Genomic DNA, 72089 nt, shown 5'->3' with positions numbered 1-72089 from the left:
TCATGACAGGCCAACCAGGGTAGGCCCAGCACCACGGGAAACGCAGGAGAATCAAAAAGGAAGAGACTGATTCTCTCCTTGTGACCCTCCTGCGTAACTATGTCTAGTGGAGCGGTGGCCTCCCTAATCAGCCCTGACCCTAATGGTCGACTATCTAAGGCGTGCACAGGGAAGGGCATATCCACAGGAACAAGGGGATCCCTAAACTAGGGGCAAATTAACAGTCAATAAAATTCCCAGCTGCGCCTGAATCTACGAGCGCCTTATGCTGGGAATGCGGGGAAAACTCAGGAAATGTAATAAACACATACATGTGAGCAACAGGGGGCTCTGGGTGAGCCTGGTGCCGACTCACCTGGGGTGACACGATAGTGCCCTGCCTGCTGCCTCGACTCCCTGAGGAACCCCCCCAGCACCAACCAGCAGTGTGCCCTCTGCGGCCACAGATGGTGCAGGGAATGACCCCTCCTCCGGTCACCCTAAGTGCAGCACCTCCCAGCTCCATGGGCGTCGGATCGGAGGTGCTGGGGGATGGAACTGACGGGCCCCGATCCGGACGTCCACGGGTGGCCAGCAGGTTGTCCTGCCGGATGGAGAGGTCCACCGGGTAGTGTCTCGGCAGGCCAACTCCCGTCGGACGTCCTCGCGCAGACTGCACCTGTAGTGATCGATCAGGGCCCTGTCGTTCCATCCTGCGCTGGCGGCCAGGGTCCGGATATCCAAAGCGAAATCCTACGCGCTCCTCGTCCCCTGCCTCAGATGGGTGGCTCGACCCTCAGGCGGGTGGTCGAACACTGCCCGAAAGCGTCGGGTGAACTCTGCGTAATGGTCCAACGCCGCATCTCCCTCACTCCATACGGCGTTGACCCACTCCAGGGCTTTGCCTGAGAGGCAGGAGAAGAGGGTGGACACGCGCTCATGTCCCGAAGGAGCCGCGTGGACGGTCGCCAGGTAGAGCTCCAGCTGAGTAGGAACCCCTGGCATCCGGCAGCTGTCCCATCATACTCCCTCGCAAGTGCGAGCCGGATCCCGCTGGGACCGTGTGAGGGAGGGGTGGACCGTGGAGCCTGCTGTAGTGGGGCTGGTGGAGACACTGGAAAACCTCCTTCTCTCTCCCATCTATCCATCGTCTGCAGCATGCGATCCATGGCGATACCCAGACGTTGTTAGAAGGTCGCGTGCTGCTGGACATGCTCTTCGACCGAGAAAGGGGGGCCGTCTGCTCCTGCTGACTCCATTTCAGGTGAGTAATTCTGTAAAGCTCTTGTGTGTAGCTGGTGTAGAGAGTCAGGTGCAGGACAGCAGATATGAGTAATCAACGTATTTTACTCAAAATACACAAATACAAAGCAATATAGCGAGCCCACAATAACGGACCGATTTACATCGAACAATTACTCACAAACAAACATGGGGTACAGAGGGTTAAATAATGAATGAGGGTTAAATAATGAATGAAGTAATTGGGGAATTGAAACCAGGTGTGTAAGATAAAGACAAAACAAATGGAAAATTGAAAAGTGAATCGGCGATGACTAGAAGGCCGGTGACGTCGACCGCCGAACGCCGCCCGAACAAGGAGAGGGACCGACTTCAGCGGAAGTTGTGACATTGACTTTGTCCTAATACATTTACCCAATAGATAAGAAGTTACATGCAGATATACAGTGCAATTTAACGTTTACCAATGTCACCATTGAGAGATTGTAGTGAAGTAATATTTATCATATAATGTTTGTATATTATATATACACACCTCACATCCAACCCATGATAAGAGTAAGCAATTAATATTAACAAAGTCTATTAAACCATGATATCTGACTCCATAAAGATGATTTAGCAATGTGCAAGCAGGACTGTTGATGATGAGTTACAAGAATTGGCTATCAAGAAAGGCCTGAGAATTGTCTATTAAAGGCAAACAGATGTAGTTACATTGTAAAGTGAATGATCCACATCCAAGGCATAAAGCTTAAGATACAAGGTATTACTGACCTTTGGCTTTAATAATCTAGACATGATCAGAGAGGGAGAGAGAAGTCATTGCTTGTCCATGCAGAGGAGAGGGAGAGAAAGAGAGTATATCACTAGAGCAGGACCTGAACAAAATAGACACTTTTTTATAAGCATTTGACCATCTTTAGATTGAAAATCTGAGTTGTAACCAATAGCATTACTGTTGAGTGAACTTCCAATCAGATATCAGGCCTACAGGATATAGACAACAGCACCACTTGCTTCACAGAGATGTGCCAAGAGAGGGTTAGTGAGATAATGAGGCATTCCTATGACAACACAAAGGCATCCTTGCATACAGTGTTGATAAAAGAGTTAATCGGCCCACAAAATAATGAAGTCATGTGACTTTTCCAAAAAATGTCCTGTTTCAAATGGGGATTAACATTTATTTATCATTTTTTGTCAACGATCTTCACAAAATTCTCATGTCAAAGTGGATGAAAAATTTGAACAAGTCAATTTAAGTCAAAACTGTAACTAGGCCGCTCTGGAACATTCAATGTCTTCTTGGTAAGCAACTCCAGTGTATATTTGGCCTTGTGTTTAAACCCTTCAAAATGTTACGTTTGCAACTTTGAAATGTGATGTTTGAGAAACAGGGATGAACGTCTAATTCTGACATGAGACTGTGAGAGCTTGTTGGACATTTGGCTGATGAAGGCTGTCAGCTTGGTGTGCTTGTGTGCGTGTGTGTGTGTGTGTGTGTGTGTGTGTGTGTGTGTGTGAATGCGTGTGTGCATGTCAGCCTATTAAGGAAGATGAACTTAGAATAGCTGAAGAAGAGTCTCTTATCAGAATACAAGTAAAGTGTGAGCTATCACTGCCAGCTGTTGAGACGTGTGCGTGTGTTTGTGCACAAGGCTGTCAGCCGGGGATGGGTTCACATTGTATGTGTCTGTGTGTATGTGTGCGTGCGTGAGTGCATGTTTAATGGCCTGTCCCATTATAAATATAACCCGTTCTAAAGTGTCAGCATGTCTATGTATTGCCGTGGTAATTAGTAAAGTGAATGGCTCTGTTTTTTGGACCTGGCTATCAACAGGGATGATGAGCTGGGAGACTGCTGCATTCATTCTATCAGAACAGAAGTAAAGTGTGAGCTATCACTGCCAGCTGTCCAGAAGTGTGTGTGTGTGTGTGCACGTGCCTGTTTGTCCACAAAGCTGTCAGTCGTGTGTGTGTGTGTGTGTGTGTGTGTGTGTGTGTGTGTGTGTGTGTGTGTGTGTGTGTGTGTGTGTGTGTGTGTGTGTGTGTGTTTGTTTAATGGCCCGTCCCATATACAGTGCAGTTTCAAACCCCGTGACTATTTCCACATTTTGTTACGTTACAGCTTTATTCTAAAATTGATAAATCGTTTTTTCCCTCATCAATCTATACACAATACCCAATAATGACAATGCAAAAACAGGTTTTTGAATTTAAAAATATATTACAAATAAAAAACTGAAATATCACATTTACATAAGTATTCAGACCCTTTACTCAGTACTTTGTTTAAGCACCTGTGGCAGCGATTACAGCTACAAGCTTGGCACACCTGTATTTAGGGAGTTTCTTCCATTTTTCTCTGCAGATCCTCTCAAGCTCTGTCAGGTTGCATGGGGAGCGTTGCTGCACAGCTATTTTCAGGTCTCTCCAGAGATATTAGATCGGGTTCAAGTCCGGGCTCTGGCTGGGCCACTCAAGGACATTCAGAGACTTGTCCAGAAGCCACTCATGAGTTGTCTTGGCTGTGTGCTTAGGGTTGTTGTCCTTTTGGAAGGTGAACCTTCGCCCCAGTCTGAGATCCTAGGGCTCTGGAGCAGGTTTTCATCAAGGATCTCTCGGTACTTTGCTCCATTCATCTTTCCCTCGATCCTGACTAGTCTCCCAGTCCTTGCCACTGAAAAACATCCCCACAACATGATGCTGCCCCCACCATGCTTCAGTGTAGCGAACATGCCAGGTTTCCTCCAGACATGATGGTTGGCATTCAGGCCAAAGATTTCAAACTGGGGTTCATCAGACCAGTCTTTTAGGTGTCTTTTTGCAAATTCCAAGCAGGCTGTCATGTGCCATTTACTGAGGAGTGATTGGTGGAGTACTGCTGAGATGGTTGTCCTTCTGGAAGGTTCTCCCATCTCCACAGAGGAACTCTGGAGCTCTGTCAGAGTGACCATTGGGTTCTTGAACACCTTCCTGACCAAGGCCCTTTCACCCCGATTCAGTTTGGCCGAGCGGCCAGCTCTAGGAAGAGTCTGGCCTCATCACCTGGCCAATGCCATCCCTACGGTGAAGAATTGTTGTGCCAGCATCATGCTGCAGGGACTGGGAGAGTAGTCAGGGTTGATCCTTGATGAAAGATGTTGGTAATAATGTTTGTTCCTTAAGGTTATTGTCCTGCTGAAAGGTGAATTTGTCTCCCAGCATCTGTTGGAAAGCAGATTGGACCAGGTTTTCCTGTAGGATTTTGCCTGTGCTTGGCTCTATTTTTTTTACTTAGAAAACTCCCTAGTCCTTATCGATGACAAGCATACCCATAACATGATACAGCCAATACAATGCATGAAAATATGAAAAGTGGTACTCAGTGACGTGTTGGATTTGCCCCAAACATAACACTTTGTATTCAGTACATCAAGTTAATTTCTTTGCCACATGTTTTGTCGTTTCACTTTAGTGCCTTATTGCAAAAAGGGTGCATGTTTTGGTATATTTGTATTCTGTACAGACTTCCTTATTTTCACTCTGTCTTTTCGGCAGTGGTGGAAAAAGTACATAATTGTCATACTTAAGTAAAAGTAAAGATACCTTAATAGAAAATGACTCAAGTGAAAGTCACCCAGTGAAATACTACTTGAGTAAAAGCCTAAAAGTATTTGGTTTTAAATATAGTTAAGTATCAAAAGTAAATGTTATTGCTAAAAACTTAAATATCAGAAGTAAAAGTATAAATATCAAATTCCTTGTATTAAGCAAACCAGATAGCATAATTTTCATGTTTTTTTCATTTACGGATAGCCAGGGGCATGCTCCAACACTCAGACATCATTTACAAATGAAGCATGTGTTTAGTGAGTCCTCCACATCAGAGGCTCAATTTTCTTGCTAAGCATTCAAAATGTAACAAGTACTTTTGGGTGTCAGGGAAAATGTATGAGGTAAAAAGTACATCATTTTCATTAGGAATGTAGTAAAAGTAAAAGTTGCCAAAAAAATAGTAAAGTCAAGCACAGATACCCCCAAAATACTTATTGACTCAAGACATTTCAGCTTTCCACTTTTAACTAATTTGTAAACATTTCTAAAAACATCCATTTTGACATTATGGGGTATTGTGTGTAGGCCAGTGACACAAAATCAAAATCTAATCAATTTTAGATTCAGCCTGTAACACCCCAAAAAAATTGTGGAAAAAGTTAATGGGTGTGAACACTTTCTGAAGGCATTGCATATACAACTACAGATCAATTCAGGGTGGCAGGTATTACACTCAGGCCATTCAACACACACCACTCTGACAATGCATAATATGTGCTCTTGGGTGGACTTCATTGAACTGATAACAACTTCACAATGCTGTGGCGGTGCTGTGCTGTACTCTGACCTAGCCTCACCTTCATGTATAGCAACCTGTAGAACTTCAGCACCTCAGCCAGTCAGCTTGCATCAAACGCCATAGCAAAGACAATCCGTTATAGACAGCATAACATCTTCATGTATTGCCAAATTAAGGCCAGGCCAGGGTCAACAATCCCAGCAACCACTTGAAAACACACATGTAATACACCTGGGACAACACACATGACTGAGCTTCCTGTCAAGCAATCTAACATTAGACAACAATGTTGCTCCAGGTTAAAAAAAAGTTAACCCTAAGACACCCACACTGCATGCCAATATCAGGAGATACAGACATCTCAGGCTCATCTCCATTATCAGTTTGACCAGGAGAACACAAATGCAGCCTCTCTGACATCCAGCACTGTCGGTGAACCATAAATAGCTCAACATCGTTGTCGATATTAAATTCCTGAGCCAACACACCAACTTAACGAACGGTTATCATATTGCACATATACAGAACAGTTGAAGTCAGAAGTCTACATACAGTGGGGGAAAAAAGTATTTGATCCCCTGCTGATTTTGTACGTTTGCCCACTGACAAAGAAAGGATCAGTCTATAATTTTAATGGTAGGTTTATTTGAACAGTGAGAGACAGAATAACAACAACAATATCCAGAAAAACGCATGTCAGAAATGTAAAAAATTGATTTGCATTTTAATGAGGGAAATAAGTATTTGACCCCTCTCAATCAGAAAGATTTCTGGCTCCCAGGTGTCTTTTATACAGGTAATGAGCTGAGATTAGGAGCACACTCTTAAAGGGAGTGCTCCTAACCACAGCTTGTTACCTGTATAAAAGACACCTGTCCAAAGAAGCAATCAATCAATCAGATTCCAAACTCTCCACCATGGCCAAGACCAAAGAGCTCTCCAAGGATGTCAGGGACAAGATTGTAGAACTACACAAGACTGGAATGGGCTACAAGACCATCGCCAAGCAGCTTGGTGAGAAGGTGACAACATTTGGTGCCATTATTCGCAAATGGTGGAAACACAAAAGAACTGTAAATATCCCTCGGCCTGGGGCTCCATGCAAGTTCTCACCTCGTGGAGTTGCAATGATCATGAGAACGGTGAGGAATCAGCCCAGAACTACACGGGAGGATCTTGTCAATGATCTCAAGGCAGCTGGGACCATAGTCACCAAGAAAACAATTGGTAACACTACGCCGTGAAGGACTGAAATCCTGCAGCGCCCGCAAGGTCCCCCTGCTCAAGAATACATATACATGCCCATCTGAAGTTTGCCAATGAACATCTGAATGACTCAGAGGACAACTGGTGAAAGTGTTGTGGTCAGATGAGACCAAAATGGAGCTCTTTGACATCAACTCAACTCGCCGTGTTTGGAAGAGGAGGAATGCTGCCTATGACCCCAAGAACACCATCTCCACCGTCAAACATGGAGGTGGAAACATTATGCTTTGGGGGTGTTTTTCTGCTAAGGGGACAGGACAACTTCACCGCATCAAAGGGACGATGGACAGGGCCATGTACCGTCAAATCTTGGGTGAGAACCTCCTTCCCTTAGCCAGGGCATTGAAAATGGGTCGTGGATCGGTGTTCCAGCATGACAATGACCCAAAACACATGGCCAAGGCAACAAAGGAGTGGCTCAAGAAGAAGCACATTAAGGTCCTGGAGGGGCCTAGCCAGTCGCCAGACCTTAATCCCATAGAAAATCTGTGGAGGGAGCTGAAGGTTCGAGTTGCCATACGTCAGCCTCGAAACCTTAATGACTTGGAGAAGATCTGCAAAGAAGAGTGGGACAAAATCCCTCCTGAGATGTGTGAAAACCTGGTTGCCAACTACAAGAAACGTCTGACCTTTGTGATTGCCAACAAGGGTTTTGCCACCAAGCACTAAGTCATGTTTTGCAGAGGGGTCAAATACTTATTTCCCTCATTAAAATGCAAATAATTTTATAACATTTTTGACATGCGTTTTTCTGGATTTTTTTGTTGTTATTCTGTCTTTCACTGTTCAAATAAACCTACTAATAAAATTATAGACTGATCATTTCTTTGTAAGTGGGCAAATGTACAAAATCAGCAGGGGATCAAATACTTTTTTCCCCCACTGTACAGTCGTGGCCAAAAGTTTTGAGAATGACACACATATTAATTTTCACAAAGTCTGCTGTCTCAGTTTGCATGATGGCAATTTGCATATACTCCAGAATGTTATGAAGAGTGATCAGATGAATCGCAATTAATTGCAAAGTCCTTCTTTCCATGCAAATGAACTGAATCCCCCAAAAACATTTCCACTGCATTTCAGCCCTGCCACAAAAGGACCAGCTGACATCATGTCAGTGATTCTCTCATTAACACAGGTGTGAGTGTTGACGAGGCTAAGGCTGGAGATCACTCTGTCATGCTGATTGAGTTCAAATAACAGACTGGAAGCTTCAAAAGGAGGGTGGTGCTAGGAATCATTGTACTTCCTCTGTCAATCATGGTTACCTGCAAGGAAACACGTGCCGTCATCATTGCTTTGCACAAAAATGGCTTCACTGGCAAGGATTTGCTGCCAGTATGATTGCACCTACATCAACCATTTATCGGATCATCAAGAACTTCAAGGAGAGCGGTTCAATTGTTGTGAAGAATGTTTCAGGGGGCCCAAGAAAGTCCAGCAAACGTCAGGACCGTCTCCTAAAATTGATTCAGCTGCGGGATCGGGGCACCACCAGTACAGAGCTTGCTCAGGAATGGCAGCAGGCAGGTGTATCTGCATGCACAGTGAGGTGAAGACTTTTGGAGGATGGCCTGGTGTCAAGAGGGCAGCAAAGAAGCCACTTCTCTCCAGGAAAAACATCAGGGACAGACTGATATTCTGCAAAAGGTACAGGGATTGGACTGCTGAGGACTGGGGTAAAGTAATTTTCTCTGATGAATCCCCCGGAAAAAAGCTTCTCCAGAGAAGACAAGGTGAGCGCTACCATCAGTCCTGTGTCATGCCAACAGTAAAGCATCCTGAGATCATTAATGTCTGGGGTTGCTTCTCAGCCAAGAGAGTGGGCTCACTCACAATTCTGCCTAAGAACACAGCCATGAATAAAGAATGGTACCAACACATTCTCCAAGAGCAACTTCTCCCAACCATCCAGGAACAGTTTGGTGATGAACAATGCCTTTTCCAGCATGACGGAACACCTTGCCATAAGGCAAAAGTGATACCTAAGTGGCTTGGGGAACAAAACATCAATATTTTGGGTCCATGGCCAGGAAACTCCCCAGACCTTAATCCCATTGAGAACTTGTGGTCAATCCTCAAGAGGCGGGTGGACAAACAAAACCCCACAAATTATGACAAACCAAGCATTGATTATGCAAGAATGGGCTGCCATCAGTCAGGATGTGGCCCAGAAGTTAATTGACAGCATGCCAGGGCGGATTGCAGAGGTCTTGAAAAAGAAGGGTCAACACTGTAAATATTGACTCTTTGCATCAACTTCATGTAATTGACAATAAAAGCCTTTGACACTTATGAAATGCTTGTAATTATACTTCAGTATTCCATAGTAACATCTGACAAACATATCTAAAGACGCTGAAGCAGCAAACTTTGTGAAAATTAATATTTGTGTCATTCTCAAAACTTTTGGCCACGACTGTACACCTTAGCCAAATACATTTAAATTCCGTTTTTCACAGTTCCTGACATTTAATTATTGTAAAAATTCCCCGTCTAAGGTCAGGTAGGATCACCACTTTATTTTAAGAATGTGAAATATCAGAATAATAGTAGCAAGAATGATTTATTTCAGCTTTTATTTCTTTCATCACATTCCCAGTGGGTCATTCCCAGTTTGGTAGCTTTGGTAGCCTTCCACAAGCTTCCCACAATAAGTTGGGTGAATTTTGGCCCATTCCTCCTGACAGAGCTGGTGTAACTGAGTCAGGTTTGTAGGCCTCCTTGCTCGCACACGCTTTTCAGTTCTGCCTACAAATTGTCTATAAGATTGAGGTCAGGGCTATGTGATGGCCACTCCAATACCTTGACTTTGTTGTCCTTAAGCCATTTTGCCACAACTTTGGAAGTATGCTTGGGGTCATTTCATTTGGAATACCCATTTGCGATCAAATTTTTACTTCCTGAGTGATGTTTTGAGATGTTGCTTCAATATATCGACATACTTTTCCTCCTCATGATGTTACCTATTTTCTGAAGTGCACCAGTCCCTCCTGCAGCAAAGCACCCCCACAACATGATGCTGCCACCACCTTGCTTCACGATTGGGATGGTGTTCTACGGCTTGTAAGCCTCCCTCTTTTTCCTCCAAACATAACGATGGTCATTATGGCCAAACAGTTCTATTTTTGTTTCATCAGACCAGAGGACATTTCTCCAAAAAGTACAATATTTGTCCCCATGTGCAGTTGCAAACCGTAGTCTGGCTTTTTAATGGTGGTTTTGGAGCAGTGGCTTCTTCCTTGCTGAGTGGCCTTTCAGGTTATGTCGATATAGGACTCGTTTTACTGTGGATATAGATACTTTGTATCTGTTTCATCCAACATCTTCACAAGGGCACATCTGTCTAGTTGTTCCTGAGGGTCGCTAGGAATACACGATCATATTAGACTAACGTTGTGCAATAATTTGGGACTTGTAGCCTATTTGAATCATTATGGAACTCAGACCACACAGTTTAAACCTGAAGACTGGGGCACGGTTCATGACGACTGGACCGTTGTTATACAGTTCCATCAGGATTAGGGTAGGTTTATATGACTATTATTCAACCCCTATTGTAAACTTTTTTTCCATTGATCCCTATATTCTGAACCCCTTCTCTCTATTTATTCTAATGAGTCTGTTGACAAAATTTGAATTAAAGGTACACCGTATTTAAAGGGTTGGCTTAAGATAAATGTAATGAAAACCCTACTGAATGCAAACTCCATAAGAAAATATTTGAGCCAGCAAGTGGGAGGGTTTTCAGCGGTTGAATTACATTTATTCAGCGGCCAAGGAAACCATGCCTGCAAAGCCTGTTATGCACCTGCATAAGGTAAGTCTGAATACCAACTACTAAGAAGTGCGTAGGAAGGCTTGCGTAGGAAAGGTGTACATTTCTTAAGCCTGAATCGGGCCCTAAGAACCACCAATAGAATCAGTGAAATAATAGTCTCTCAGCTCATATTAAATTATTACAGCTTATACTAGATGTGATTTTATGGAGACCTACTGTTTTGATTACGTTCATCCTTTTGAGGGTCGCCTTCTGTTTAAGATTTAGATTCAACCAGACAAAGTTATGGATGTTGGAGTAATGGCCAAAGCTATAGAGACAGCACATAATAGGCCTATTGAGTTTTAGAGCTCTCACCCCCAAGGTATTGATTTGATTAAAACAAGGAAGTGGCAGCACATAATAGGCCTATTGAGTTTTAGAGCTCTCACCCCCAAGGTATTGATTTGATTAAAACAAGGAAGTGGCAACATCATACTGTATTTCCCTTCAGTCTCGCTCGATCAATACCAAATTGCACGAATAGAGAAATCAATGGGTTTGTTTACTGACTCATCTCATATCACACAACCCAATGGCTTCCATCCAAAAAACAAGCTGAACCTGGATGCTTTCCAGAAGCTTCCTGCTTATTAAAAAAAATGTCCTGAAAGTTTTGAGGAGGACCCTCCACCTCGTCTTCCCCCAGATGATCCTCCTCAAAAAGTCACACTTAAAGGAATGTAATTACCTGTGAATGATGTCAACCACTTTTATTGAAATTAGATTCAAATATCCTTTAAGTAAAATATTTCTAATCAGTGAATTTCCTATCTGAAATGCTTGAGCCAGATGTCCTTTTGTTCTTTCCCCCTAAAATCATTTTATTCAAGCACTAATAAAATAAACAGTCACACTACTGTAATACTTAACCATACTGTGTCAAAGAACACAGACAGAGCCTCATTGCTTATCTGCTACAGTCAGAGACACCGAACAAACTGAGACAGATTGATATGGTACATTATTAGTACAACAGTCTTCAAGAGCATCTGTAGAGCAACAGAGGTGGCCTAGATGATATGACTACTATGTGTAACTCTTCATGAGAAAGTGGTGGAACTAATGCACCTTCTTCGGGATTGGTGTCCCTTCCACGGGATGGTTAGGCTAACGTAGGCTAATGTGATTAGCATGAGGATGTAAATAACAGGAACATTTCCCAGGACATAGACATATCTGATATTGGCAGAAAGCTTAAATTCTTGTTAATCTAACTGCACTGTCCAATTTACAGTAGCTATTGCAGTGAAAGAATACCATGCTATTGTTTGAGGAGAGTACACAGTTTTGAACATGAAAAGTTATAAATAAACAAATTAGGCACATTTTGGGCAGACTTGATACATTTTGAACAGAAATGCAATGGTTCATTGAATCAGTCTAAAACTTTGCACATACACTGCTGCCATCTAGTGGCCAAAATCTAAATTGCACCTGGGCTGGAATAATACATTATCTTTGCATTTCAAAGATGATGGTACAATATAAATACAAATTAACGTTAGATTTTTTTCTATATATTATCTTTCACCAGATCTATTGTGTTATATTCTACTACATTCCTTTCACATTTCCATAAACTTCAAAGGATTTCCTTTCAAATGGTACCAATAATATGCATATCCTTGTTTCAGGGCTTGAGCTACAGGGAGTTAGATTTGGGAATGTAATTTTAGGCAACATTTTAAAAAAAAAGGGGCTAATCCTTAAGAATTTTTAAATCAAACCATAGAGAATGATAAAGGCCTCTAGTGGCCAAAAGGCTGTATTAGCATGGGCAGCGCAATTTAGGCCTTACACCATTTTAATGTAGTCAACTGGGGGAGACTTCTAACTTCATTGGCTGATCCCTCCTGGTGACCCTGTTGGAGTCATGTCCAACCGGGTCATCACGGGGATCAGCCAATCGTGAAGAAGAAAGTTGACTACTTCAAAATGGAGACTGTAAGCGCACGGCAGCGCCATTGAGCCAATCACCATAGGGATGCTTTCTCTATGAGTCCAACCAATGTGAACCCATGGTGCCTGTAAATTCCTGTGGGAGTTAAGGCTGCATTTACACAGGCAGCCCAATTCTGATCTTTTCCTACTAATTGGTCTTTTGGATGCCTTTCAGAACGCATTTTAAAACCCCACTGTTTCAATTTGGTTGTCAGTGGTTAATTCGTAAGTTCTGTTTTTCTGTTGCGAGACGATTTTTGGCTTATTGAGGAAAATAACATTTCTGTTCCAAGCCACAGGCAAAGGGTGTTGGGGGTTGGGGATGATTTAGGGTTGCATCTGCCAAATCTTGAAGTCAACTTCAAAAGCCCTCAAAGTCAGAGTCAGTGCAGATGTTCAGGCAACTGGATATCTCAAGAAAAGAGGCCCAACTGACAAAATGACATAACAACTGCAGTAGAATAAATGTGCCAGTTACACTGTATGACAGATATTCCACCTGACCTCGCCCCAAAAATAGTCCTTCTAAAGCAAATGACAATCAGTCAGGGAGATGAGTGTGCTTATGCTGTAGTGGAAATTGGCTAGGCAGATTGAGATTCTCATAATTGAATGTGCAGCAGTGCCAGGTCGCATGATGACGAGGCGACTAGAATCGCTGAAAAATATTGTCAACGGGACCATCACTGCGTTCCAAATGGCACTAGTCCCTATATAGTGCACTACTTTTGACTACTTAGGGCTCTGGTCATAGGGCTCTGGTCAAAATTAGTGCACTACTGCATTTAGGGAATAGGGTGCCATTTAGCCCTTCACTAATGACCCTCCACTGATGGAATGCTTGTGTCTGGCTCGGAAGGAGCTGTGGAGTGAGTGGAGCCCTGATCTGTTTTGACTGAATGTTAAACTGGCCACTAACGCTGCCAGAACACCAGTACACTCCATTGTTGTCATTCTGAACCTGGGCTAGATGGCGCTGCCGAGCGGTCACATATTGTCTGCTTCTGAAATGGTGCACTATTCCATATGTAGTTCACTACTTTTGACCAGAGGGTTGTTCCACCTCCAAAAAGCACAAGAAGGAGGATTTCCACACCATCCATATAAGATTGTTCGAAAATTGTTTCTGTAGTTAGGAACAGATAAGATTAGCATTACTGCATTATTTTGTTGAAATATAGTTATGGTCCTTTGTTGGTACAGTATGACACTTGTAACGCCAGGGTTTGGGTTTGAATTACAATTATGTCAACAATTCATGCCCCCTTTTGCCTATTATCATGTGGTAGCAAGGTGTTTTCTGGGAAAAGACTGGGCGAGTTCGCTTTACATGGCCCAGTGCCCCGGGCGGCCAGAGACCTCTCCTTAGGAGGATTAATGTAATGATAAAAAATTAGCAAACAACGCCCACCCAGGGCACCTTGTCACGCAAAACGAACTCAACCACTGGAATGACTTCCCCAGACAGTGGTGAGTACTTGCCTCTTGGCTTCCATAAAGTTGATAAACAATCTTAGGCAGATGGCTAGGATATGAATTAAATCTGACTAGCTTCTAATGTACTTGGGCTGTCAACTGTCAAACCTGAGACTGGTGTGTTGTTGGTAAGTAGCTACATTTGGTTTATAGTCATTATTTGATAGGCTATGCCATGATACTAGACTATGATGCTGTGATGTAACTAGCTAAATGCATAGCTAACATTGCACCTGAAGACATGTTGGGTCCATAGACATGAAAACCAATAGGTAGTGATAGTGCTGATGTCATCCACGTATTCTTATGTAAAACTCCTGATGGCACATGAAGCATTTTAATTTGAAGCGGGCCATACAGTATTTCCGAATGGGGCTGAATGGCACCAAAAAAATCAGTGGCAGTAACTAGCGAAGAATCATGGTTGATGTAGTCATTATCATCCTGCCTGAGAAAGTCAATCCAACGCTGCTGGGTGTATGTGCAAAGAGTGTCCGGGCCTCCTCGTAGCCTGCCGGCCCGTGATTGATTGGTCTGTGTCAGCACGTGGTCCTGTGTGATGGCAAATGTAGTAGTCAGAATGGATCACTATTTAATTAAATCTCGATTTGTAGCTTTAAAATATTTAACAGTGGGGATCAAACTTCATCATAATAAACACATTTTAGAGGCCAAAATGTATGTCTAAAAAAATCATGTTTGGCCATTCTGGCCATCGTAATTTACATAGGCTTTCTAGTGCCGACCAGGGCTTTTGACACCACTAGGTTGCTATGCAGTAGCTAACCAGCAGAGCTTGTGACTTACGCTCCAGACCTGACACTAGGGGTCTGGTTTGATCCCCTGATAGCTAACGTTAGCTAACCTGACAACATGTTTGATGCATGTTGCCAGCTTTCTTTCAGTAATGTTTTTTTTACGTGAACTGGCTAGCTACTGTCCTTGTTTGTTGTGATTGAATGGCAAAGACACACCCAAGAAACACCCACATCAAGCCACACCCCCAAGACAACTCTCATTTGCAGTCTGTCATGGCCGCTAACATTTCCTAATGAGCATTAATATTATGTTTCAGGGAAGACCCATATGCAGACATGGAGACAAAGGGCTGTGAGACATGGGTTTGATCTTAAACACATGAAAAGTGAGATGTATACGGAGGGTACAGGGCAACAGAAGACGAACAGCAGAGGGGCTAAGTATCCTGGAGATGGGTAAAGGGCCGACTAAACCAGTGGGAAAGTGTGCAGGACTCCACCCAGAGGGGCAGATCTCGGGTGGACAGCCCGACAATTTGCAAGACAATACCTGGGAGCCGGGGTCCGGTGGCGGTCCGCTTGTTGTTGATACCTGGAGGTGGTCTTGAGAAGAGCCAACTGGGCTCTCTTCCAGGTACGGCAGCAGTGGACAAACATCTGGGCTGAGGGTATGCTGACCTCTTTCTCTTGCTCCGGGAAGAGCGGGGGCTGATAACCCAAGGAACAATCAAAGGGCGAGAGACCCATGGCAGAGCAAGGAAGGGTGTTGTGGGCATATTCGACCCACACTAGTTGCTGGCTCCAGGTGATGGGGTTGGTGGAAACCAGGCAGCGAAGAGTCGTCTCCAGGTCTTGGTTGGCTCGCTCCGACTGGCCGTTGGACTGGGGGTGGTATTGTGGGTGACCCAGCCTATAGAGTGCCCATCCAGCGTTCTAACATCCATGGGAATGGAGAGGGGCTGAGTTGGGATGCCCAGCTCAGACACCAGGGTAGCGTCCATAAAGCTATCGTCAGCCCCAGAGTCGATGAGTACCCGGAGACTTCGACTGGTTCCCCCATAGCAAGATGGCATGAAAAGGGGTGCGAGTAAAGGGAGAGGAAAAGTTCTCCGTATGGCCCACCAGAGTACTCGCTCCTACCGGTGAGCCTGGTCTTTTAGTGGACAGGTGGCCACGAAATGACCAGCAGTCCCGCAATACAGACAACTCTTCGTGTGAAGCCTGTATAGCCATTCGGCTGGGGACAGCCTAGCTCTGCCTAGTTGCATTGGCTCGGGAAGAAATTAATTGGCATAGTTTGGAGACTCTCTGGGGAACTCGGGTAGCCTCGGGTTCTCTGCAACGGAGACAACAGGGACTTCCGGGATGTCTCGAATGGTCAAGGCGATGAGCAAGTCGAACCTCCCAGACATCAGCGCTATGATGAATGCTATCCTTGAGCGGTCCAACGGGAACGAAGAAGGCTGTATAAATGAGGGAGCACTGAGAGAGAAAATCCCGACAGGTTCCGGAATCAGCATAGCGCTCCAGAGGTTGTAAGTGGGGTTCTTGGAACACTGGGGTAGGCTGGGAGATTATAGGTATGACCCGCTGCCCAGTGGGGAATCCGCTGAATTGCTCCAGCAATGTATCAAACTCCTGGTCATGGCGTTCTGCTAGGGTATGGAGTCCCTCCATAAGACATTGAAGTAATGTCTTATGGAGGGACTCCATACCCTGTAATTCCTGGTAAACTGGTACACCGCTAATGTCATTCCTGGCAAACAAGTACACCGCTAGGCTACAGCAGTCCTAATGGTTTCAAAGTTATGGTCTACAATGGTAAAAGTCCAATAAACACATAAACAATGGCAATGGTATTGGGTTGGTTTTAATGGTAAATATCACTTATGATACTATAGACAGAGATGTTTTCTAATCATTTTATTGGAAAACATAAACTGCCATGCAATGGTTTATAATTGTTTTATTTTATTAGGGTTGTCACAGCAGTTTAGTCACTAGCCCATTTCTCCATCAAGTTTTGGGCTTGTAGGAAAAGTCTTCATGAGAATTGCACCATAGGATAGCCCTCTCAGAGAGCTGCCATTTGTTAGACTATTCAAGGAGAGTTGGGTTGAAGCATTAGGTTGCTACAGATGGACAAACTGAATTGCTTTCATGGAGGACTGCCTTGATTTGTGAGGATAGCCACACAATTGATTTTCATCATAGTTTTCTACCCAGACTTGCAAATAAAAATGTTGGGGTCCATTTTTTATATTTTTTTTCACCAATGGTTTCCAATTGATAGTTAGTCTTGTCTCATCGCTGCAACTCCCATAAAGACTCAGGAGAGGCGAAGGTCAAGAGCCATGCGTCCTTCGAAACACAACCCATATTTAACCCAGAAGCCAGCCACACCAATGTGTCAGAGGAAACACTGTACACCTGGTGTCAGCGTGCACTGCGCCCAGCCCGCCACAGGAGTCACTAGTGCGCAATGGAACAAAGATATCCCTGCCGGCCAAACCCTCCCCTAACCCGGACGACGCTGGGCCAATTGTGCGCCACCCCATGGGTCTCCCGGTTGCAGCCGGCTGCGACAGAGCCTGGACTCAAACCCAGAATCTCTAGTGGCACAGCTAGCGCTGCAGTGCCTTAGACCACTGCGCCACTCGGGAGGCCATGTTATGATCCATTTAATAAACACAAGTCCAACAAACTGGATATAAGGGTGGGTAGCAGGAGCAGCATCATCTAGTGGGCAAAACCAAGTACTTTCACACTCTATTATGGTAATTAAGACAAGAGGTCTTTGGGGATTCCTCACGTATTAAGAAGATGTTTGGTCCAAGTCGAATGTTGGGTACTATACTGAACAAAAATATAAACACAACATGCAACAATTTCAAAGATTTTACTGACTTAAAGTTCACATAAGGAAATCAATTATTCATAAGCCTTTGACACTTATGAAATGCTTGTAATTATACTTCAGTATTCCATAGTAACATCTGACAAACATATCTAAAGACGCTGAAGCAGCAAACTTTGTGAAAATTAATATTTGTGTCATTCTCAAAACTTTTGGCCACGACTGTACACCTTAGCCAAATACATTTAAATTCCGTTTTTCACAGTTCCTGACATTTAATTATTGTAAAAATTCCCCGTCTAAGGTCAGGTAGGATCACCACTTTATTTTAAGAATGTGAAATATCAGAATAATAGTAGCAAGAATGATTTATTTCAGCTTTTATTTCTTTCATCACATTCCCAGTGGGTCATTCCCAGTTTGGTAGCTTTGGTAGCCTTCCACAAGCTTCCCACAATAAGTTGGGTGAATTTTGGCCCATTCCTCCTGACAGAGCTGGTGTAACTGAGTCAGGTTTGTAGGCCTCCTTGCTCGCACACGCTTTTCAGTTCTGCCTACAAATTGTCTATAAGATTGAGGTCAGGGCTATGTGATGGCCACTCCAATACCTTGACTTTGTTGTCCTTAAGCCATTTTGCCACAACTTTGGAAGTATGCTTGGGGTCATTTCATTTGGAATACCCATTTGCGATCAAATTTTTACTTCCTGAGTGATGTTTTGAGATGTTGCTTCAATATATCGACATACTTTTCCTCCTCATGATGTTACCTATTTTCTGAAGTGCACCAGTCCCTCCTGCAGCAAAGCACCCCCACAACATGATGCTGCCACCACCTTGCTTCACGATTGGGATGGTGTTCTACGGCTTGTAAGCCTCCCTCTTTTTCCTCCAAACATAACGATGGTCATTATGGCCAAACAGTTCTATTTTTGTTTCATCAGACCAGAGGACATTTCTCCAAAAAGTACAATATTTGTCCCCATGTGCAGTTGCAAACCGTAGTCTGGCTTTTTAATGGTGGTTTTGGAGCAGTGGCTTCTTCCTTGCTGAGTGGCCTTTCAGGTTATGTCGATATAGGACTCGTTTTACTGTGGATATAGATACTTTGTATCTGTTTCATCCAACATCTTCACAAGGGCACATCTGTCTAGTTGTTCCTGAGGGTCGCTAGGAATACACGATCATATTAGACTAACGTTGTGCAATAATTTGGGACTTGTAGCCTATTTGAATCATTATGGAACTCAGACCACACAGTTTAAACCTGAAGACTGGGGCACGGTTCATGACGACTGGACCGTTGTTATACAGTTCCATCAGGATTAGGGTAGGTTTATATGACTATTATTCAACCCCTATTGTAAACTTTTTTCCATTGATCCCTATATTCTGAACCCCTTCTCTCTATTTATTCTAATGAGTCTGTTGACAAAATTTGAATTAAAGGTACACCGTATTTAAAGGGTTGGCTTAAGATAAATGTAATGAAAACCCTACTGAATGCAAACTCCATAAGAAAATATTTGAGCCAGCAAGTGGGAGGGTTTTCAGCGGTTGAATTACATTTATTCAGCGGCCAAGGAAACCATGCCTGCAAAGCCTGTTATGCACCTGCATAAGGTAAGTCTGAATACCAACTACTAAGAAGTGCGTAGGAAGGCTTGCGTAGGAAAGGTGTACATTTCTTAAGCCTGAATCGGGCCCTAAGAACCACCAATAGAATCAGTGAAATAATAGTCTCTCAGCTCATATTAAATTATTACAGCTTATACTAGATGTGATTTTATGGAGACCTACTGTTTTGATTACGTTCATCCTTTTGAGGGTCGCCTTCTGTTTAAGATTTAGATTCAACCAGACAAAGTTATGGATGTTGGAGTAATGGCCAAAGCTATAGAGACAGCACATAATAGGCCTATTGAGTTTTAGAGCTCTCACCCCCAAGGTATTGATTTGATTAAAACAAGGAAGTGGCAGCACATAATAGGCCTATTGAGTTTTAGAGCTCTCACCCCCAAGGTATTGATTTGATTAAAACAAGGAAGTGGCAACATCATACTGTATTTCCCTTCAGTCTCGCTCGATCAATACCAAATTGCACGAATAGAGAAATCAATGGGTTTGTTTACTGACTCATCTCATATCACACAACCCAATGGCTTCCATCCAAAAAACAAGCTGAACCTGGATGCTTTCCAGAAGCTTCCTGCTTATTAAAAAAAATGTCCTGAAAGTTTTGAGGAGGACCCTCCACCTCGTCTTCCCCCAGATGATCCTCCTCAAAAAGTCACACTTAAAGGAATGTAATTACCTGTGAATGATGTCAACCACTTTTATTGAAATTAGATTCAAATATCCTTTAAGTAAAATATTTCTAATCAGTGAATTTCCTATCTGAAATGCTTGAGCCAGATGTCCTTTTGTTCTTTCCCCTAAAATCATTTTATTCAAGCACTAATAAAATAAACAGTCACACTACTGTAATACTTAACCATACTGTGTCAAAGAACACAGACAGAGCCTCATTGCTTATCTGCTACAGTCAGAGACACCGAACAAACTGAGACAGATTGATATGGTACATTATTAGTACAACAGTCTTCAAGAGCATCTGTAGAGCAACAGAGGTGGCCTAGATGATATGACTACTATGTGTAACTCTTCATGAGAAAGTGGTGGAACTAATGCACCTTCTTCGGGATTGGTGTCCCTTCCACGGGATGGTTAGGCTAACGTAGGCTAATGTGATTAGCATGAGGATGTAAATAACAGGAACATTTCCCAGGACATAGACATATCTGATATTGGCAGAAAGCTTAAATTCTTGTTAATCTAACTGCACTGTCCAATTTACAGTAGCTATTGCAGTGAAAGAATACCATGCTATTGTTTGAGGAGAGTACACAGTTTTGAACATGAAAAGTTATAAATAAACAAATTAGGCACATTTTGGGCAGACTTGATACATTTTGAACAGAAATGCAATGGTTCATTGAATCAGTCTAAAACTTTGCACATACACTGCTGCCATCTAGTGGCCAAAATCTAAATTGCACCTGGGCTGGAATAATACATTATCTTTGCATTTCAAAGATGATGGTACAATATAAATACAAATTAACGTTAGATTTTTTTCTATATATTATCTTTCACCAGATCTATTGTGTTATATTCTACTACATTCCTTTCACATTTCCATAAACTTCAAAGGATTTCCTTTCAAATGGTACCAATAATATGCATATCCTTGTTTCAGGGCTTGAGCTACAGGGAGTTAGATTTGGGAATGTAATTTTAGGCAACATTTTAAAAAAAAAGGGGCTAATCCTTAAGAATTTTTAAATCAAACCATAGAGAATGATAAAGGCCTCTAGTGGCCAAAAGGCTGTATTAGCATGGGCAGCGCAATTTAGGCCTTACACCATTTTAATGTAGTCAACTGGGGGAGACTTCTAACTTCATTGGCTGATCCCTCCTGGTGACCCTGTTGGAGTCATGTCCAACCGGGTCATCACGGGGATCAGCCAATCGTGAAGAAGAAAGTTGACTACTTCAAAATGGAGACTGTAAGCGCACGGCAGCGCCATTGAGCCAATCACCATAGGGATGCTTTCTCTATGAGTCCAACCAATGTGAACCCATGGTGCCTGTAAATTCCTGTGGGAGTTAAGGCTGCATTTACACAGGCAGCCCAATTCTGATCTTTTCCTACTAATTGGTCTTTTGGATGCCTTTCAGAACGCATTTTAAAACCCCACTGTTTCAATTTGGTTGTCAGTGGTTAATTCGTAAGTTCTGTTTTTCTGTTGCGAGACGATTTTTGGCTTATTGAGGAAAATAACATTTCTGTTCCAAGCCACAGGCAAAGGGTGTTGGGGGTTGGGGATGATTTAGGGTTGCATCTGCCAAATCTTGAAGTCAACTTCAAAAGCCCTCAAAGTCAGAGTCAGTGCAGATGTTCAGGCAACTGGATATCTCAAGAAAAGAGGCCCAACTGACAAAATGACATAACAACTGCAGTAGAATAAATGTGCCAGTTACACTGTATGACAGATATTCCACCTGACCTCGCCCCAAAAATAGTCCTTCTAAAGCAAATGACAATCAGTCAGGGAGATGAGTGTGCTTATGCTGTAGTGGAAATTGGCTAGGCAGATTGAGATTCTCATAATTGAATGTGCAGCAGTGCCAGGTCGCATGATGACGAGGCGACTAGAATCGCTGAAAAATATTGTCAACGGGACCATCACTGCGTTCCAAATGGCACTAGTCCCTATATAGTGCACTACTTTTGACTACTTAGGGCTCTGGTCATAGGGCTCTGGTCAAAATTAGTGCACTACCGCATTTAGGGAATAGGGTGCCATTTAGCCCTTCACTAATGACCCTCCACTGATGGAATGCTTGTGTCTGGCTCGGAAGGAGCTGTGGAGTGAGTGGAGCCCTGATCTGTTTTGACTGAATGTTAAACTGGCCACTAACGCTGCCAGAACACCAGTACACTCCATTGTTGTCATTCTGAACCTGGGCTAGATGGCGCTGCCGAGCGGTCACATATTGTCTGCTTCTGAAATGGTGCACTATTCCATATGTAGTTCACTACTTTTGACCAGAGGGTTGTTCCACCTCCAAAAAGCACAAGAAGGAGGATTTCCACACCATCCATATAAGATTGTTCGAAAATTGTTTCTGTAGTTAGGAACAGATAAGATTAGCATTACTGCATTATTTTGTTGAAATATAGTTATGGTCCTTTGTTGGTACAGTATGACACTTGTAACGCCAGGGTTTGGGTTTGAATTACAATTATGTCAACAATTCATGCCCCCTTTTGCCTATTATCATGTGGTAGCAAGGTGTTTTCTGGGAAAAGACTGGGCGAGTTCGCTTTACATGGCCCAGTGCCCCGGGCGGCCAGAGACCTCTCCTTAGGAGGATTAATGTAATGATAAAAAATTAGCAAACAACGCCCACCCAGGGCACCTTGTCACGCAAAACGAACTCAACCACTGGAATGACTTCCCCAGACAGTGGTGAGTACTTGCCTCTTGGCTTCCATAAAGTTGATAAACAATCTTAGGCAGATGGCTAGGATATGAATTAAATCTGACTAGCTTCTAATGTACTTGGGCTGTCAACTGTCAAACCTGAGACTGGTGTGTTGTTGGTAAGTAGCTACATTTGGTTTATAGTCATTATTTGATAGGCTATGCCATGATACTAGACTATGATGCTGTGATGTAACTAGCTAAATGCATAGCTAACATTGCACCTGAAGACATGTTGGGTCCATAGACATGAAAACCAATAGGTAGTGATAGTGCTGATGTCATCCACGTATTCTTATGTAAAACTCCTGATGGCACATGATTTGAAGCGGGCCATACAGTATTTCCGAATGGGGCTGAATGGCACCAAAAAAATCAGTGGCAGTAACTAGCGAAGAATCATGGTTGATGTAGTCATTATCATCCTGCCTGAGAAAGTCAATCCAACGCTGCTGGGTGTATGTGCAAAGAGTGTCCGGGCCTCCTCGTAGCCTGCCGGCCCGTGATTGATTGGTCTGTGTCAGCACGTGGTCCTGTGTGATGGCAAATGTAGTAGTCAGAATGGATCACTATTTAATTAAATCTCGATTTGTAGCTTTAAAATATTTAACAGTGGGGATCAAACTTCATCATAATAAACACATTTTAGAGGCCAAAATGTATGTCTAAAAAAAATCATGTTTGGCCATTCTGGCCATCGTAATTTACATAGGCTTTCTAGTGCCGACCAGGGCTTTTGACACCACTAGGTTGCTATGCAGTAGCTAACCAGCAGAGCTTGTGACTTACGCTCCAGACCTGACACTAGGGGTCTGGTTTGATCCCTGATAGCTAACGTTAGCTAACCTGACGACATGTTTGATGCATGTTGCCAGCTTTCTTTCAGTAATGTTTTTTTTTACGTGAACTGGCTAGCTACTGTCCTTGTTTGTTGTGATTGAATGGCAAAGACACACCCAAGAAACACCCACATCAAGCCACACCCCCAAGACAACTCTCATTTGCAGTCTGTCATGGCCGCTAACATTTCCTAATGAGCATTAATATTATGTTTCAGGGAAGACCCATATGCAGACATGGAGACAAAGGGCTGTGAGACATGGGTTTGATCTTAAACACATGAAAAGTGAGATGTATACGGAGGGTACAGGGCAACAGAAGACGAACAGCAGAGGGGCTAAGTATCCTGGAGATGGGTAAAGGGCCGACTAAACCAGTGGGAAAGTGTGCAGGACTCCACCCAGAGGGGCAGATCTCGGGTGGACAGCCCGACAATTTGCAAGACAATACCTGGGAGCCGGGGTCCGGTGGCGGTCCGCTTGTTGTTGATACCTGGAGGTGGTCTTGAGAAGAGCCAACTGGGCTCTCTTCCAGGTACGGCAGCAGTGGACAAACATCTGGGCTGAGGGTATGCTGACCTCTTTCTCTTGCTCCGGGAAGAGCGGGGGCTGATAACCCAAGGAACAATCAAAGGGCGAGAGACCCATGGCAGAGCAAGGAAGGGTGTTGTGGGCATATTCGACCCACACTAGTTGCTGGCTCCAGGTGATGGGGTTGGTGGAAACCAGGCAGCGAAGAGTCGTCTCCAGGTCTTGGTTGGCTCGCTCCGACTGGCCGTTGGACTGGGGGTGGTATTGTGGGTGACCCAGCCTATAGAGTGCCCATCCAGCGTTCTAACATCCATGGGAATGGAGAGGGGCTGAGTTGGGATGCCCAGCTCAGACACCAGGGTAGCGTCCATAAAGCTATCGTCAGCCCCAGAGTCGATGAGTACCCGGAGACTTCGACTGGTTCCCCCATAGCAAGATGGCATGAAAAGGGGTGCGAGTAAAGGGAGAGGAAAAGTTCTCCGTATGGCCCACCAGAGTACTCGCTCCTACCGGTGAGCCTGGTCTTTTAGTGGACAGGTGGCCACGAAATGACCAGCAGTCCCGCAATACAGACAACTCTTCGTGTGAAGCCTGTATAGCCATTCGGCTGGGGACAGCCTAGCTCTGCCTAGTTGCATTGGCTCGGGAAGAAATTAATTGGCATAGTTTGGAGACTCTCTGGGGAACTCGGGTAGCCTCGGGTTCTCTGCAACGGAGACAACAGGGACTTCCGGGATGTCTCGAATGGTCAAGGCGATGAGCAAGTCGAACCTCCCAGACATCAGCGCTATGATGAATGCTATCCTTGAGCGGTCCAACGGGAACGAAGAAGGCTGTATAAATGAGGGAGCACTGAGAGAGAAAATCCCGACAGGTTCCGGAATCAGCATAGCGCTCCAGAGGTTGTAAGTGGGGTTCTTGGAACACTGGGGTAGGCTGGGAGATTATAGGTATGACCCGCTGCCCAGTGGGGAATCCGCTGAATTGCTCCAGCAATGTATCAAACTCCTGGTCATGGCGTTCTGCTAGGGTATGGAGTCCCTCCATAAGACATTGAAGTAATGTCTTATGGAGGGACTCCATACCCTGTAATTCCTGGTAAACTGGTACACCGCTAATGTCATTCCTGGCAAACAAGTACACCGCTAGGCTACAGCAGTCCTAATGGTTTCAAAGTTATGGTCTACAATGGTAAAAGTCCAATAAACACATAAACAATGGCAATGGTATTGGGTTGGTTTTAATGGTAAATATCACTTATGATACTATAGACAGAGATGTTTTCTAATCATTTTATTGGAAAACATAAACTGCCATGCAATGGTTTATAATTGTTTTATTTTATTAGGGTTGTCACAGCAGTTTAGTCACTAGCCCATTTCTCCATCAAGTTTTGGGCTTGTAGGAAAAGTCTTCATGAGAATTGCACCATAGGATAGCCCTCTCAGAGAGCTGCCATTTGTTAGACTATTCAAGGAGAGTTGGGTTGAAGCATTAGGTTGCTACAGATGGACAAACTGAATTGCTTTCATGGAGGACTGCCTTGATTTGTGAGGATAGCCACACAATTGATTTTCATCATAGTTTTCTACCCAGACTTGCAAATAAAAATGTTGGGGTCCATTTTTTATATTTTTTTTCACCAATGGTTTCCAATTGATAGTTAGTCTTGTCTCATCGCTGCAACTCCCATAAAGACTCAGGAGAGGCGAAGGTCAAGAGCCATGCGTCCTTCGAAACACAACCCATATTTAACCCAGAAGCCAGCCACACCAATGTGTCAGAGGAAACACTGTACACCTGGTGTCAGCGTGCACTGCGCCCAGCCCGCCACAGGAGTCACTAGTGCGCAATGGAACAAAGATATCCCTGCCGGCCAAACCCTCCCCTAACCCGGACGACGCTGGGCCAATTGTGCGCCACCCCATGGGTCTCCCGGTTGCAGCCGGCTGCGACAGAGCCTGGACTCAAACCCAGAATCTCTAGTGGCACAGCTAGCGCTGCAGTGCCTTAGACCACTGCGCCACTCGGGAGGCCATGTTATGATCCATTTAATAAACACAAGTCCAACAAACTGGATATAAGGGTGGGTAGCAGGAGCAGCATCATCTAGTGGGCAAAACCAAGTACTTTCACACTCTATTATGGTAATTAAGACAAGAGGTCTTTGGGGATTCCTCACGTATTAAGAAGATGTTTGGTCCAAGTCGAATGTTGGGTACTATACTGAACAAAAATATAAACACAACATGCAACAATTTCAAAGATTTTACTGACTTAAAGTTCACATAAGGAAATCAATTATTGAAATAAATTATTTTGGCCCTAATCTATGGATTTCACAGGACTAGGAATACAGATATGCATCGGTTGGTCACATATACCTTAAAAAGAAAGGTAGGGGAGTGGATCAGAAAACCAGTCAGTATCTGGTGTGACCACCATTTGCCTCATGCATCACGACGCATCTCCTTCGCATAGAGTTGATCAGGCTGTTGCTTGTGGCCTGTGGAATGTTGTCCCACTCCTCTTCAATTGCTGTGCAAAGTTGCTGGATTTGGTCGGGAACTGGAACACGCTGTAATACACGTGGATCCACAGCATCCCAAACATGCTCAGGGGGTGACATGTCTGGTGAGTATGTAGGCCTTGGAAGAACTGGGCCATTTTCAGCTTCCAGGAATTGTGTACAGATCCTTGCGACATTGGGCCGTGCATTATCATGCTAAAATATGAGGTGATGGCGGCAGATGAATGGCACGACTATCAGCCTCAGGATCTCTTCACGTTATCTCTGTGCATTCAAATTACCATACATAAAATGCAATTGTGTTTGTTGTCAGTAGCTTATGCCTGCTCGTACCATAACCCCACCGCCACCATGGGGCACTCTGTTCACAACGCTGACATCAGCAAACCGCTCGCCCACACGACGCCATACACGTGGTCTGCATTTGTGAGGCGGGTTGGAGGTACTGCCAATTTCTCTAAAAAGACATTGGAGGCGGCTTATGTTAGAGAAAGGAACATTAAATTATCTGGCAACAGCTCCGGGGGACATTTCCTGAAGTCAGCATGCCAATTGCACGCTCCATGCCACTGACATCTGTGGCATTGTGTTGTGTGACAAAAATGTGGCCTTTGACTGTCCCCTGCACGAGGTGCGCCTGTGTAATAAACAGGCTGTTGAATCAGCTTTTTGATATGCCACATCTGTCAGATGGATAGATTATTTTGGCAACAAAGAAAGGCTCACTAACAGGGATGTAAACACATTTTTGCACACAATTTGAGAGAAATAAGCTTTTTGTGCTTTTATTTCAGCTCATGAAACATGGGACCAACACTTCACATGTTGTTTATATTTTTTTCAGTGTGGATTAATTGAATGTCTGAATCTTATAAATGAAAATAGCCAATTTCGTTGCAATCAATTAGCTTAATGTTTCAGTGATTTCAACAATATAATGTTGCAGGAATGCTTATCTTATCGGAGAGGATACCATGATATGATGCTATACAGTATGAACTGAGTTCTAAGGGAACACGCCTAGGATTCATAGCTTCCATTACTGTACATTACATTAGCTCATAGTAAAATGCATCCCAATGGCCACCACAGAATGCTGAGTGGATAATGTTAAGAACATTCAGCATTATTAAGGTAATTTGTAAGGCACGCTTACAAGTCTCCATGGACTAAAAGGGCAGAGGGTTGAACTTCTGATTATGTTGATAGACTCCTCATTAAATCATCAAGTCTCAGATGTAAATTAGCATGGGGTGCATTCGAAATGGAACCCTATTCCCTATATAGTGCTCTTCTTATGACCAGGGATAGGGCTCTGGTCTAATGTAGTGCAGTATATAGGGAATAGGGAGCCATTTCAGATAGAACCATGCTTTTTTTCTGTTATAAATGACACACGCCCATCTAGATGCTTGAAACTGAGGATGTAATTGGATGACAGCAAAGTGAAAATAGTGAAAGAAGGCGCTTGACTGAGCACTAAAAGACAAAGTGTGAAACCGAGGAGAAAACAACGTTAATAGCACTTACACCATTTATGGCAGATATCATAATGTTATTTTCACACCATTTCCAAGCAAGGGGGGAATAAGTTTTGACATAAGATAGCAACACAATGTCAAATATTTCCTCTTTGTAAAGGATAATGAAATTTATTCAATTGAAAGTGAAATTGAATTAGATTGAACGTAGAATTGATGTCATCGCTGACGTCAAAACAACTCTCTTGTGGATATTGAAATTGAAACCTATTTGATCAGTAGGCTTAGGCTATAGATCATGAATATCATAGTGCACTTGCTATTGATCTTAGCCTAAAATGCAACATTATTGATTATGTTCCATTTAATCAATCAAGGTTCTTGAAAAAGGTCATAAGGGGTCGTGCATTATTATGATGGTTGCATGACCACTTTTAAGATCTATGTTTTAGGTTCAGTTAAACTTTGAATTCCTTGACTATTCTGTTAATGCTAATTCCCCAGATTGGGTGACAGGTAGCCTAGTGGTTAGAGCGTTGGGCCAGTAACCGAAAGGTTGCTGGATCAAATCCCCGAGCTGGCAAGGTAAAAATCTGTCTTTCTGCCCCTGAACAAGGCAGTTCCCTGGTAGGCTGTCATTGTAAATAAGAATTTGTTCTTAACTGACTTTGCTAGTTAGGTAAAGAAGATGGAGAGTGGGATATGAATAAGGTATTGTACTGAATCACAAATATCATGTCAGCAACAACTCAGTCAGTTGCTATAATAAATCCAAACCCATTTGGACATTTTTGTAACTTCAAGCCCTCCTCCAGGAGCTTGGCAGCTGAATAGTAATAGGTACCCTACTGAAATGTCAAAGACGCCATGGTCGATATGACTGCTTGCATGAGCTCATGGACCAGATAGACTCTGCGATTATACTAACTAACCAAGTGAAAACATGCAGCTCGGACTGGGTCATGCACGTTGGTAATCTATTATCAACATAGACCCTATTCGGTTCTGCTTTAAATGACATGCAGCTTATAAAGCCTTCATAAACACTAAATAAATCTGTCACAAATCCTCTAACTGTATGTTATGATCTATAAAGGGTTCATAAATGGGTCATAACTGTGTGAAATAACCACCAATGTCAAATGGAACATAACCCACTATGTCAAATATGACATAAACCTGTGCTTTATATAGGGTGGCATAAGCACCACTTAATAAAGACTTTATTAATCACATTAAATTGAGGCTTCACAAAGCATTTTTATAACCTTGTCATGCATCTTGGTAGAGCTTTGCAATGCCAGGATTGTGGGTTCGATTGCCGGTTCCACCAATAAGTAAAAATGTAAGCACGCATGACTGTATGTTGCTTTGGATAAAAGTGTCTACTAAATTGTGTGCTGTATGTTATATTATATAACTATAAAACATTTCTAGGGTTGCCCAACTTATTTCTCTCTTGGGTGCATAGCCAATATTGGACTTGACCTAAACATTCCCAAAAATGCTGGAAGGCCTTTTAAAATCAGTTAATTCTGTTTTTTTCCCCAATTCTGTTTCCTCGGTTGTGTTTTTCCAGATTTCAAATTTCCCCTTTTTTTTCTGATTTTAGTTCTGGGAAACATTTAAGAAACTTTTAAGTGTAGTTGCCCATTAATTCAGTGCACATGCCCTGCTCTGCCCTGTTAGCGGTGTTTCTGTAGCTCAGTACACGCACATGTGATGAGTTCGCAAATCAAATGCCCACTTTTGGTGCCACTGGACAGTGAAAAACAAGTAAGTTAACCTTTATTGTCATTTAAATTAATTTGTAGTAATTAAGTGTTGAGCGATTAACTAGCTACATCAATCATTATTTCAAAGAATTTCAGTGACTTCACAGAAATTGCTATCTAGTTAGCTAACCAAATGTAACTAGCTAGCAGGCTCAGCTAAATAAAAATCCCCCTAGAAACACGTCTCACAGTCATGTCATGACATTTGTAAATGAAAGAGAAATATAATAATATGAATCAAATTGAGTTTTCCATCTCCCCATTTAGAGTTTTTCTGGCGTAGCACAGAAATGCCCTTTTCCAGATGGTGTGACAAAGGCATTTCCTAACAGACCTAACTTTCTTTGTTGTTACATTGAAGGCTGGAACCAACATGCAGCACCTCCAGCAGGCAGAGAGGCATTCTACACTATTCACAGCCCTGTTCAATGTATTTGCATTGCTGGACTTTGTATTGTGTTAAAAATGAAAAAGTATGTCTTTAATGTTTATTTGTTTTAGCTGCTATTGATCATTCACTAAGTGTTAATACATTTGTGTTTGCATCATTAATCAAATCAAATTATTGGTCACATACACGTGTTTAGCAGAGGTTATTGCGGGTGTACCGAAATGCTTGTGCATTAAGCTTTTACAATGGGGGGAAAAAAGTATTTGATCCCCTGCTGATTTTGTAAGTTTGCCCACTTACAAAGAAATGATAAGTCTATAATTGTAATAGTAGGTTTATTTGAACAGTGAGAGACAGAATAACAACAAAAAAATCCAGAAAACCGCATGTCAAAAATGTTATAAAATGATTTGCATTTTAATGAGGGAAATAAGTATTTGACCCCTCTGCAAAACATGACATAGTACTTGGTGGCAAAACCCTTGTTGGCAATCACAGAGGTCAGACGTTTCTTGTAGTTGGCCACCAGGTTTGCACACATCTCAGGAGGGATTTTGTCCAACTCCTCTTTGCAGATCTTCTCCAAGTCATTAAGGTTTCGAGGCTGACGTTTGGCAACTCGAACATTCAGCTCCCTCCACAGATTTTTTATGGGATTAAGGTCTGGAGACTGGCTAGGCCACTCCAGGACCTTAATGTGCTTCTTCTTGAGCCACTCCTTTGTTGCCTTGGCTGTGTGTTTTGGATCATTGTCATGCTGGAATACCCATCCACGACCCATTTTCAATGCCCTGGCTGAGGGAAGGAGGTTCTCACCCAAGATTTGACGGTACATGGCCCCGTCCATCGTCCCTTTGATGCGGTGAAGGTGTCCTGTCCCCTTAGCAGAAAAACACCCCCAAAGCATAATGTTTCCACCTCCATGTTTGACGGTGGAGATGGTGTTCTTGGGGTCATAGGCAGCATTCCTCCTCCTCCAAACACGGCGAGTTGAGTTGATGTCAAAGAGCTCCATTTTGGTCTCATCTGACCACAACACTTTCACCAGTTGTCCTCTGAGTCATTCAGATGTTCATTGGCAAACTTCAGATGGGCATGTATATGTATTCTTGAGCAGGGGGACCTTGCGGGCGCTGCAGGATTTCAGTCCTTCACGGCGTAGTGTTACCAATTGTTTTCTTGGTGACTATGGTCCCAGCTGCCTTGAGATCATTGACAAGATCCTCCCGTGTAGTTCTGGGCTGATTCCTCACCATTCTCATGATCATTGCAACTCCACGAGGTGAGATCTTGCATGGAGCCCCAGGCCGAGGGATATTGACAGTTATTTTGTGTTTCTTCCAATTGCGAATAACCGCACCAAATGTTGTCACCTTCTCACCAAGCTGCTTGGCGATGGTCTTGTACCCCATTCCAGCCTTGTGTAGGTCTACAATCTTGTCCCTGACATCCTTGGAGAGCTCTTTGGTCTTGGCCATGGTGGAGAGATTGGAATCTGATTTGATTGATTGCTTCTGTGGACAGGTGTCTTTTTTACAGGTAACAAGCTGCGGTTAGGAGCACTCCCTTTAAGAGTGTGCTCCTAATCTCAGCTCGTTACCTGTGTAAAAGACACCTGGGAGCCAGAAATCTTTCTGATTGAGAGGGGGTCAAATACTTATTTCCCTCATTAAAATGCAAATCAATTTATAACATTTTTGACATGCGTTTTTCTGGATATTTTTGTTGTTATTCTGTCTCTCACTGTTCAAATAAACCTACCATTAAAATTATAGACTGATCCTTTCTTTGTCAGTGGGCAAACGTACAAAATCAGCAGGAGATCAAATACTTTTTTCCCCCACTGTATGTACCGTATATGATATGAATGACCAAAGGTTTCTGACTTCATGGTAAGTACAGCGTCGTATGATACAAGGCATTTATGTATGTATTATAAATGACCAAAGGTGTCTCACTTCAAACTAAGTATTACAGGATACTACATAGTTTAAATAATTTGGTTATTAACGTTCTGCTGATTTATGAAGGCTCTCTCATGATCCACAGGTTACTGTAGGGTGTGAGAGGTATTTAAATAGGTTAATGGACCTGCAAAGTGTGTGTGTGTGTCAGAGCCAAGATGATTTGGAGTAGTCCAACCTGAGACTACCACACCAGGTATTCCTCTTCTGTTCCCATGCTGGAGACCAGGGCTTGATTACAACCTACTACAATTGTGCCAACATTTTGTGGCTGATCTTTCAGCGGGGGAGTGGGTGAATGTGTCAAAGACCTGACTGGGCCTAGCACCGCACGGTATGGCTCATTATGTTGAGTTTTACTGAGGAACATGCAACTTGGTTCCAGAAGAAATCCACTTTCAATTTCCTTATGTTGGTGGCTTTTATCAAGGTAAGTATTTCTTGGTGTAACGTTGTCCTCAGGCTATTGCACACACAGGACATATAAGCCTGGGATATCAACCATTCAAAATTGGAATAAGTGGGAGTGACCATAGAATTCTATGGGAGTGACCTTACTGAGTAAAGTATTTGTCATCAGGCTTTTCCGTTGATAGTAATATGTTTTTTCTTTCTCCCTGGTTGTCACTAGTTAACACAGCCACAAAGTCATAATTATGGCTAAACCCTGTCCATGTACACAATTTATCTTCTTAAAATGTGATTTTAAACCTAACTAATGAAGGTCAAGTTTGATGCGTTGGTCCACCAGACCATCCGTGCATTTGGACGGAAGTTTCTGGGAAACGTATTAACTTCTTTGGGGTAGGGGGCAGTATTCGGAAGTTTGGATGACTGAGGTGCCCAAAGTAAACTGCCTGTTACTCAGGCCCAGAAGCTAGGATATGCATATAATTGAACCCAGTATATTCTGTCTTAAATTTGATTGATTATTTATATATTAGGGTACCTGAGGTTGGATTAGAAACGTTGTTTGAATTGTTTGGACAAAGTTTACAAGTAACTTTTTAGATTCTTTCGTAGGCATGTTGGGCGAGTTGGAACAGGTGGATTTCTGAATCAAACGCACAAAATAAACTGACATTTTTACGATATAAAGAAGGACTCTACCGAACAAAATGACCATTCATTGTGTAACTGGGACCCTTTGGATTGCAAAAAGATGAAGATCTTCAAAGGTAAGTGATTTATTTTATCGCTATTTTTGAGTTTTGTGACACCTGTGCAGGTTATGAATTTATGTTAATGCAGGAAGTGGGTGAGGCGCTGTCCTCAGATGATCAAATGCTATGCTTTTGCCGTAAAGCCTTTTGTAAATCAGACAAAGCGGTTCGATTACCAAGATTCTAAGCTAAAGAATGGTGTATAACACCTGCCCGCTAGGTGGGACGCTAGCGCCCCACCTCGACAACATCCGGTGAAATTGCAGGGCGCGAAATTCAAAACACAAAAATCGTAATATTAAACATTCATGAAAATACAAGTGTCTTACATCATTTAAAAGCTTAAAGGAAAAGGTTTCTTCCAGTCCGCGGTGAGTGATCGCTTTTCTGATGTCCAGAAGATCTTTTCAGTCATAAGAGACAGTAGCAGCATTATATACACAATAAGTAAAAAAATCAGTTAGACAAAACGCAAAAAAATATAAAAAATTAGCACAATTGGTTGGGAGAATCTAATACGTCAGCCATGTTCTTTGGCGCCATCTTAAGGCTAGGGGCCAGTTTTCGGAAGTTCGGATGACTGATGTGCCCAAAGTAAACTGCCTGTTACTCAGGCCCAGAAGCTAGGATACGCATATAATTGATAGCATTGGATAGAAAACACTCTGAAGTTTCTAAAACTTAAAAAATGTCTGTGAGTATAACAGAACTGATATGGCAGGCCGTTCAAATGCTTTTCTATGGGATATTCAAAGGCATTCTGTCATCGTTGTCGTTGGTAATGGAGGACCAAAACGCAGCAGGTATGTGTATACTCATCTTCTTTTTAATAAATTTCAAAATGAACACCAAAATAACAAAAGAAACACACCGACAATAAACAGTCCTGTAAGGCTTGACGCTATACACGGAACAATCTCCCACAAATCACAAACACAAACACACCCTAATATATGGGACTCTCAATCAAAGGCAAATAGACACACCTGCCTTCAATTGAGAGTCCCAACCCCAATTAGCCAAACATAGAAACAAACACACTAGACTAAACATAGAATACATGAACATCAAACAGTGCCCAAACACCCCGGAATACTTAAATCAAATGCCCCTTCATGACAAACACCATCTTGAACCACATAAAACAAATACCCTCTGCCATGTCCTGACCAAACTACAATAACAATTAACCCTTATACTTGCCAGGACGTGACACATTCCTCCCAGATTGCAGTTCCTATGGCTTACACTAGATGTCAACAGTCTTTAGAAATGGTTTTTTGGCTTGTTTTTTGAAAGTTAGTAGTTGTAGTTTTCCAGGGTGGCTCTCATTTGGACTGTAGTCTTGTGGCGCGCATGGATGAGGGCGCACACTTCGTTATTTATCTCCGGTATTGAACATACTACATTCCGTCTTAAATTGTATCGTTTATTTACATATTAATGTACCTGAGGATTGATTAGAAACGTTGTTTGACTTGTTTGGATGAAGTTTATTGGTAACTTTTGGGATTCCTTTGTCTGCATGTTGAACGAGTGGAAAGGGTGGATTACTGAATCAAACGCGCCAACTAAACTGACTTTTTTGGGATATAAAGAAGGACTTTATCAAACAAAACAACCATTTGTTGTTAAGCTGGGACCCTTGGGATTGCAAACAGAGGACGATCTTCAAAGTTAAGTGATTTATTTTATCGCTATTTCAGATTTTTGTGACGCCTCTGCTGGTTTGGAAAATGTTTTAAATGCTGGTGTATGCACGGCGCTGTCCTCAGATAATCGCATGGTATGCTTTCGCCGTAAAGCCTTTTTGAAATCTGACAAAGCTGTTGGATTAACAAGATGTTAACCTCTCTTGGGTAGAGGGCAGTATTTTTACATCTGGATGAAAAGCATGCCCAAAGTAAACTGCCTGTTACTCAGGCCCAGAGGCTAGGATATGCATGTAGATGTGGATAGAAAACACTCTAAAGTTTCTAAAACTGTTAAGATTATGTCTGTGAGTTTAATAGACAATACATGCATTTTTTGTTCTATCAAGTTCATATTTATATCTAAAAACTGCATTTTACATCGGCGCGTGACGTTCAGAAAATGTATTTCCCCCAAAACTGCCGGTGAATCATCACTACGACGTCATAAACGTTGATAAAATATTAAACTGTTATTCAAAGAATTATAGATTAACATCTCCTGAATGCAACCGCATTGACAGATTTCAAAATAACTTTACTGGGAAAGCACACTTTGCAATAATCTGAGTACTGTGCTCAGAAAAATACACTACGCAATACAGATAGCCGCCATTTTGGAGTCATCTAAATGCATAAATAGCATTAGAAATATTTACTTACCTTTAATAATCTTCATCAGAAGGCACTTGCAGGAAACCCAGGTCCACAACAAATGTTGTTTTGTTCGATAAAGTTCATAATTTATGTCCAAATAGCTCCTTGTTGTTCACGCGTTCAGTTCAGCTACTCCGAATGTAGCGCGGAAAATGTGATGACGAAAAGTTAAAAAAAATCTATTTACGTTCGTTCAAACATGTCAAACGTTGTATAGCATCAATCTTTAGGGCCTTTAGAACGTGAAGATTCAGTAATATTTCAACCGGACGGTTCCTGTGTCTTGAAAAACGATTTGGAACAAAGGATCCTCCCTCGTGAACTCGCGCCAATGAAGTGATGTTCTTCCCTGGGTGACCAACTTCCCAGCCTTCTCATTCGGTCTCTGTTCATCGTAGACGCCTCAAACAACTTTCTAAAGACTGTTGACATCTAGTGGAAGCCTTAGGAAGTGCAAAATGAATCCTTAGTCACTGTGTGTTCCATTGGCAATGACTTGAAAATAGTACAGCCACAAGATTTTCATTTCCTGCTTGTATTTTTCCTCAGGGTTTTGCCTGCCATATGAGTTCTGTTATACTTACAGACACCATTCAAACAGTTTTAGAAACGTCAGAGTGTTTTCTGTCCAAATATACTAATAATATGCATATTCTAGTTTCTGGGCCAGAGTAGTAACCTGTTCAAATTGGGTACGTTTTTCATCCGGCCGTGAAAATACTGCCCCCTAGCCCAGACAGGATAACAGAACTGATATGCCAGGCGAAACCCCGAGGACAAACCATCTCCCCCCTGGCTGAAACACTTTATCGTGTTTGGCAAGTGGCCGATCAGAGGACAATGGGCTTAGGCGCGTGCCCGAGTCGACCCCGTGCTTTATTTTCTCTCTCTTTTTACCTAAACGCAGATTCCCGGTCGGAATATTATCGCTTTTTTACGAGAAAAATGGCATAAAAATTGATTTTAAACAGCGGTTGACATGCTTCGAAGTACGGTAATGGAATATTTAGAATTTTTTTGTCACGAAATGCGCCGTGCTCGTCACCCTTCTTTACCCTTTCGGATAGTGTCTTGAACGCACGAACAAAACTGCTGTTTGGATATAACTATGGATTATTTGGGACCAAATAAACATTTGTTATTGATGTAGAAGTCCTGGAAGTGCATTCTGACGAAGAACAGCAAAGGTAATAACATTTTTCTTATAGTAAATCTGACTTTGGTGAGTGCTAAACTTGCTGGGTGTCTAAATAGCTAGCCCTGTGATGCCGGGCTATCTACTGAGAATATTGCAGAATGTGCTTTCACCGAAAAGCTATTTTAAAATCGGACATATCGAGTGCATAGAGGAGTTCTGTATCTATAATTCTTAAAATAATTGTTATGCTTTTTCTGAACGTTTATCGTGAGTAATTTAGTACATTTTTTGTAAATTCACCGGAAGTTTGCTAGTTCTGAACGTCACATGCTAATGTAAAAAGCTGGTTTTTGATATAAATATGAACTTGATTGAACAAAACATGCATGTATTGTATAACATAATGTCCTAGGTGTGTCATCTGATGAAGATCATCAAAGGTTAGTGCTGCATTTAGCTGTCTTCTGGGTTTTTGTGACATTATATGCAAGCTTGAAAAATGGGTGTCTGATTATTTCTGGCTGGGTACTCTGCTAACATAATCTAATGTTTTGCTTTCGTTGTAAAGCCTTTTTGAAATCGGACAGTGTGGTTAGATTAACGAGAGTCTTGTCTTAAAAATGGTGTAAAATAGTCATATGTTTGAGAAATTGAAGTAATAGCATTTCTAAGGTATTTGAATAACGCGCCACAGGATTCCACTGGCTGTTACGTAGGTGGGACGATTTCGTCCCGCCGACCCTAGAGAGGCTAGCATACCCACCGAAAACTTCCGGTGAATTTACTAAATTACTCACGATAAACGTTGACAAAATACATAACAATTATTTTAAGAATTATAGATACAGAACTCCTTTATGCAATCGCGGTGTCAGATTTTAAAATCGCTTTTCGGCGAAAGCACATTTTGCAATATTCTGAGTACATAGCTCGGCCATCACGGCTAGCTATTTTGATACCCACCAAGTTTGGGGCTCACTAAACTCAGAATTACTAATAGAAAAATTGGATTACCTTTGCTGTTCTTCGTCAGACGAAGACACTATCCGAAAGGGTAAATAAGGGTGACGAGCATGGCGCAATTCGTGACAAAAAAATGCAAAATATTCCATTACCGTACTTAGAAGCATGTCAAACGCTGTTTAAAATTAATTTTTATGCAATTTTTCTCGTAAAATAGCAATAATATTCCAACTGGGCAACGTTGTATTCATTCAAAGGCTGAAAGAAAAAAATGGAGTAGTCTCGTGAATGCGCATCTCAGTCTCACTGTCCCCAGGCTGACCACTTACAAATTCTGCTGCTGTTCTTTGCCCAGAGACAGCAGACACCCCATTCCACTTTCTGGCGGCTTTAGAGAGCCAATGGAAGCCTTAGAAAATGTCACGTTACAGCACAGATGCTGTATTTTCGATAGAGATGCAACCGAAGGACAACAAATTGTCAGACAGGGCACTTCCTATGTGGAATATTCTCAGGTTTTGGCCTGCCATATGAGTTCTGTTATACTCACAGACACCATTCAAACAGTTTTAGAAACTTCAGAGTGTTTTCTATCCAAATTATATGCATATTCTCATTTCTGGGCAAGAGTAGTAACCAGTTTAAATCGGGAACGTTTTTTATCCAGCCATGCAAATACTGCCCCCTAGCCCCAACAGGTTAAGGAGAAGTGTATCTTTAAAATGGTGTAAAATAGTCGTATGTTTGAGAACTTTGAATTATGACATTTTGTTGTTTTGAATTTGGCGCTCTGATTTTTCACTGGCTGTTGAATAGTGTGAACTGTGGGTGGGACGGTAGCGTCCCACCTGCCCAAGAGAGGTTAACGAGTCCTCCAAGAAGGATATCCTGCTTTCACTGGAACAGGCCCAGATCCACGCCTTTTGCGTGAAGAAAAGATGCCAGAAAAGGGGCCTCAGATCGGGCATCCTTCTGAAAATCCGGAGGCAAGCGAGCAAACTCCCACTGCCTTCCATTCTTCTCGCTTACGTGCAATCATTGAAAAATAAAATGGATGACCTACAATTAAGAATATCCTACCAACGGGACATTAAACATTGTAACCTCTTATGTTTCACCGAGACGTGGCTGAACGAAGATACGGACAATATAGAGCTAGCAGGATTTTCCATGCACCGGCAGAACAGCGACGCTACCTCTGGTAAGACGAGGGGTGGGTAGTGTGTCTTTTTGTCAATAACAGCTGCTGCGCGATGTCTAATATTAAAGAACTCTCGAGGTATTGCTCGCGTGAGGTAGAGTACCTTATAATAAACTGTAGACCACACTATCTACCGAGAGAGTTCTCATCTGTATTATTCGTAGCCGTCTATTTACCACCACAAAACGAAGCTGGCACTAAGACCGCTCTCATGCAACTCTATAAGGCCATAAGCAAAGAAGAAAATGCTCACCCAGAAGCGGCGCTCCTAGTGGCTTTAATGCAAGCAAACTTAAATCCATTTTACCAAATTTTTAACAGCATGTCACATGTGCAACCAGGGGGAAAAAAATCATAGACCACCTTTACTCCACACACGGAGATGCATACAAAGCTCTCCCCCGCTCTTCATTTGGCAAATCTGGCAATAATTCTATTCCTGCTTACAAGCAAAAACTAAAGCAGGAAGTACCAGTGACTCGCTCAATACGGAAGTGGTCAGATGACAAGGATGCTACACTACAGGACTGTTTTGCTAGCACAGACTGGAATATGTTCCAGGATTCATCCAATGGCATTGAGGAATACACCACCTCAGTCATCGGCTTCATCAATAAGCGCATCGATGATGTCATCCCTAGAGTGACTGTACATACATATTCCAATCAGGAGCCATGGATTATAGGCAACATCCGCATCGAGCTAAAGGCTAGAGCTGCCGATTTCAAGGAGTGGGAGACTAATCCGGACGCTTATAAGAAATTCCGCTATGCCCTCAGACAAACCATCAAACAAGCAGTGTCAATACAGGATTAAGATTGAATCCTACTACACCGACTCTGACGCCCGTCGAATGTGGCAGGGCTTGAAAACTATTATGGACTACAAAGGTAAACCCAGACACGAGCTGCCCAGTGACGCAAGCCTACCAGACGAGCTAAATGCCTTTTTATGCTCGCTACGAGGCAAGCAACACTGAAGCATGCATGAGAGCACCAGCTGTTCTGGATGAATGTGTGATAACGTTCTCGGTAGCCGATGTGAACAAAACCTTTAAACAGGTCAACATTCACAAAGCCTCAGGGCCAGACGGATTACCAGGACGTCTACTCAAAGTATGCGTGGACCAACTGTCAAGTGTTTTCACTGGCATTTTCAACCTCTCCCTGACCGAGTCTGTAATACCTACATGTTTCAAGCAGACCACCATAGTCCCTGTGCCCAAGGAAGCGAAGCTAACCTGCCTAAATTATTACCGCCCCGTGGCACTCATGTCGGTAGCCAAGAAGTGCTTTGAAATGCTGGTCATGGCTCACATCAACAGCATCCTCCCGGACACCCTAGACCCACTCCAATTCGCATACCGCCCCAACAGATCCACAGATGACGCAATCTCAATCGCACTCCACAGCATCGAGAGCATCCTGACCGATTGCATCACCGCCTAGCATGGCAACTACTCGGCATTTGACCATAAGGAGCTACAGAGGGTAGCGCAAACGGCCTAGTACATCAGTGGGGCCAAGCTTCCTGCCATCCAAGACCTATATAATAGGCAGTGTCAATGGAAAGTGCATAAAATTGTCAGTGGCTCCAGTCACCCAAGTCATAGACTGTTTTCTCTGCTACCACACGGCAAGCGGTACCGGAGCGCCAAGTGCAGGACCAAAAGGCTCCTCAACAGCTTCTACCCCCAAGCCAAAAGACTGCTGAACAATTAATAAAATCTCCACCGGACAATTTACATTGACCCCCCCTCCTCCCTTTTGTACACTCACTGTTTGTTACTTATGCATAGTCACTTCGCCCCCATCTACATGTACAGATTACCTAAACTAGCCTCTACCCCCGCACACTGACTCGGTACCCCCTGTATATAGCCTCGTTATTGTTATTCTTATTGTGTTACTTTTAGGATAAGTTTTTATTTTAGTCTACTTGGTAAACATTTTCTCCTTCATGAACTGCAGTTGGTTAAGGGCTTGTAAGTAAGCATTTCACGGTAAAGTCTATACTTGTTGTATTCGGCGCATGCAAAAAATAAAGTTTGATTTAGATGTTGTGTAATGTGACTAACATGTCTTCAATTTAGAGCGTGTGCCATCCTTCAGCACAAAATGTCATCCTTTATAAAGCACACGTTTGTATAGTATTCGACATGTTGAGTTAAGTGACATTTGACATTGGTGATTGTCACAGCTGTGCCATATTTATGAACCCTTTATAAAGCATGACATACGGTGATATATGCTTTGTAACACATTTGTAACACATTTATGTAGTGCTTATGAAGGCATTTTGAAGGCTTTATGAAGTCTTTATTACCTGAACGTCTTTAAAGTGGGACCCTATAGTATAGGTCGTGCTTTAATAAGCAATTTTGTGGTCATAGTGTATTAAGGGACAAAACGTGGTGTAGATATTGGGGGGGCTGAACAGTAGACGAGGCTCCGGTGGGGTCCTCCCCCGGAAATTCTTTTGACATTTTAAAACGCAATTTCCTACAATTCTGCACAGTTTGACATTACTTATTATGCCTCTCTTGAGGGGTATATGGAAGACCTTTTCTGAAAACAGTATATGTGTAAAGATAAGTGGAAAAATGTGTAGTTTTATAATGCTATTCCACACATGTCGTCATGAGTCTGAGAGAACATTGTGCAGTTTTAAAGCAAATTTCCTGCTACACATTTTGCCATTGTAATTAATTCTAGGTCATATTTCATAGAAATCTGGAAACACTGGACAGTTACTTTAAAGGTTGACTCAGTTATAGGGCTTTAGAACTTCTTCGGGATCGGTGTCCCTTCCATGGGACGGTTGAGCTAACATAGGCTAATGCGATTAGCGTGAGGTTGTGAGTAACAAGAATATTTCTCAGGACATAGACATATCTGATATTGGCAGAAAGCTTAAATTCTTGTTAAACTGTATAAGTGATCAATGCATCATTATACAATGCACCATCATACCAGGTCATTTAACGCTTAAAACAATGGATGAATAACATATTTGGCTACAGAAGTGCCATTTCTGACCGATCTCTACAGGAGATGTCCAAAAACAAATCCTGTGAAATGACGTCAGCACATACTAGAGGAGTTATGTGGCTAGCTTAGCTAACGAACTAGCTACATCAGTCGTGGTACATATGACCAGGATGACACATCGATGAACCACCAAAGGCACACCCCATTTCTGTTTGAAAATTGAGAAAGAGAAGCAGTTGGACCGTTTTTTTTGAGTCCAAGGTCGGCCATTAAAGCGAATTTCCTGCAATTCTAAACATTTTGCCATTGCTTATGACATGTTTATTTTGTTTATTTTAAAGAAATTATTGGGGAGGGGGATGAAAGACATGTTCTGAATATTTGACCTGTTCTAAATATACTGTACATGTCCCATCCCCGTGGCCATTTCGCCAGTGTACTTTATGCTGCATTCTGTATAATCCCATTGAAGTGTGTCAGAGAGAGTTTTAATTGCGCAATTGCATGACATTTCACACTCAGAATGTCTACTGAAACAAGCTTTCCACGGTCCAGGACTCCATGAGCCTGAAGAGCAAATGTATGCAAATGATTGGCTCACACTCATTTAAGACTCAAGGGTTCCTTAATTTTGTCTAATACTTGTTCATTTATAGTATCCAAGAAAAGCCAGTGTTTGTCATCGGTCACACAAAAACTCCCACTCCAATAGTCACTTTCCCTGTGACTGACAAGAAACAAATGCACGCTCAGAAATATTATATTGCTTCTTGGACTAGGATTCAAGGGCAGACCATGAAAACAACCAGTACAGGTAACCGGTTTTAAGCCCCTGGATTCGGAACGGCACACTTGATAAACTTGATAAATCAGTTCAACTGGAAATAACTGGGCTTGGGGAGAAACACACTAGTGTTGTGCCAAAGTGACTGGATTTTAAATAGATACATTAAAGGGAATGAATCCAATGGGTCAGGGTCGACTGGCAGTAATTTTGCTGCCTGTTATTGTCAGCAGGAACCCCGCGTAGAGAGCGCGCGTGAAGAGTAAGCTTGTTGCTGGAAAGCATGACGCTCTGTGGCTCTGTCCAGCGCGCACAGTGCTGAAAATATAATAAAGGACAACAACAAGGCGTCTCAACAGAGTTTTCAGTGATGAAGACTTCGAGATGGCAAAAGAAACCCATCCTGTATACCTATTTGAAGCGATGCCTACGTGAAAATCCCTTTCAAGACTGCTGCTTTCTCTTGGACCGGCCGTGATTGAACTTCATCTTCTTCTATTAGGAGAAAGGGAGAGTGGATCTTTTTAGGTGCAAGAGCGGCTGTCTGCAGAAATGCCAGCCAACCTCACCGTCTCAAACAACACCGTGCTAGTTCTGGGTGCCGAAATTAACACCGCACAAACCCGGGACACCGACTATAACTTCCCTGCTCTGATATTCGGAATATTGCTAATTGTGGTCATCATTTGTGGAAATTTGCTTGTGTGCCTTAGCGTGTACAGGGAAAAAGCTTTGAAAACTACAACCAACTACTTCATAGTCAGTCTGGCTGTGGCTGATTTGATGTTGGCAGTTTTGGTTTTGCCACTGTTTATATATGTTGAGGTGAGTAATTATGTCTCAAAATGGTATGGTTCCTCAGTCAAAGCCATGCATTTTATTAAGATTAAAACAATGTGCCTTGATGATGTTGATGATGATTCATATTAATAATATTAGTAGTGATAGTATTAATCATTATAATAATTGATGATATTCATTAGAAAGGGCCAATTAATTGTGATTTGAAGCCATTTCAAATTAGAGCACATAATGTAACATTGTTTATAATGTAATATAACATCTATCAATCCAAATCACAGATTATGACAGAAAAGACCACATGTTATTAACCAATAATATCAATTGTCATTGATATTATGCATATATAATAGTATGCCATATTTACACAATTGGTTATTGTCTAACAACCTATCATCTATTGGGGCCAGGTTTATTTACATGTGTTGCAGCTGATGCAAGGGTGAACACTGCACAGAATGGATGATGTGAATGCTGGATAAACACAGTTAGCTCATTAATCCAATGGTTTGCAAAGGCATGTGTGCCTAGATTGCTGTTGTTGTCAAAGCTTTTCTGTCAAAACTTCTCATATGGCTTGCAAACACCATTGAGTATTAGAGACATGACTTCACCAGATCATACTGAATTTTCAACTTCACAAATATTTATACTATTTATAAGTATTTCAGAAATAATCAGATATGCTTAGATCTACTGTCTATAACTCATTACCATGGATTGGCAGAATTTCCCAAACCTGTAACTCAATCTAACTCCAACAACCACACAGCTGTAACTACACTGTCGGCAAGAACTGTATTTGACCCCTTGGGGGATGCGTGGGTTGCCTCTCCACTGATGGGACCAAAACCCCCTGCAGCGATTCATTGCACGGCTGCATCCCCATCCGTTCTGCCACAGCACATGCCTCAACAATCACAGCACAATACACACATTTGTCCCAGCAGGCAGTCAACACTGGGCTGGGGAAATGAGGCTGACTAGCGCCTCCTCTCAGACCCCCCCCCCTCACTCCCTCAGCCAGACAGCCACTAGTAGCCAAGAGACCCAGCATAGGAACAATGGTTTTTCACTGACAGAACATTCCATTCCCAGGGTCACTGTTCCAAGCATCACACTGGACACCACTATGGCCCCTTCAAGAGAGCTTGATATAGCAACCAACTGGCCAGTCGGAAAGAGACCATGGATGAATCGATGGATGAAATTGGGGGGTCCTGTTCTAATTCTTTGAGAATGCATCCATCATGCCTCGCATCCTTCCTTACCTCCTCTCCTTGGGGGGAATGCTGATTTGACATGACTGGTGTAAAATACGATTTATGCTTGATCCAGAAATGTGGTCCGGATGATCCGTACATTGGGTGTGAAGCAATTGCGGAGCCTCCGGAGTCCAAATCAAGCTCCGTACCGCATCGCAGTGCACGACCCAAATTTTGTAACAATGTGTAGGGCTCCATATAGCTCAGCATTGACATGATTGGTTGATGGTAGGTGGGGGCGGTACGTCCTGTATAAACACAAACTCACTTCCTTGACAACTTCCTTCACAACAGCTCTGCTCTGCTCAACGATGAGCAAAACTTTGATTGCCCTGACTTCTGCAGAGGCCACATCGCAGTAAATGCTGTTTGACTAATACAGAAACCAGATTGACCATAAATCGGCTTGATGATGGAATCTTCGCTTTCAGTGATTACTTCAAGGACTTAAAGAAGGAGACTTACAGAAAAACCACATGAATTTTGTGATCACATGTGAAGTTAATGTGAAAACATGTTAAAAGCAACATGCAATAACATAAAACTACACATGTGAAAACATGATCTCGTGAAATAAGTGTGACAACATGGGGATGCAATCTTTCAACATGTGATACCATGAAACTTTCACATGAGATCATGTCTTCACATGTGCTCAAATGTTGTCGCGTGTAAAGATCTGATAACATGGGGATGCAAAATTATAACATGATAAAATTAAACTACACATGACAACATTTTAACATGTGAAAGCCCAGGTATCAAATTTAATTTAAAATGTTTTACTTAAAAAGGCATAATTGACATTAATTCAATTTAAACAGTCATGGTCCCCTGGAGGTTTTGTCTAGTTCCCGGTTTGTTCCAGGGACGTCCCCAAGGATGTTTTTAGGAGGTCTCTGAACGTTGTGTCATGGTCCCGTGGAGGAGGGGAGGGGACCATGACACAACATCCCAAGAACGTCCTAAAAACATCCCTGGGGTGTTGTTTTTGTTTAGTTCCCGAAACTAAACAAAAACCTCCAGGGGACCATGACACAAGATCCCAATAACGTCCTTGGGGACATCCCTGGAACTAGACAAAACCTCCAGGGAACCATGACACAACGTTTCGAGAAGGTTGTAGAAACGTCTTTGGGAATGTTACTGGAACAAAACGGAAACTTGACAAAAAGCTCCAGGGGACCATGACACATCATCCCAAGAACATAATTGGACAAACATGTTAGGACATTTGTAAGATGTTTACAAGACATTTGTTTTACCAGTCGTCAGGACATCATGTGATGGTCCCAGATGGTCCTAAACCATGATAAGTAATGAAATGGTATGGGGAGGTTTAGAGTAAGTGCACGCTGTTCAGCAGAAATAATGTAAAAATCTTTAATCAATGACAATATGATTACATTTGACATGATCACTTAGTACTGACTTGTCAATATGACCCCGCCTGGGATTTTAACTCACAGCCTCTGCGTTTGGGGTACACTTCCCCACAAAGTCCCTTACACATTCATTAACAACCGTGCCTTCAGAAAGTATTCATACCCCGTGACTTCAAAATGCATGAAAAATATATTTTTTCATCACCCATTTACACACAACAGCCCATAATGACAGAGTGAAAACATGTTTTTAGATTTATTGAAAATTAAAAACAGAAATATCTAATTTACATAAGTATTCACACCCCTGAGTCAATACATGTTAGAATCACTATGGCAGCGAATACAGATTTGAGTCTTTCTGGGTTAGTCTCGAAGAGCTTTGCACAACTGCATTGTACAATATTTGCACATTATTCTTCAAACAATTATTTATGCTCTGTCAAGTTGGTTGTTGATCATTGTTAGAAAGTCATTTTCAAGTCTTAACATAGATTTTCAAGACAATTTAAGTCAAAACTGTAACTAGACCACTCAGAAACATTTAATGTGGTCTTAGTAAGCAACTTCGTAAGCAACACCAGTGTATATTAGGCCTTGTGTTTTACGTTATTGTCCTGCTGAAACGTGAATTTCAGTGTCTCCCAGTGTCTGTTGAAAAGCAGACAACCAGGTTTTCCTCTAGGATTTTGCCTGTGCTTAGCTCTATTCCGTTTCTTTTTATTCTAAAAAAACTCCATAGTGCTTGCCAATGACAAGCATACACATTACATGATGCAGACACTACCATGCTTGAAAATATGAAGAGTGTCACTCAGTGATTTATTTTGTTTGATTTTTCCCAAACATAACACCATGTATTCAGGACATAAAGTACATTTCTTTGCCACATTTGTTGCCGTTTTACTTTAGTGCCTATTTGTGACGTAACTACAATGTTGTTGATCCATCCTGTTTTCTCTTATTACAGCCATTAAATGGTGTAACTTTTTTAAAGTCACAATTGGCCTCATGGTGAAATCTCTGAGTGGTTTCCTTCCTCTCCGGCAACCGAGTTAGGAAGGACACCTTTATCTTTGTAGTAACTGGGTGTATTGATACACCATCCAAAGTGTAATTAAAAGCTTCAGCATGCTCAAAAGAATATTCACTGTCTACTTTTTGTATTTTTACCCATCTACCAATAGGTACCCTTCTTTGTGAGGCATTGAAAAACCTCCCTGGTCTTTGTGGTTGAATCTGTGTTTGAAATTCACTGCTCAACTGACCTTACATATAATTGTATGTGTGGGAGATGAGGCAGTCATTAAAAAAATGTTAAATACTATTATTGCACACAGAGTGAGTCTATGCAACTTATTATGTGACTTGTTAAGAAAAGTGTTACTCCTGGATTTACAGTATTTGTTTGCTTGCCATATCAGAGGGGTTGAACACTTAATGACTCAAGACCTTTTTAGCATTTCATTTTTAATTCATTTGTAGAACATTTGAAAAACATAATTCCACCTTGACATTAATGGGGTATTGTGTGTAGGCCAGTGGCAAAATCTCAATTTAATATATTTTTAATCCAGGCTGTAACACTACAAAATGTGGAAAAAGTCAAGGGGTGTGAATACTTTCTGAAGGCACTGTATAATACATCTCTGCACTTAGCAAAAGAGTTCCATCTGCATTGATATTTTAGTCATCAGTTAATCTGACTATTCTTTCATCATTGATATCATTTTACTTATTTGTAGCAATTTGAGGGTTTTCTGTATTTTTAACAAAGCTAAGATTTAGTTTTAAGTCCAAAGTGTCAGAATACAGGTGAAATCAGTCATTGTCACAGACATGGTGGCGTAGCAGGAAGATCGGAATGCTGTAAACCAAGAGGTTCAAATCCCAGGTGAGGACATGTTCAATAATAATTGCTTTATAAATTATGGCTGGGCAGTAAACTGTATCTTACTACATAGCAGTAGGCCTATTGATGCAGATAGGACTGTACTGCGCAGCAGAGCACGAGCAAAGAGCTCAGCTTCCAAATGTTAGTGATCCAATTAGAGATAGGCTACCTGAGCCCTGCCCATAACCTAGTTATTGATGAAAAAAGGCCATCTACCTAGAAATCGGCACAATGTCCTGTGTGGCGAAACTAAGGACTGCCATTGAATCTATTGAAAATAAACTGAACATAAATATAAACTCAAAATGCAACAATTTCAAATATTTTACTGAGTTGAAGTTCATATAAGGAAATCAGTCAATTGAAATTGGGAATACAGATATGCATCTGTTGGTCACAGATACCTAAAAAAGGTAGCGGTGTGGATCAGAAAACCAGTCAGTATCTGATGTGACCAGAAGGCAGTGCAACACATCTCCTTCGCATAGAGTTGATCATGCTGCTGATTGTGGACTGTGGAATGTTGTCCCACTCCTCTTCAATTGCTGTGTGAAGTTGCTGGATATTGGCGGGAACTGGAACACACTGTCGTACATGTCGATCCAGAGCATCCCAAACATGCTCAATGGGTGACATGTCTGTTGAGTATGCAGGCCAAGGAAGAACTGGAAAATGTTCAGCTTCCAGGAATTGTGTACAGATCCTTGCAACATGGGGTTGTGCATTATGTTGAAACCTGAGGTGATGTCAGCGGATGAATGGCACAACAATGGGCCTCATGACTTGGTCATGGTATCTCTGTGCATTCAAATTGCCATTGATAAAATGCAATTGTGTTCATTGTCCGTAGCATATGCCTGCACATACCATAACCCCACTGCCACCATGGGGCACTCTGTTCACAATGTTGACATCAGCAAACTGCCCGCCCACAAGACGCTTTGCACGCTGTCTGCCATCTGCCCGGTACAGTTGAAACCGGGGATTCATCCTTGAAGAGCACATTTCTCCAGCGTGCCAGTGGCCATTGAAGGTGAGTATTTGCCCACAAAGGCGATTATGACGTTGATGAGCACGCAGATGAGCTTCCATGAAACTGTATCTGACAGTTTGTGCAGAAATTCTTCTATTGTGCCAACCCACAGTTTGATCAGCTGTCCAGGTGGCTGGTCTCAGACGATTCCGCAGGTGAAGAAACTTGAGACATCTGTGACATTGTGTTGTGTGACAAAACGGAACGTTTTAGAGTGGCCTTTTATTTTCTCCAGTACAAGGTGTACCCTTGTAATAGTCATGCTGTTTAATCAGCTTTTTGATATGCCAACCCTGTTAGGTGGATTGATTATCTTGATAAAGGAGAAATGCTCACTATCAGGGATGTTAATACAGTTTTGCACAACATTTTTGAGAAATAAGCGTATGGAAGATTTCTGGGATCTTTTATTTCAGCTCATGAAACATGGGACCAACACTTTACGTGTTGTGTTTATATTTTTGTTCAGTATACGTCATGGTCATAGAGTAGAATAATTTTTCTGATAAAGGAAAAGTAACTTTTTCACAAAATGGAGGGATACAAAGACAGTGTAATGAGTGAAGATATAGAAATAGATGAAAATGCAGAGAAAGATTTTTGGTTGAAGTTTGATTGATAAAACAATCCGAAGAGGGAAAGACCCATTAAAACAACTTAGAATGTATTTGTTGCCACCCTATGGTCATGCACTACTCATATAAATAGCTCTTATTATTCAAAAACATAAAATACCATCATACTGTCAAAAATTACAACAATATTGTGATATATTTTGGCCATATCGTCCAGCCCTAGTATAAATAATACACAATGTAATCATGTATGTCAAAGTGAGTCAAATATGCAATTTCAAAACACTCAATATGAAACACTGTTTGTGTGTATTCTAACAACAAATTTTTGTTTGCAGGGCATTAAAATTTGAATCCACATGTGAAAGGTTAGGTTCATCAACATGTGAAAATCCACGTGAAGTTTCATGTGAATTATCACCTGAGAAATATTCAAAAAACGCATGCCTTTTATATGATATCGCATGAGAAATCATGTGATTTTCCACATGTGAAATTCTTGTGGTTTTTCCGGAATGGGAATGATGGAAGGAGAAATGTGTTTTACATGTTATTGGAACAGAGCCACATGTATCACATTACATGACAGTGAACACATGTCCCCAACCTGGCAGCCAAATCAGAGAGAGAGAAGTTATTAAAAACAAGCCAATTAAAATATGTGATTAGAATACCATTAAAATCATCTAAATTGTGTCAAGGCCAAAACTTGTCATAACTGACATGTGCTCCACGCCTGCAATTTCCAATCAGCCAGAGGGGCCTCACTCTGCTCAGCTCTATGATAGAGCTGCAGCAGCGCTAATGAGGAAATTGATTTCACACACAGCCAATCTGGTGGGTGCAGAACGCTAGCCAAGGGCAAGACCTTGTGGAAGTCATCAGAGGGCAGGGAGGGGCAAAGGGTAGTCAGCAGACCTTGGCTTTATCTCAATTAATCTTTCCGTGATTCCTTGCATCATATGTCCTTGCCTCGAGAAAGAGACAAAGTTATTTTTAAGTTCAGTGATGTTGCCTGTCTGACCGTGTGTGTGTTTGCTGCTCTGTTTCAGTTCCAGGGTGGTCTGTGGTCACTGAACATGCATGTCTGCGACGGCCTGATGACCATGGACGTGATGCTGTGTACGGCCTCCATATTCAACCTCTGCGCCATCAGCATCGACAGGTTATCGACCTTTAACTCTCTGTTAACATTCGGTCCGACCTCTCAGGTGGTGGTCAAAGCGTTGACATCAAGTGTGACTTATGACAGAAACAGCACTGCAAAACAAGCATGAGTCGATTCATTGATATCCCCCCCATGATGTTTGAGCTAGGTCGTTCACTAAAATCTATGGATTCCAATTAACTTTCGTACCCTGTGTCCGAATGTTTGAGCCATTGAATACCAATACTAACATGTTCTCTCCAAAAGCCCTTTGCTGGGAGTTGTGCTGGCAGCGTTAGCAGTACAAGGGAGGAGACCCCTGCTGCTTTCACTATCAGCCCAAGTCATAGGTCATGGTGTCTCCTCCACTAGATCGGATTAGGAAAATAACCATATCTCCAGCAATGACCTGTCATCTCTCTCTTCCCCCCTTCTCCCTGAAAGCAATCAGTGTTAATGGAAAGCACAAATGAAGCAGAGAGAAAAAAAACATACAAAACATAAAACCTCAGGATAAAATATGTTTCCATCTTGATAGACTGGTAGCATTTGCATGGGAACATTAGCTGATATGATTATCCTTTTCTTTGCTCACTGTTACACAACCTATCACTGACATTAAGATATATAGGGCCTGTTGAGGTATTTGTTGCCTCTGTGTTGCCTGTAGCCAAGAAAACCTCATTAATATAATTTTTTTAATAAATTAAAGCCTACCAAAGGATACAAACACAGGCACTTTCCATAAAAGACTGACCAGGTGAATTCAGATGAAAGCTATGATCCCTTATTGATGTCCACTTCAATCAATGTAGATGAAGAGGAGGAGACAGGTTAATGAAGGATTTTTAAGCCTTGAGACCAATTACACATTGGTTTTGTATGTGTGCTATTAGGAGGGTGAATGGGCAAGACAAATTATTTAAGTGCCTTTGAACGGGGAATGGTAGTAGGTGCCAGGCACCGGTTTGAGTGTGTCAAGAACTGCAACGCTGCTGGGTTTTTCACGCTCAACAGTTTCCCGTGTGCATCAAGAATGGTCCACCACCCAAAGGACATCCAACCAACTTGACACAAATGTGGGAAGCATTGGGAGTCAACATGGGCCAGTATCCCTGTGGAACACTTTCGACACCTTGTAGAGTCCATGTCCCGAGGAATTGAGGCTGTACTGAAGGTGTTCCTAATGTTTTTTGCACTCAGTGTACATAATATATTTGTGTCAAAGGTAATGTACTAGAACACATGTATCAAATTCATTCCACGGAAGGCCGAGTGTCTGTTTTCGGTCCTCCCTTGTACTTGATTGATGAGTTAAGGTCGCTGATTAGTTAAAAACTCCCCTCACCTGGTTGTATAGGTCTTAATTGGACACACATTGAAAGGAAAAAACAGCAGACACCCTGCCCTCCATGGAATGAGTTTGACACCCCTGTACTATACAAAACAAAAATATAAACGCACCATATAAAGTGTTGGTCCCATGTTTCATGAACTGAAATAAAAGATCCCAGAAATGTTCCATATGCACAAAAAATATGATTTATCTCAAATTGTGTGCACAAATTTGTTTTCATCCCTGTTAGTGAGCATTTCTCCTTTGCCAAACAGCATGATCATTACACAGGTACACCTTGTGGCCACTCTAAAATGTGCAGTTTTGTCACACAACTCAATGCCACAGATGTTTTGAGGGAGCGTGTAATTGACATGCTGACTGTAGCAATGTCCACCAGAGCTGTTGCCAGAGAATGTAATGTTAATTTATCTATCCGTAAGCCATCTCCGTCATTTTAGAGAATTTTGCAGTATCTCCAACTGGCCTCACAACCACAGACCATGTGTAACCACGCCAGCCCAGGCCCTACACATCCTGCTTCTTCACATGCGGGATCGTCTGAGACCAGCCAACCGGACAGCTCATGAAACTGAGGAGTACTTCTGTCTGTAATAAAGCCCTTTTGTGGGGGAAAAACTAATTCTGATTGGCTGGTCCTCCCAGGCCCCCTCATGGCTGTGCCCCTGCTCAGTTATGTCAAACCATAGATTAGGGCCTAATTAATTCATTTCAGTTGACTGAGTTCCTTCTATGAACTGAAACTCAGTAAAATCTTTGAAATTTTTGCTTGTTGCGTTTATATTTTTGTTTAGAATATAATGATAGATCTAAGGAAATCATTAATGAATGTCTCTCTTCTACAAAGCGAAAACATAGCGAATACAGCTCCTCTCAATCTTTTCTCTGGTTGATATGATTCATTCAGGTTCATCGCTGTCTCCATTCCACTCAACTACAACCTTAAGCATGTTGATCAGAGACAGATCTTCCTGCTCTCCGCCACGTGGATCCTGGCCTTGGCAGTGGCATCACCCGTCATGTTTGGCATCCAAAACGTCCCCCAGCGGGACTCTACAGAGTGTAAACTGGAGGACGACAACTTCGTGGTCTACTCCTCTGTCTGCTCTTTCTTCATCCCCTGTCCCATCATGCTCCTCCTCTACTGCGGCATGTTCCGGGGATTGAGGAGGTGGGAGGAGGTGCGCAAGGCCAAGCTGAGGAGCAGCATCCTGGTCTGTAGGAAGTTCCAGGACGCAACTGCCTCCCTGCCCCCGCTGGACTCCCTGCCTCCTCCTCTACCCCCCATTATCAAGAGGGAGGAGCTCACAGACATGAAGCCAGAGCTAAAGGATATTAATCTGGAAGAGCTGGACCCCTACCCCCTAGAGTCTCCAGACGGCCCCTATAATAACTCCACACCAGACCACCCCTATAACAACTCGTTAACAACTCCAGAGTACAAGGACAGCCCTGTGCCCACCGTGGTGGCCTACTCTAACATTAGGTACAACCTTCATCCCCAAACCGACCCTCACCAGAAGAAGAGGGCCAAGATTAATTGCCGAGAGAGGAAGGCCATGAAGGTGCTTCCTGTTGTTGTGGGTGAGTTGGATCATTTCTGTTCTCTTATCTGTTTGGTTGGCACTATGCACTTTTTCTATTATGGTAACACTGTTGGTTGGGGGCACTGATGCAACTGTTAATGTAACTGTTGTAATAACTAAATGTAGTTTAAAGATACAAAGCCACACAACAACCGCAAAATATTAATTGTAAATATTTTCCTGGTCAATCTTCTGTGCATTGTGCGGACTGAGTCATCACCAAGAGAACTAGCCAGATAATTCCGACCCTACTGTTATGCTTGTTTACACTGAGCTGCACTGGGGTCGGAACGCCATTATGGTTATATTAAGATACCACGGAGCAGGCGCAAGATATGGGTCGGAAAACGTACACTACATGACCAAAAGTATGTGGACACCTTCTTGTCGAACACCAAAATCATGGTCATTAATATGGAGTTGGTCTGCCTTTGCTGATGTAACAGCATCCACTCTTCTGGGAAGGCTTTCCACTAGATGTTTGAACATTGCTGCGGTGACTTGCTTCCATTCAGCCACAAGAGTATTAGTGAAGTCGGGCACTGATGTTGGACGATTAGGTCTGGCTCACAGACAGCATTCCAATTAATCCCAAAGGTGCATAATGGAGTTAAGGTCAGGGCTCTGTGCAGGACGGTCAAGTTCTTCAACACCGATCTCGACAAACCATTTCTGTATGGACCTCGATTTGTGCATTGTCATACTGAAACAGGAAAGGGCCTTCCCCAAACTTTTGCCACAAAGTTGGAAGCACAGAATCATCTAGAATGTCATTGTATACTGTAGCATTAAGATTTCCCTTCATTGGAACTAAGGGGCCTAGCCCAAACCATAAAAAAACAGTCCCAGACAATTATACCTCCTCCACCAAACTTTACAGTCAGCACTATGCATTTGGGCAGGTAGCGTTCTCCTGGCATCTTCCAAACCCAGATTCGTCCGTTGGACTGCCAGATGGTGAAGCGTGATTCATCACTCCAGAGAACGCATTTCCACTGAGAGTCCAATGGCTTTGAGCTTCACACAACTCCAGCCAATGCTTGGCATTGTGTATGGTGATCTTAGGCTTCTGTGCGGCTGTTCGGCCATGGAAACCCATTTCATGAAGCTACCGGCGAACAGTTCTTGTGCTGATGTTGCTTCCAGAGGCAGTTTGGAACTCGGTAGTGAGTGTTGCTACGGAGGAGTGATGATTTTTACGCGCTACACGCTTCAGCACATGGCGGTCCCAGTGAAAAGGGTATATTTCCAGAATTTTGTTTTGTATTTCTGCCTTGATGTAAGTTTGGAAAAGTTAAAATGTGGGTTACAGTGGCATATCCCATCCCGGCATTGAGGTACAGTTGAAGTCGGAAGTTTACATACACCTTAGCCAAATACATTTAAATTCAGTTTTTCACAATTCCTGACATTTAATCCGTGTAAAAATTCCCTGTCTTAGGTCAGTTAGGATCAGCACTTTATTTTAAGAATGTGAAATGTCAGAATAATAGTAGAGAGAATGATTTATTTCAGCTTTTATTTCTTTCATCACATTCCCAGTGGGTCAGAAGTTTACATACACTCAATTAGTATTTGGAGCAAAGCCTTTAAATTGTTTAACTTAGGTCAAATATTTCAGGTAGCCTTCCACAAGCTTCCCACAATAAGTTGGGTGAATTTTGTCCCATTCCTCCTGACAGAGCTGGTGTAACTGAGTCAGGTTTGTAGGCCTCCTTGCTCGCACATGCTTTTTCAGTTCTGCCAACACATTTTCTATAGGATTGAGGTCAGGGCTTTGTGATGGCCACTCCAATACCTTGACTTTGTTGTCCTTAAGCCATTTTGCCACAACTTTGGAAGTATGCTTGGGGTCATTGTCCATTTGGAAGACCCATTTGCGACCAAGCTTTAACTTCCTGACTGATGTCTTGAGATGTTGTTTCAATATATCCACATGATGCCATCTATTTTGTGAAGTGCACCAGTCGCTCCTGCAGCAAAGCACCCCCACAACATGATGCTGCCACCCCCGTGCTTCACGGTTGGGATGGTGTTCTTCGGCTTGCAAGCCTCCCCCTTTTTCCTCCAAACATAATGATGGTCATTATGGCCAAACAGTTCTATTTTTGTTTCATCAGACCAGAGGACATTTCTCCAAAAAGTACGATCTTTGTCCCCATGTATATTTGCAAACCGTAGTCTGGCTTTTTTATGGCGGTTTTGGAGCAGTGGCTTCTTCCTTGCTGAGCGGCCTTTCAGGTTATGTCGATATAGGACTCATATTACTGTGGATATAGATACTTTTGTACCCGTTTCCTCCAGCATCTTCACAAGGTCCTTTGCTGTTGTTCTGGGATTGATTTGCACTTTTCACACCATAGTACGTTCATCTCTAGGAGACAGAACACATCTTCTTCCTCAGCAGTATGACGGCTGCATGGTCCCATGGTGTTCATACTTGCGTACTATTGTTTGGACAGATGAACGTGGTACCTTCAGGCGTTTGGAAATTGCTCCCAAGGATGAACCAGACATGTGGAGGTCTTACATTTTTTTCTTCTGAGGTCTTGGCTGATTTCTTTTGATTTTCCCATGATGTCAAGTAAAGAGGCACTGAGTTTGAAGGTAGGCCTTGGAAAACATCCACATGTACACCTCCAATTGACTCAAATTATGTCAATTAGCCTATCAGAAGCTTCAAAAGCCATGACAGTTACATCTTTCTTACGTCTAAATAAACAGGGTCATTATTGGGCCTAATGAGTCATTATAACACCATTTAGCGAACACTGGCTAATTAACTTCAACGTAATCCTTTATCCAATCATCATGTAAGGTTTACCTGAGCCCTTAAGACCTAGAGATGATGTTATCCCTACAGCATCACCGTTTTGTTGGTAGTGTGTTCAGCCTTCTGACTGGAAGTATGGACCTATAAATACACCTGAGCAAAGATACTTGTACAGAATAATGTATTATCAAAATTGAATGACAATTATCCGAAGCAAGGCTGTTTCTAGCATTTCACATATTCTTCATGCAGTTTCCTTGCCTGTGAGAACTTGTGCAACTGCTTTAAGCCAGAGAGCCAATCCTGTAGTCTGTCCCAGTAGACACACACACACACACACACAACAACACACAGCCCCACATGGTACAGGCAGAGGGCATGACAGGAAATTATTCTGGATGATCCTTCCATTCCCCATGCCAAAATCATCCATACTGCAAAGTCGTACACTAAAGGAACAGCACACACACACACACACACACACACACACACACACACACACACACACACACACACACACACACACACACACACACACAAATAAATAAATACTGAGTAAAATGAGTCTACTAGGGCAGATGGAGAACAAGGGGAAAGATAAGGGAGGAGGAGAGGGGAGAAAGAGAGAGAAACACTCAAAGTGACCCTAGATCAGCCTTGTTTCCTTGTGCTATCTTTGAGTCCATCTGTCCAGGGATGGTGTGGATTAATGGAGTTGGTGTATTTATTGTAAAGGCAGAACTGAAGCATGGCCTATATACTATGACATTTGAGGATAAAACCCAATGTTCAATAAAGTCAATTAAATAGATTTGACGTACAGGTTGATCATATCTAAATCATGAGACAAACAGAAGAAGTAGTCTAGACCAAGGTGTTCTCAAAGTGGAATCAGCGGCGGTACTGCATTTAATTTCATATTTTTTATGAATATTACTAACAGATTAAATTACTTTCAACCAAGTGATCCATGAAATAAGTTTCAAGTGTGTCATACATACAGTGTAATATTATTCACCTACAATTTTGATGGGAGACTTACAGAGGTGTGTAAATTTTAGGCGGGATCATGTTGTTGAATTGTATTGTTGTACGTTTTAGTTCTGTAATGTATTGATTGTTGCTGCCTTCTTGAAAAAAAGACTCTGGGTCTCAATGGGCTTTTCCTGGTTAAATAAATGTTAAATAACATTTTTTTAAATTATGTTCTTAATCCTGGGCCTGGTTGTCTCACAGGGATATTAGTATCAACACTAATCAATTATCCGTTTTTCAACTCAAAACTATTTCCCAAAAAATGTGTGTGTATGTGTATATATATGTATATATATATATACACACACACATTTTTTGGGAAATATATATATATATATATATATATATATATATATATATATATACACACACAGTACCAGTCGAATGTTTTGGACACACCTACTACTCATTCAAGGATTTTCTTTATTTTTACTATTTTCCACATTGTAGAATAATAGTGAAGACATCAAAACTATGAAATAACACATATGGAATCATATAGTAACCAAACAAAAAAGTGTTAAAAACAAATCAAAATATATTTTATATTTGAGATTCTTCAAAGTAGCCACCCTTTGCCTTGATGACGGCTTTGCACACTTTTGGCATTCTCTCAACCAGCTTCAGCTTCACTCACCTGGAATGTATTTCAATTAACAGGTGTGCCTTGTTAATTTGTGGAATTTCTTTCCTTCTTAATGCATTTAAGCCAATCAGTTTTGATGTGACAAGGTAGAGGTGGTATACAGAAGATAGTCCTATTTGGTAAAAGACCAAGTCCATATTATATGAAACTGGCTCTCATGAGGACCGCCACAGGAAAGGAAGATCCAGAGTTACCTCTGCTGCAGAGGATTAGTTCCTTAGAGTTAACTGCACCTCAGATTGCAGCCCAAATAAATACTTCACAGAGTTCAAGTAACAGACACATCTCAAAATCAACTGTTCAGAGGAGACTGTGGGAATCATAATTTCATGGTCGAATTGCTGCATAGAAACCACTACTAAAGGACACCAATAAGAAGAAGAGACTTGCTTGGGCCAAGACACACGAGCAATAGACATTAGACGGGTAGAAATCTGTCCTTTGGTATGATGAGTCCAAATTTGAGATTTTTGGTTCCAACTGCCACGTCTTTGTGAGACGCAGAGTAGGTGAACGGATGATCTCCACATGTGTGGTTCCCACCGTGAAGCATGGAGGAGGAGGTATGATGGTGTGGAGGTGTTTTGCCTGTGACACTGTCAGTGATTTATTTAGCATTCAAGGCACAGTTAACCAGCATGGCTACCACAGAATTCTGCAGCGATACGCAATCCCATCTGGTTTGCGCTTAGGGTTCTATCATTTGTTTTTTTTTACTTCTATGGGCTAGGTGGGACGTTTGCGTCCCACCCTAGTCAACAGCCACTGGAATCGCGTGGCGCGAAATACAAATACCTCAAAAATAACTATAACTTAAATTTCTCAAACATATGACTATTTTACACCATTTTAAAGACAAGACTCTCGTTAATCTAACCACATTGTCCAATTTCAAAAAGGCTTTACAGCGAAAGCAAAACATTAGATTGTCAGGAGAGTACCCTGCCAAAAATAATCACACAGCCATTTTCAAAGCAAGCATATATGTCACAAAAACCAAAACCACAGCTAAATGCAGCACTAACCTTTGATGATCTTCATCAGTTGACACTCCTAGGACATTATGTTATCCTGTTAGCGCTAGGGGGCAGTATTGACATTATTTACATAAATAATGTACCCGATTTAATCTGGTTATTACTACTGCCCAGAAACTAGAATATGGATATAATTATTGGCTTTGGATAGAAAACACCCTAAAGTTTCTAAAACTGTTTGAATGGTGTCTGTGAGTATAACAGAACTCATATGGCAGGCAAAAACCTGAGAAGATTCTGTACAGGAAGTGCCCTCTCTGACCATTCCTTGAGCTTCTTGACTCTTTTTATTGAAAACTTAGGATCTTTGCTGTAACGTGACACTTCCTACGGCTCCCATAGGCTCTCAGAACCCGGGAAAAAGCTGAATGATGTCGAGGCAGCCCCTGGCTGAAAAACATTAGCGCCTTTGGTAAGTGGTCTATCAGAGGACAATGACACTGAGGCGCATGCACGAGGCGACCCCATGTTTTTATTTTCTTTCTCTTTGTACTAAAACACAGACTCCCGGTCGGAATATTATCGCTTTTTTTACGAGAAAAATTGCATAAAAATTGATTTTAAACAGCGGTTGGCATGCTTCGAAGTACGGTAATGGAATATTTAGATTTTTTTCGTCACGAAATGCGTCGGGCGCGTCACCCTTACTTACCCTTTCGGATAGTGTCTTGAACGCACGAACAAAACGCCGCTATTTGGATATAACTATGGATTATTTTGAACCAAACTAACATTTGTTATTGAAGTAGAAGTCCTGGGAGTGCATTCTGACGAAGACAGCAAAGGTAATAACATTTTTCTTATAGTAAATCTGACTTTGGTGAGGGCTAAACTTGGTGGGTGTCTAAATAGCTAAATAGCAAAATGTGCTTTCACCGAAAAGCTATTTTAAAATCGGACATAGCGAGTGCATAGAGGAGTTCTGTATCTATAATTCTTAAATTAATTGTTATGTTTTTTGTGAACGTTTATCGTGAGTAATTTAGTAAATTCACCGGAAGTTTGCGTGGGGTATGCTAGTTCTGAACGTCACATGCTAATGTAAAAAGCTGGTTTTTGATATAAATATGAACTTGATTGAACAAAACATGTATGTATTGTATAACATAATGTCCTAAGATTGTTGTCTGATGAAGATCATCAAAGGTTAGTGCTGCATTTAGCTGTGGTTTGGGTTTATGTGACATTATATGCTAGCTTGAAAAATGGGTGTCTGATTATTTCTGGCTGGGTACTCTGCTGACATAATCTAATGTTTTGCTTTCGTTGTAAAGCCTTTTTGAAATCGGACAGTGTGGTTAGATTAACGAGAGTCTTGTCTCTAAAATGGTGTAAAATAGTCATATGTTTGAGAAATTGAAGTAATAGCATTTCTAAGGTATTTGAATAACGCGCCACGGGATTCCACTGGCTGTTACGTAGGTGGGACGAAATCGTCCCACTGGCCCTAGAGAAGTTGTACAATACATGCATGTTTTGTTCAATCAAGTTCATATTTATATCAAAAAACAGCTTTTTACATTAGCATGTGATGTTCAGAACCAGCATACCCACCGAAAACTTTCGGTGATTTTACTAAATTACTCATGATAAACGATAACAAAATACATAACAATTATTTTAAGAATTATAGATACAGAACTCCTTTATGCAATCGCGGTGTCAGATTTTAAAATAGCTTTTCGGCGAAAGCACATTTTGCAATATTCTGAGTACATAGCTCGGCCATCACAGCTAGCTATTTTGACACCCACCAAGTTTGGGGCTCACTAAACTCAGAATTACTAATAGAAAAATTGGATTACCTTTGCTGTCCTTCGTCAGAATGCACTCCCAGGACTTCTACTTCAACAACAAATGTTGTTTTGGTTCCAAATAATCTATAGTTATATTCAAATAGCTCCGTTTTGTTTGTGCGTTCAGGTCACTATCCGAAGGGTGACGCGCGAGCGCATTTCGTGACAAGAAAATTCAAAATTGTCACAAGTATCTTCGTCTTCTGACGATAATGCGAAATCGTCATCAGAAAAGGTAGACCAATACGCAGCAGGTGTGCAGTTGTTCATTTTGAACATTTAATTAAATCAACACGAATACAAAAACAACAAACAAGAAAACGAACGATAAACTGACAGTCTGCAAAGCATAGGCTCAACACAGAACAATCACCCACAAATCACACACACAAACACACCCTAATATATGGGACTCTCAATCAAAGGCAGATAGACAACACCTGCCTTCAACTGAGAGTCCCAACCCCAATTAACCAAACATAGAAACACACACACCAGACTAACCATAGAATACAAACACATAGCCCATCAACCAAAAACCCGGAAATACTAAATCAAACACCCTTTACACAAACACACCACCCCGAACCACATAAAACAAATACCCTCTGCCACGTCCTGACCAAACTACAAAACAATTAACCTTATACTGGCCAGGACGTGACAAAAATATTCCATTACCGTACTTAGAAGCATGTCAAACGCTGTTTAAAATAAATGTTTATGCAATTTTTCTCATAAAATAGCGATAATATTCCAACCGGGCAATGTTGTATTCATTCAAAGGCTGAAAGAAGGAAATGGAGTAGTCTCGTGACCGCGCATCTCAGTCTCACTGTCCCCAGGCTGACCACTTAAAAATTCTGCTGCTGTTCTTTGCCCAGAGACAGCAGACACCCCATTCCACATTCTGGCGGCTTTAGAGAGCCAATGGAAGCCTTAGAAAATGTCACGTTACAGCACAGATGCTGTATTTTCGATAGACATTCAACAGAAGGACAACAAATTGTCAGACAGGGCACTTCCTGTATGGAATCTTCTCAGGTTTTGGCCTGCCATATGAGTTCTGTTATACTCACAGACACCATTCAAACAGTTTTAGAAACTTTAGAGTGTTTTCTATCCACATCTACTAATTATATGCATATTCTCATTTCTGGGCAAGAGTAGTAACCAGTTTAAATCAGGTTTGTTTTTTATCCGGCCGTGCAAATACTGCCCCCTAGCCCCAACAGGTTTTAACAGGACAATGACCCAAAACACACCTCTAGGCTGTGTAAGGGCTATTTGACCAATAAGGAGAGTGATGGAGTTCTGCATCAGATGACCTGGCCTCCACAATCACCCGACCTCAACCTTATTGAGATGGTTTTGGATGCGTTGGACCGCAGAGTGAATGAAAAGCAGCCAACAAGTTCTCAGCATAAGTGGGAACTCCTTCAAGACTGTTGGAAAACATTCCAGGTTTTTTATTTTATTTATTTTTTATTTAACCTTTATTTAACTGGGCATTGACATTGACCCGGACAATTATTTAAAATAACCCGGACGACGCTGGGCCAATTGTGCACCACCCTATGGGACTCCCAATCACGGCCAGTTGTGATACAGCCTGGTTTCGAACCAGGGTGTCTGTAGTGACGCCTCCAGCACTGAGAGTGCCATTAACCGCTGCGCCACAGGTGAAGCTGGTTGAGAGAATGCCAAGAGTGTGAAAAACTGTCAACAAGGCAAAGGGTGGCTACTTTCAAGAATCTCAAATTGAAAATATATTTTCAATTGTGTGTGTAGCACTTTATTGGTTACTACATGATTCCATATGTGTTATTTCATAGTTTTGATGTCTTCACTATCATTCTACAATGTAGAAAATATTAAAAGAAAGAAAGATCGAGTAGGTGTGTCCAAACTTTGGACTGCTACTGTATATATACATAAACACATTGTAATTTAAGCTTTAAAATTGCAAAGTTTTCTCTCTGCCTAACAGCAAAATGTGTATAATTGCAGGATATTAGCTTTAAAGCTACAACAACAAAACATCTCTTTGCTCAGTGACAAAATGTGTAGAATTGCAAGATATTAGCTTGAAAACGGCAATATTTTCTCTCCAATGCCAAGAGGCAGGCCTTTTACATGTTCTCTCCCAGGGCCTGAGATTTGGTTCGTCCAGTCTTGCACTGTAGATGTCATAGTAAAACTCCTTGTAGACTATTTGTATCACACTCAAGTTGTTTTCTTATTATGAGGGGGTCCCTGATGAATTTGCAATCACAACAGGTGTCCCTGGACCCAAAAAGTTTGAGAATCCCTGGTGTAGACTGCAAAGAGTTATGTGGGTAAAATACTTATACATGCCTCAAAGTCAGGGGGTGTCTGACAATAAGGGACTCTCCTTTGAGAGAAGACACCATTCCAACCAGCCTCACTCAATCCTCATATCCCTCGCTTTATATACTAGCCTCACTCAATCCTCATACCGGCACAGAGTCAATGTGCGGGGGCACAGGTTAGTCGAGGTATTTGAAGTAATATGTACAGTCGTGGCCAAAAGTTTTGAGAATGACACAAATATTAATTTCCACAAAGTTTGCTCCTTCAGTGTCTTTAGATATTTTTGTCAGATGTTACTATGGAATACTGAAGTATAATTACAAGCATTTCATAAGTGTAAAAAGGCTTTTATTGACAATTACATGAAGTTGATGCAAAGAGTCAATATTTGCAGTGTTGACCCTTCTTTTTCAAGACCTCTGCAATCCGCCCTGGCATGCTGTCAATTAACTTCTGGGCCACATCCTGACTGATGGCAGTCCATTCTTGCATAATCAATGCTTGGAGTTTGTCAGAATTTGTGGGTTTTTGTTTGTCCACCCGCCTCTTGAGGATTGACCACAAGGACCTGGACATGGACCAAAAATATCGATGTTTTGTTCCCCGAGCCACTTAGTTATCACTTTTGCCAAATGGCAAGGTGCTCCATCATGCTGGAAAAGGCATTGTTCATCACCAAACTGTTCCTGGATGGTTGGGAGAAGTTGCTCTTGGAGGATGTGTTGGTACCATTCTTTATTCATGGCTGTGTTCTTAGGTAAAATTGTGAGTAAACCCACTCCCTTGGCTGAGAAGCAACCCCACACATGAATGGTCTCAGGATGCTTTACTGTTGGCATGACACAGGACTGATGGTAGCGCTCACCTTGTTTTCTCCGGACAAGTTTTTTTCAGGATGCCCCAAACAATCGTAAAGGGGATTCATCAGAGAAAATTACTTTACCCCAGTCCTCAGCAGTCCAATCCCTGTACCTTTTGCAGAATATCAGTCTGTCCCTGATGTTTTCCTGGAGAGAAGTGGCTTCTTTGCTGCCCTTCTTGACACCAGGCCATCCTCCAAAAGTCTTCATCTCACTGTGCGTGCAGATGCACTCACACCTGCCTGTTGCCATTCCTGAGCAAGATATGTACTGGTTGTGTCCTGATCCCACAGCTGAATCAACTTTAGCAGACGGTCCTGGGGCTTGCTGGACTTTCTTGGGCACCCTGAAGCCTTCTTCACAACAATTGAACCGCTCTCCTTGAAGTTCTTGATGATCCGATAAATGGTTCATTTAGGTGCAATCTTACTGGCAGCAATATCCTTGCCTGTGAAGCCCTTTTTGTGCAAAGCAATGATGACAGCACGTGTTTCCTTGCAGGTAACAATGATTGACAGAGGAAGAACAATGATTCCAAGCACCATCCTCCTTTTGAAGCTTCCAGTCTGTTAATCGAACTCAATCAGCATGACAGAGTGATCTCCAGCCTTGTCCTTGTCAACACTCACACCTGTGTTAATGAGAGAATCACCGACATGATGTCAGCTGGTCCTTTTGTGGCAGGGCTGAAATGCAGTGGAAATGTTTTTTGGGGATTCAGCTCATTTGCAAGGAAAAGAGGGACTTTGCAATTAATTGCAATTCATCTGATCACTTTTCATAACATTCTGGAGTATATGCAAATTGCCATCATACAAACTGAGGCAGCAGACTTTGTGAAAATTAATATTTGTGTCATTCTCAAAACTTTTGGCCACGACTGTATATGTAGGTAGAGTTAAAGTGACAACGCATAGATAATAAACAGAGAGTAGCAACAGCGTAAAAGAGGGGGGAGGGGGGTCAATGCAAATAGTCTGGGTAGCCATTTGATTAGCTGTTCAAGAGTCTTATGGCTTGGGGGTAGAATTTGTTAAGAAGCCTTTTGGACCTAGACTAGGTGCTCTGGTACACTTTGACGTGCGGTAGTAGAGAGAACAGTCTATGACTAGAGTGGCTGGAGTCTTTTGCAATTTTTAGGGCCTTCCTCTGACAGCGCCTGGTGTAGAGGTCCTGGATGGCAGGAAACTTGGCCCCAGTGATGTACTGGACCATACGCACTACCCTCTGTAGTGCCTTGCGGTCGGAGGCCGAGCAGTTGCCATACCAGGCAGTGATGCAACCAGTCAGGATGCTCTCGATGACGCAGTAGGAGGTGATGATGGATCTTCAACAACTCCATATAGCAGGAGTGACAGAGCTGTCTGGTAGGAAGGAACTCAGAAACACATTATTACATTAGATAAAACATTCTTAATACTGGTCCTGGGGGACCCACAAGGGGACCAGGTTTTAATAAGACACCCTACATAAGATGACTTGGACACTTTATGCATAGCTTGAGTTCCTTTGAGATAGCTAAACAAAACATTTATCAAATCTAATCCTATTTCTGCCTCACATTATGTTGTTCAGCCAAAGGCCTCCCTCCACAGTAAGTGAATGAGCTGGAGAAAGGAAAGCCCAGCTTCCAAAGGGAGTTGATGCTCAGAGCAGGGATGTGTCAAAAATGGCACCTTATTCCCTATATAGTGCAATACTTTTGACCGCACCCCTATGGGCCATGGTCAAAAGTAGTGCACTATAAGGAATAGGGTGACATCTGGGACCCAACCCAGACCTACCCAGCATGCAACAGCTAGTGTCTGATCTATCACTCATCCTAATGGCCATTCTAGGTATTAATAGAAATCCCATCAGCATTTCTGAATTATTCAGCCAAGCAAGGGGCTAGGCAGGGAAGCTGCCTGGCAGGTGTACTTCTTTACATACAAACATAATTAGAACTGGCGCAGTTCTATCAACCTTAAAAGTATTCCTCGTGTGTTTTCCTCATGTATGAGCAATTGGTTCATGTATGGGCAAGTGTATGATTTTAAATGGCGTTTGTCAATTTACAATACAGATTTGGGCTGGCTTCCCCCTTCTGTATATCCCTAATTAGCATAGTTCTAACAACCCTTGCTACCACTCTGATATGGAAATGACCTGTTGTAAGTATTTCTGTAAATAGCACTGCTTTACCTACAGTATATCATTGGGATATGATCACACTTCATGATGCAGATGTAATTTATGCTCAGTGGTAAAAAAAAACATATATATAATCCTATCAGCAGGGTCTCTTCAGACTACTTCAATCTGAAATACAGCCATCTGAATGGAGCCCTAAGTGGGTATACTGTATTTATAGGGCCCAATCTTTGATTTTGATTGCGTTTGACTTAGCTATTCCTAGCTAGATCTATTCCTACTCGCCACTCAATGATGTTTTCAAGTAAGACTCATGATATATTTAGCAATTCCTGTGTTATTTAATTTGTTTTGCGTCCCAAATGGCACCCCATTTCCTATAAATTGCACTTCTTTTTACCATGGGTCCTGGTCAAAAGTGGTGCACTATAAAGGGAATAGGGTGCCATTTGGGACAGTGTGATCTTATTTTGAGCCAATTTGCTACAGCAGGAAAATAATCTGGCAGCAACAGGAAATGTTAATTGTTATGTGGATTATAATATTAATTGACATTTTTGTAGGGGATAATCAAGTCTGAAATTTCTAAATGGAAATTACACATTTCAGAAGCATTTTTAAACCTCAAATACACTACACGTTTAAAATGTTCTGCATTGCAGGAAAGTTCTCCTGCAACAGGGTGATCAAATTAAGATCCTACATATGTAGTAATAAAGAGTTTCAAGCCTGTGTCAGCCTGACCCATAATCATTTCATAAATGAGAGAAGTCTCAGAGATGTAATTTTACTGCTATTCCTGTGGCTTACGATTTCTTAAGCAGAAATCTAAAGAGCCTCAGTATAAACCTCCCTCTTTGTGGTGTGTTTGTGTGTGCCTGCCTGTGTGTGCATACCATGTACCTATGTTCCTATGTTTGTGAGCACCGCGTACCTGTTTTCCTACTGTGTGTGTGTACCTCGTGTGTCTGCTTGTGTATGTGCCTGACTGCCTGTATGTGTGTGTCTATTCCATCCCAGGTGCCTTCCTGTTCTGCTGGACCCCGTTCTTCGTGGTCCACACCATGCGGGCCCTGTGTGCCACCTGTTACATCCCCCCATGGCTGATGAGCATCGTCACCTGGCTGGGCTACGTCAACAGCGCCCTCAACCCCATCATCTACACAGTTTTCAACACAGAGTTCAGGAACTACTTCAATAAATTCCTCCACAGCTGCTGTATATACCGATAGGCAAGATGAGCACAACTAGCATGGTCCCAGATTTGTCATCATGACAAGCAACTCCTATGGTCATTGTCATTTCTATTATCATTGTAACTCCTATGGTCATTGACAACACAGCAAAAACAGATCTGGGACCAGGCTGAGGCACCACCGCTGATGAACGGACAAAAAAGCACAACGAACAATACCATTGTAAGATGTTACGATATCAAATTTGTGCTTTGCTGTACAGTAAATCTTGCGATTGCATATTTTTCTCCCACTTGGGATTTCATTTTTTTCTGTTGATAAATGCTTGTGATTTATCCTATTGTGACAGCAATGTTGTTTGTCAGCTTGCCATATTTTGTTTCCATGTTTTATGTGGAAAGCTTTGTGGTAAGGAATTGCATTGAATCCCTCCAATTTAAAAAGGTGCTAAGAAATACCAGCAATGCATCAATTTCTTAGATTATTAGAGTTAATTCAATTGTATCTTTAAGATTACTTATTTTTCTCACTTAAATTAAGACTTCTGTCCCTAAACTGTGTGGACATTAAGGACCAGGGTTAGAACACTGCGTCATTGACAAAAATAAAAATTAAACACTTCTCCACACAACCATGATTATACTGCAAATCCTAATCCAACTCCTGACTGAGTCTGATAAAGATCGCCACAACAAAATTAAACCTCTTTCAAAAATATCCCTCTCGCCCATACGGAAATTGAGGCTTTTGACAAACGGACAAAGTGCTAAAAAAAGAAAAGGGCTAAATAACAAATACAGTTTCCTCTCTGTTGCCTAGCAGCACAAATCATGTATCCAAGACAAGAAAAAAAAACAATAACAAGAGTTTCATGGCTCAAATCCAAGGAGAAAGCTTTAAGAGGGAGGATGAAATATGATGGAGCAATTTCAGACACCATCTGCTTGCAATGTGACAAGTATTGACAGAGTAATTTACATCCGCAAACCTCTCCCCCAGGATGATTGGTCCATTAGCCAGAGGTGGGGGACAGAGGTTAGCCTAGCAACAACAACAGGTGGAGAAAGAATGAAAAACATTAGACCTATTTCAAATCAGGGCAGGGAAAACTAGCTCTGCAGCATTTATGAGCTAACATAAATGTCAAATGCAATTCAGGGCATTTAGAGGAGTGACTGGAAATGGTAATCAACCTGTGTATCTATGACTCAGATTACATAATGGGTGTGTGAGTTGGAAGATTTATTGTCAGTCCTTCCATAAACTTTGTTTTTCACAAACCCCCTTATGACAAGTCTCCCTTACACTATGACCCAAATGAGCCAAGATATTCTCCTTCAGTCTCCTCCAAGACAGCAGACGCAAATTATATTCAAAGATATTCAAGTCTATCTCAACTAGGAGAATGGAGATGGTCCTTCTAGAGTTGTTTCAAGGACAGGAGAGACAGCCGAGTGGAAACGTACTTTGGGTCCACTTTAGATAGCACTGCTGTAAAATGTGATTATGGAGGTGAAATTGTGAAGGTGGATGGACAGACAAGAAAGAGGTATGCATGTCTCTCCCAAGCCAATGCCTTTATGTAGATCTGAGTGTGTCATCTCTCATTACAGTCACAAACACACAAAGTATTGGACTGTCTGCCAATAGATGGCCCTTGACAACTCCTCTAACTCTCTCCCCATGATCCAAAGTAACTACTGGAGTGGGGGTGATTGTTTATGTCAGCAATGTAGAGGGAAGCTACTCTCAAAATAAACAAGGCAACAGTAAACATGTAGTCCCCCATGAATGATGAAGCGCAAGGGCTTGACATTAAGGTAAATTTGCCAGTGGCACACTTAGCCAGTAACAAGTGAAAATTACTGGCCCAAATGAGACATTTCTGTCACAGGCCGAGATCACAGGAAAGCAAGTTATGCTAGCAGAATTTCAATTGTAGGTGATTTCATGTTTCATTTGCAGTCTGGGCAAGTACCTTATAGCCAACCATAAACTCTGATATTTACACTGATTGTTTGGAAAACAAATATAAAACCATCCCCCTCTCAATGATGACATATAGCCTATATTAAACCTTTAAAATGAAATATTCCCCTTCAGAAATTAGTCCAATAACATATTGATGAAAAGCAATATTATCAGACAAGTGTGTTATTTCAGCAATAAGCATTATCACCTGTCTGATGCAGCATCATGGCTACATGGCTGAAGCATGGGGTTGCTCCTCTGTATTGTTTACCACAATGGGTTAATCATTAGCTAGATCACAGACTCTAAATATTATCTTGTCGCTTGTTAAATGTCCTAAAAAAAACTTGCGCAGGCACAAATGAAATCATGTGATTTTTACAGTGTTCATAGATACAGTGTAATTGTGTGAATTTTACAGTGAATATAGGCCTACCGTTTATGCATTCAAATGACTGGCGCGCTTCCCGCGGTTACCTTTATGTTGTCATGCCAGACAATCAAGATTGTAAAACGCTGCCAACTGCTCAAAAAATGTAAGTTGAGAAATAAATCATACAGCACTTAAAAACTGGGATTCCGCTGTTGTATTTTCCCGAGATTGCATTTGGGAATATTGCGCAGTGACTGGGTTAATCAGAATACATTTCTTTCTGCAATAAGCTGTGTGAGAAGTTGTGTGCTCTTGGCACCCTACAGTTGATATTCAGATGATAGCGTAAATAAACAACATACAGTGAGGGAAAAAAGTATTTGATCCCCTGCTGATTTTGTACGTTTGCCCACTGACAAAGAAATGATCAGTCTATAATTTTAATGGTAGGTTTATTTGAACAGTGAAAGACAGAATAACAACAAAAAAATCCAGAAAAACGCATGTCAAAAATGTTAGAAATTAATTTGCATTGTAATGAGGGAAATAAGTATTTGACCCCCTCTCAATCAGAAAGATTTCTGGCTCCCAGGTGTCTTTTTTTACTCAGGTAATGCGCTGAGATTAGGAACACTCTCTTAAAGGGAGTGCTCCTAATCTCAGCTTGTTACCTGTATAAAAGACACCTGTCCACAGAAGCAATCAATCAATCAGATTCCAAACTCTCCACCATGGCCAAGACCAAAGAGCTCTCCAAGGATGTCAGGGATAAGATTGTAGACCTACACAAGGCTGGAATGGGCTACAAGACCATCGCCAAGCAGCTTGGTGAGAAGGTGACAACAGTTGGTGCGATTATTCGCAAATGGAAGAAACACAAAAGAACTGTCAATCTCCCTCGGCCTGGTGCTCCATGCAAGATCTCACCTCGTGGAGTTGCAATGATCATGAGAACAGTGAGGAATCAGCCCAGAACTACACGGGAGGATCTTGTCAATGATCTAAAGGCAGCTGGGACCATAGTCACCAAGAAAACAATTGGTAACACACTATGCCGTGTACTAAGTACTAAGTCATGTTTTGCAGAGGGGTCAAATACTTATTTCCCTCATTAAAATGCAAATCAATTTATAACATTTTTGACATGCGTTTTTCTGGATATTTGTTGTTATTCTGTCTGTTCAAATAAACATACCATTAAAATTATAGACTGTCAGTGGGCAAACGTACAAAATCAGCAGGGGATCAAATACTTTTTTCCCTCACTGTATCTTTGGGAAATATGTTTTCTAAACAATTATAAAGGCCTACACTACTGAATAGCATTACTAAAATATTCATTTTGTATTTAACCAATAAGTGATTTGTGTAAATAATGTTCATGTCTTGACAAGCAACTAGCTCCATAGTGTAGGCCTAAGTAAAACCTTATTTTCTAATAATGACATCGCTGTATCTGATATGAAAAAGACTGGAAAGCAGGTGGAGGACTTTTGAATGCGCTTGCCGATGTTCAACTCTGAATTGATGGGGTTCCCACCTCCACTGAGACGGGTCTGGGGCAAGTAGACCTATCCAGGACATAGCCAACTGAGGCTGGGCTCAATCGAGATGGAGAGGGAAGCGTTTGACATGCTTGGTACCCGAATGCTGGCTGATAACAAGTGTGAAGCGTTAGACGTTGGGAAGAATGTGAAGGATTGAATACACTCACACATACTGTATATACAATGCATTCGGAAAGTTTTCAGACTCCTTCCCTTTTCCACATTTTGTTACGTTACAGCCTTATTCTAAAATGGATTAAATAAATAAAAATAACCATCAATCATCACACAATACCCCATAATGACGAACCGAAAATGTTTTTTTTTTAATATGTTTGCAAATGTAATAAAAAAAAAAAAACAGAAATGCCTTAAGTATAAGTAAGTATTCAGACCTTTTGCTATGAGACTCGAAATTGAGGTCAGGTGCATCATGTTTTCATTGATCATCCTTGAGATGTTTCTACAACTTGAATGGAGTACACCTGTGGTAAATTCCATTGATTGGACATGATT

The 72089-nt window shown here is 41.9% G+C and overlaps 1 protein-coding gene across 1 annotated transcript; it reads left to right on the top strand.

The window, feature by feature from the left end:
• Positions 1 to 43067: 43067 nt before the first annotated feature.
• On the top strand, positions 43068 to 68622 carry LOC106561126 (D(4) dopamine receptor-like). The gene is made up of 4 exons (XM_014124769.2): positions 43068 to 43654; positions 50835 to 50947; positions 53194 to 53870; positions 67507 to 68622. Exons 1-4 carry the CDS (start codon positions 43382 to 43384, stop codon positions 67716 to 67718), a joined length of 1275 nt encoding a protein of 424 aa, XP_013980244.1. The 5' UTR covers positions 43068 to 43381; the 3' UTR covers positions 67719 to 68622.
• Positions 68623 to 72089: the final 3467 nt, after the last annotated feature.

Source organism: Salmo salar, chromosome ssa10, assembly GCF_905237065.1.
Source record: "Salmo salar chromosome ssa10, Ssal_v3.1, whole genome shotgun sequence".
NCBI classification, from domain to species: Eukaryota; Metazoa; Chordata; class Actinopteri; order Salmoniformes; family Salmonidae; genus Salmo; species Salmo salar.
The sequence above is the reverse complement of the archived record's forward strand: the minus strand, read 5'-3'. Positions and strand labels throughout refer to the sequence as shown.

Bases quoted from the DNA above. Each gene is read 5' to 3' on its own strand.
- LOC106561126 (XM_014124769.2), top strand. From the start codon at position 43,382: ATGCCAGCCAACCTCACCGTCTCAAACAACACCGTGCTAGTTCTGGGT. The intron at 50,948-53,193 runs GTTATCGACCTT...TGATTCATTCAG, and splicing joins TGCGCCATCAGCATCGACAG to GTTCATCGCTGTCTCCATTC. The intron at 53,871-67,506 runs GTGAGTTGGATC...ATTCCATCCCAG, and splicing joins GGTGCTTCCTGTTGTTGTGG to GTGCCTTCCTGTTCTGCTGG.